The sequence below is a fragment of the Ictalurus punctatus genome, chromosome 14, assembly GCF_001660625.3.
Source record: "Ictalurus punctatus breed USDA103 chromosome 14, Coco_2.0, whole genome shotgun sequence".
Lineage (NCBI taxonomy): Eukaryota > Metazoa > Chordata > Actinopteri > Siluriformes > Ictaluridae > Ictalurus > Ictalurus punctatus.
In genome coordinates this window covers 18,162,001-18,234,089 of record NC_030429.2, presented here as the reverse complement: position 1 = coordinate 18,234,089, position 72,089 = coordinate 18,162,001, and the positions used below count along the sequence as shown (strand labels likewise).

At 37.4% G+C, this 72,089-nt stretch overlaps 3 protein-coding genes across 6 annotated transcripts; 1 reads left to right on the top strand and 2 right to left on the bottom strand.

The window, feature by feature from the left end:
- Window positions 1-12,033: 12,033 nt before the first annotated feature.
- Window positions 12,034-20,825, bottom strand: api5 (apoptosis inhibitor 5). The gene is made up of 14 exons (XM_017486140.3): window positions 20,547-20,825; window positions 19,147-19,308; window positions 18,490-18,583; window positions 17,476-17,541; window positions 17,184-17,335; window positions 15,758-15,964; window positions 15,501-15,605; window positions 15,212-15,301; window positions 14,689-14,867; window positions 14,501-14,594; window positions 14,308-14,364; window positions 14,089-14,189; window positions 13,861-14,000; window positions 12,034-12,979 (listed from the first exon to the last, which is right to left on the bottom strand). The coding sequence occupies exons 1-14, from the start codon at window positions 20,616-20,618 to the stop codon at window positions 12,903-12,905; spliced, it is 1,596 nt and encodes a 531-aa protein (XP_017341629.1). The 5' UTR covers window positions 20,619-20,825; the 3' UTR covers window positions 12,034-12,902.
- A 1,430-nt stretch (window positions 20,826-22,255) lies between these two features.
- On the bottom strand, window positions 22,256-31,687 carry prr5l (proline rich 5 like). 4 transcript variants are annotated; one of them, XM_017484573.2, is made up of 9 exons: window positions 31,504-31,687; window positions 29,361-29,513; window positions 27,457-27,537; window positions 27,135-27,183; window positions 26,153-26,210; window positions 25,834-25,925; window positions 25,498-25,632; window positions 25,084-25,249; window positions 22,256-23,452 (listed from the first exon to the last, which is right to left on the bottom strand). In XM_017484573.2, the coding sequence occupies exons 2-9, from the start codon at window positions 29,471-29,473 to the stop codon at window positions 23,106-23,108; spliced, it is 1,041 nt and encodes a 346-aa protein (XP_017340062.1). In that variant the 5' UTR covers window positions 29,474-29,513; window positions 31,504-31,687; the 3' UTR covers window positions 22,256-23,105. The 4 variants fall into 4 exon arrangements, with proteins under 4 accessions (XP_017340062.1, XP_017340061.1, XP_017340063.1 ...); XM_017484572.2 differs by having other exon boundaries at window positions 29,361-29,479; XM_017484574.2 differs by having other exon boundaries at window positions 25,084-25,204; window positions 29,361-29,479.
- A 13,633-nt stretch (window positions 31,688-45,320) lies between these two features.
- Window positions 45,321-66,679, top strand: tafa5b (TAFA chemokine like family member 5b). Its single transcript, XM_017484804.3, has 4 exons — window positions 45,321-46,034; window positions 54,829-54,978; window positions 65,218-65,345; window positions 65,434-66,679. The coding sequence occupies exons 1-4, from the start codon at window positions 45,944-45,946 to the stop codon at window positions 65,440-65,442; spliced, it is 378 nt and encodes a 125-aa protein (XP_017340293.2). The 5' UTR covers window positions 45,321-45,943; the 3' UTR covers window positions 65,443-66,679.
- Window positions 66,680-72,089: the final 5,410 nt, after the last annotated feature.

Here is a 72,089-nt window from a genome sequence, read left to right as displayed (position 1 = left end):
TTTATGCTGGTAGCTCTGGTGTATGTGAAGGAAATAGAAGGGCATGCATGCTCCAATCCCATGAAGCAGAGCAAAACTGTGGTGCAAAGTGAGTGACTTGACCGAGATGCTGATGGCAGCACAATGGTAATGGAGAGACACACACTCTCCAGCCCGGTTACGGCCAATAGCGCTAGTGGATGTGAGAGAAACAGAAGGACATGCACACTTTAATTCCATGATTCAGAGCTCTATTGCTGAGAGAACAGCTCAGGCAGAATTCACTTGGTGGCTTAAGGGTAATGCAAAGACACACATACAGCCCTGTTAGCGCTGATAGCTCCAGTGGATGTGAGGTAAACAGAGAGACAGACACACTCATATTCCATAATCCAGAGCAAAAGAGTGAGCAGCTCTTGTGGTCAGCACAAAGATCATGGAAGAACATACATACTCCGGCTCTGCTATTGCAGATAATTTGGGAGGAAGAGAGGGAAACAGAGGGACATAAATGCTCCTAACCAGTGAACAGCAGCGTGTAAGCTAACAAACTAAGCTAGCAGCTAGAGAACACTCTAAGCCAGCAAGTCACAGGCTTAAAGGGCTCCAACAGAGTTGAGAGAAGGAACAGGAGGTTAAAAAAAAATCTGTCACAGCACTGAAGGACATCAGACTTCATCTGCACTTTCTACCCATAGAGACATGCTTGATTTAATTGATCAAGACTCCATTTCTGATACAGTATTTAGAAAAAAATACCTAATTCTGTGTCTTATGCTAATTTAGTCCTTATATTAAAGCTTGTAAAATCAGGGGCCATCATGCTTCCTGTGGCTAATGTTAACTTAGTTGTAAGTTTCCTTCTAGTAGAGTACATTGATCAGCTCTAATATTAAAACCACCTGCCTAATATTGTGTAGGTCCCCCTTGTGCCACCAAAACAGCTCTAACCTGTCGAGGTATGGACTCCAAAAGACCTCTGAAGGTGTGCTGTGGTATCTGGCACCAAGACGTTAGCAGCAGATCCTTTAAGTCCTGTAAGTTGCAACGCGGGGCCTCAATGGTTTGGACATATTTGTCCAGCACATCCCACAGATGCTCAATCGAATTGAGACCTGGGGAATTTGGAGGCCAAGTCAACACCTTGAACTCTTTGTCATGTTCCTAAAACCATTCCTGAACAATTTTATGCACTGTGGCAGGGCTGCCAAAATAGGCCACTGCCATTAGGAAATACTGTTGCCATGAAGGGGTGAACTTGGTGTGCAGCAATGTTTAGGTAGGTGGTACGTGTCAAAGTAACATCCACATTAACGCCAGGACCCAAGGTTTCGCAGCAGAACAGTGCACAGAGCATCACACTTCCTCCACCATCTTGTCTTCTTCCCATAGTGCATCCTGGTGCCATCTCTTCCCCATGTAAGTGACACACACACACACAGCCGGCCATCCACATGATGTAAAAGAACACATTATTTATCAGACCAGGACACTTTCTTTCATTGCTACATGGTCCAGTTCTGATGCTCACATGCCCAGTGTATGTGTTTTTGGTGATGGACGGGGTCAGCGTGGACACTCTGACTGGTCTACGCAGTAAGCTGTGATGCACTTTGTGTTCTGACAGCTTTCTATCATACCCAGCACTAACCTTTTCAACTTGTGCTACAGTAGCTCTTCTGTGGGATTGGAACAGACGGGGTAGCCTTCTCTCCTCACACACATCAACAAGCCTTTGGCGTCCATGACCCTGCCGCCGGTTCACTGGTTGTCCTTCCATGGACCATTTTTGGTTGGTACTAACCTCTGCATACCAGGAACAACCCACAACACCTGCCATTTTGGAAATGGTCTGACCCAGTCATCTAGCCATCATAATTTGGCTCTTGTCAAAGTCACTCAGATCCTTATATTTGCCCTTTTTTCCTGCTTCCAACACATCAACTTTGAGAACTGACTGTTCACTTGCTGCCTAATATATCCTACCATTTGACAGGTGCCACTGTAATGAGATAATCAATGTTATTCACTTCACCGGTTTTAATGTTATGGTTGATCAGTTTATATCCACCTGGGGGATATTGTGCCTCCTGGGCAGTTATTTTCAGTCCTACAAGACCAGGCACTTATCTACTTGAAAGGGGCCAGACCTATATACCAGAAATAGATTTACAAGATGATGTTCCATCTTGTCAGATTTGAAATGGCTGAAACAATGTCATAAATACTGTGTGGTTAAACTTTCCCAATTCTGTTTTGTGCACTATACGCTTAGCCTAATAGTGTGATATTGATGCGGCACTGATCCCCAAGGACAAGGCCAAGGGCAGAATTGTTTGTACCCCTGTGACATTGCGAAACACATCAATCAGCTCAAATTGATGGCAGTCCATCTGGCCCTCGTGTTCTTCTTAGCAGTTCTGAGAAATTGCCACATATTGGTTCACTCAGACAAAGTCATGCTTGTCAGCTACATCAACCATTAGAACAACCATTAGAAGTGGTTCTCTCCATCTTGCATGGAACCCTATTTGAAGGTCTCTCTGGCAGAGACAGGCAGCCTTCTGGGACAGGATGCACTGGCCCACAAATGGCTTTACCTTCTATTATATGCCTTCCCTCCTGTATAACTGATTCTTCTCTAATTTCATAAAATTATTCAACCACTTATTTTTTTATTGAAGCAAAAAAGTCATCCAAAACCTATCACCAATGTGTAAAATGAATTTCCCCCTTAAACTTAAAATCTGGCTGTTCTACCTTTAGCAGCACTGACTGCACCCAAATGCTTCCTATAACTGGAGATCAGTCTTTCACTTCTAGGACTAGGATTTACTCCTATGCTTTGGATCATTGTCTTGCTGCATAATCCAGTTGCGCTTGAGTTTCAATTTACGGACTGAAGACCAGATATTCTCCTTTAGGATTTTCTGGTAGAGAGCAGAATTCATGTTTCCCTCAGTTATTGCAAGTTGCCCAGGCCCTGAAGCAGCAAAGCATCCCCACACATCACACTGCCACCACCAAAGGTATGATGACCAAAGGTATGATGTTCTTTTTGTGAAATTCTGTGTTTGGTTTACACCACATGTAATGGGATCCCTGTCTTCCAAACAGTTCAACTTTCAACTCATCAATCCACAGAATATTCTCCCAAAAGGTTTGAGGATCATCAAGGTGTGTTTTGGAAAAATGCAGATGAGCCTTAATGTTCTTCTAGGTTAGCAGTGGTTTTCACCTCGCCACTCTTCCATGGATGCCATTTTTGCCCAGTGTCTTTCTGGAGGAATTTTGGAAGGTCAGCCACTTCTGGGAAGTGAATGCAGTTTCATACATTTGGGAAAATTAGTAACTACAGGAACAAATACATTTTCACACAGGCCCAGAGGGTATTGGATAACTTTTTTGCTTAATAAATAGCATTATCATTTAAAAACTGTATTTTGTGTTTACTCAGGTGGCCTTTGTTTAATCTTAGGTTTTGTTTAATTTTGTTTAATTTGTTAATTTTGTTTAATTTCTGAAACAATTTAGTATGAGATATACATAAAACAGAAGAAATCAGGGTGGTGGCAAATACTTTTTCACACTGTATATTATAGTAAGTGAATGTACATAGATCTGCAGGTGGGAAGCACTGTGCAATGGGCGGTCCTGTGACTGCAAATGATGGCAGAAAACTATACATTTTCTTTGAAATTTTAGGTTATTTAGCATGTAGGCTGAACATAGTCTATAGAATGTAGAAACCATCATTCTGTAACAATTATACCAATTTGACAAAGATAACACATGATGTGGTAAAAAAACAACAACAACAACAACAATTGACATTATCTTGCTTACCTCTGGCTGCATGGTACTTTCATCTTGTAAAGGATCGTTGAGCAACATAGACTTGGACGGACTGCAGCAAATAAACAGAATAAGTCAAAACATTGGTTTCTTACAGTTAGCTGTTACCGTAAAAGGTTTTCATTTAAGAACATTTAATTTAATTCTTAAATATTTATTTTTATTATCATCCTGATAATGTTGTACTGCAGGATGTTATATACTAAAGGGTTCTGACTTATTACTTCACTTTATAGTCATAAAGATATTTTGTTATAAGCTAATGGTTGAAATTTGTCTCTAAGACAAATGTAAATAGTGAAATAACTTAAATCAACTCAGTTTTACTTCAAATAACAATTTATCTAAAGTGCTAAGCCTGGAAAACTTAAGAAAAGCCTTCTGGGGGGCTCGCTCAGGAAGGCGTAATTTTTATTTTTTAACAGTGAAAAATTTCAAGGTGCCATTTTATAGTGTTAATGCCTTCATTATTATTCTAAAATAGTAATAGTATTATTGAAATGGTATATTTTTCAGTTGAAAATGCTTAACCAAAATTGTCCCATGTTGTAACATTTTGGCTACAAACTTTCAACATGTTCTGCAAAATTTGCAGAAAAGAGGAGTGTTGGTCTTGATCTATAGCAACAAAGCTAGACTTCCCCCACTCACCACTGAAGCTAAAAATATCATGAATTCGGCTGACTGTGGTTGGAACTCGTTCAAAGCCTCTCCTCATTTAACCTATGCAAACTAGATCTCTGGCTCTTGAAATACAGCAAACTGTGAATACAGCCTGTGAATCCTACAAATATTAAAAGGACATTAACAGAAAATCACAGCCATGTCCTTAAAAAAATCTTTCATATTGTATATTGTATACAATTGATGATAGGCTTTAACCATTCCATCTCTGTGTGGTTGAATAGAGTGCTGTGAAAGGTATATCCTGATTTCTTCTGGTTTTGTGCATATCTCGTACTAAATAGTTTTAGAACTTCACATAAAATAGAGAGGCCTGTAGGTCCTTTGATGTCCTTGCCTCTTTTGTGACTTGTGGATGAGTAGTTGCTGTGCTCTTGGAGGAATTTTGGACGGTTGGTCACTTCTGAGATGCTTCACTACTGTGCTGAGTTTTTCCATTGGGAGATAATGGCTCTCACTGTGGTCTTTTGGAGTCCCAGAGCCTTTGAAATAGCTTTGTAACCCTTCCCAGACTGATGCATTTCACCTTCTTCCTCATCATTTCTGGAATTTCTTTCAATTTTGGCATAGTGTGTTACTGGGCAAGACCTTTTAGCCAACTTCATGCTGTTAAAAAGTTCTGTGTCATAATAATAATAATAATAATAATAATAAAACTTTATTTTGTATAGCACCTTTAAAGGAGGTTCTCAAAATGCTTTACATAGTAGAAATACACCAAAGAATAAAACAAAGAATAAATCAACAATGGATACATCATAAAATAAAAGAAACAACAAATTAATGATGAATACCACAATCAACAATAAACCAACCTAAAAAAAATGTCTGGAAGTGGGTTCCACATCTTGGGTGCATATATAGGAAAAGCACTATCACCCATGGAACATAAACGTGTTTGATGGACAACCAAAAGACTATGTTGAGAAGAGTGAAGATTACCGTTTGGAGTAAATGGTGTTAAAAGCAAAAAACAAACAAAAAAAAAGATATTAATGAACTTTTTCGCCACTGAGAATGATAGCATGCGATGCAACTTTGCAATATCTCTGAGATAAAAAATGTAGTCTTTACTACATTTTGTACATGGGGGTCGAATGACAATGAAGAATCAAAGATTCACTCCTCAAACAGAACCATCTACGATAAAAGGTGTGTGACCAGCCTTGTGAAGCTGGTGTGGAGAGGCTATAAGCATAACCTCAGTCTTATCACCATTCAAACAAAAAAAATTGTTAGCCATTCATGATTTTATCTCAGAAATGCATTTAGTGATAAATGAGACAGCTTCACACTCCAATAGCCAGAAGGCTATTGGAAAAATGTTTAGTGGATGGATGAGACCAAAATAGAAATTTTTGGTTTAAATGAGAAGCATTATGTTTGGGGAAAGGAAAACACTGCATTCCAGCATAAGAACCTTATCCCATCTATGAAACATGGTGGTGGTAGTATCATGGTTTGGGCCTGTTTTGCTGCATCTGGGCCAGGATGGCTGGCCATCATTGAGGGAACAATGAATTATGAATTATCCCAGCAAATTCTATAGGAAAATGTAAGGCCATCTGTCCATAAACTGAATCTCGAGAAAGTGGGTCATGCAGCAAGACAACGACCCTAAACACACAAGTCTTCTACCAAAGAATGATTAAAGAAGAATAAAGTTAATGTTTTGGAATGGCCAAGTCAAAGTCCTGACCTTGTGGAAGGACCAGAAGCAAGCAGTTCATGTGAGGAAACCCACCAACATCCCAGAGTTGAAGCTGTTCTGTACTGAGGAATAGGCCAAAATTCCTCCAAGCCAATGTGCAGGACTGAACAACAGTTACCACAAGTGTTTAGTTGTAGTTTTTGCTGCACAAGGGGGTCACACCAGATACTGAAAGCAAAGATTCACATAATTTACCACTCACAGATATGTAATATTGGATCATTTTCCTCAATATATAAAGGACCAAGTATAATATTTTTGTATCATTTGTTTAATTGGGTTCTCTTTATCTATTTTTAGGGTGTGTGTGAAAATCTAATGATGCTATAGGGCATATTTATATAGAAATATAGAAAATTCTAAAGGGTTCACAAACTTTCAAGCAACACTGTAGGGTTCAAAAACCCCGAGAGCACTAGTGAAAATGCTTTGCTTTTGCATTCTTTTCTTGAATATAAAATATTCAAGATATTGAACACTTTCTTTGTTTAAAATAGTTGAACATCCTAAAACCTTCTATTTATTTCCATTGTTAAAAAATCCCAGATTTTCACTGTGGTCTCAGAGTTTTGGATCCTACTCTATATATTTCTTATTTTGTCATAATAAAGGGCAAAGGACTGTGGTATTAATAACAAAGAACTGTTGTGTCGTGAAGGTATTAATAACATCTTCTATGGTTCATTGTATAGCCACTCGATGACCACTCCAACCGTGAATGGACCTAGATTAATAACAACATAAAATCTGTTGCATTTAAGAATTTCCACATGGACACACAACACTACACTGCACACATTGGAGCGACCGTGACAATGCTCCTTCAGCACCATGGAGAGCACCATTTGAAACAAAAAGTCAACAACAGGCAAAATTCTTGTGGGATGAACATTCAAGTTTCTCTAAATAAGCACCCTTAGCTTTAATTCTATTTCATATAAGTTGAAAGAATGAGTGATAATTACTTTCGCCTTTAACATCATTTGATTTGCTTTGACCTAGGCTATGTGATATATAGTAGATGCATCTTTTTAATGCTCTGCAAGCACCTAAAAGGGCTTTTAGCTTCACCTAACAGTTGACCAACAAACATAATCAGTTCCTAATTTCTTTCTGTTTTCCTTATAATCGGCATGGCAAGGAAGTTTGTTTATTTCATGTAACCAGCTTGTCTTGTCTCTTTGGAAGGGAACACCGAGGCTTGTTATCAACACAGAAGGGACACCACCTACTGTTTTGCTTGTTTAAGTAGACTGGGCTTTTTTTTTTTTTTTTTTACAGGTCCCATTAAAAACATCATCCAAAATATTTGCACTGTGTTCCTCACACATGTTCCATTTTCCTTTGTTTGATGTCCCCCTCCCTGTCCTCCACCCCCCATCTGCTCACTTGATTCAGTTCCTCTGACATGGCCATGGACGTTCTAGGAAACGGACACGCTGCACTGGTGGTTTCAAACGGGCAGGACAGAGGGAAAAAATCTAAACTGATGAGGGGGGTTTTTGAATTTCAAACTTAGATTAAGAATCTCCGCCCTTATAGCCGTCTCTCTCTGTTTATTTTTCCGTCTCTCCTGCCTAAATGATGTCAATGGAAGTCGAGCTATAGAGCTATTTATAGAATCTCCCCCTCCCATCAGAATCACATGATTCAGAGCCCAAGCACAATAAACTACCTCAAGAGGAGAGTGTGCATGAATAGAGACGGTGAATATTTATGAACGGGCAGACATGTGTCACATGATGTTCCTTGTCCATAACATGTTAAATTTGGTGCTGGACACTGATAACACTAGGTGATCCCAGTCACTTTCCTCATCCCTCTATGAAGCATGTCCAATTAATTGCTCATTCATTCATTCATTCATTCATTCATTCATTCATTTGTACAGTCTAGGGTAAAAGCGATGTGATAAATTCACAAGTGGTGCAGCAAAACACAAAACCTTCTTAAGGTTGACAAAGAACAAGAATAAAAAAGAAAAGAAAGAAAGAAATCCCAGTAACTCGCTTCCATCCTTGATCCCGCGGTGTGCCAGTGCTGAGAGATCCTTCCCAATTAATCCAACCTTCTCTCTACATCCACATGCAGGCCTATTACGTCACAGGTCTAAATCTACCATTCAATAAAAACGCACACACACACACACACACACACACACACACACACACACACACACACACACACACACACACACACACACACACACACACACACACACATTTTCAGTGGAGAACACCATCATTCAAACAGCCTTCATTCAAGATTAGAAATCAAACAAGATTTAACAAAAAAGGTTCTTCAATGGTTCTCTACAGCACCATAGGTACTGCAAAGAACCTTCTTCTTGTCACGAACCATATTTTTTATTGTACAGGGTACTTGGGTTGAGCTATATGGATCCTTTGAGATTAATGAAATTCTTTATGTTTCATTAAAGGTTCTTCAGAGCAGTATATTGGTTCTTAACAGGATAAAGTGAACCCTATAAGGTTCTTTGTGGGACTGGAAAAGGTCCTCCAGGCATCACTCTTAAGGACCTTACTTTGGGTCTTTAAAGCACTAGCTAACTAAGGGTTTATTTTTTTTAGAGAACTTATGATAACCTGGCTCCTTGTGGCACTGCTGTAAAGAACCGTTTCTGATTTCTTTAAAGCACCAGTAAATAGATGGTTCTCTGAAGAACTTGAGAGTAAAAGGTTCTTTGTGCGGCTTAAACGGGTTCTCCTATGGCATCAGGCTGACAAACCCTTTTTGGTCCTAATTGGAACCTTTATTTTTAACAGTGTACATTTCTTTGTTTCACCTGTACACACTCCACATCGGAGCATGGGTGTAGGTTATGTACCTGTAGGTTAACGAAACAAAGCATATTTCGTATAATTACAGCACTAGTCTTTGTAGCTTGAAAGGCCACACGTGTGTAGGCCAGCTCTTTTTCTGGTCCCTGGTTGACATGTTAACACTCACTGGTTTCTATATTTAGTAAGCCTGCCAGTGCTGTTACTATTCCAAGCATTGTACATGAGGGGGCGGTTGCTATTCGTTCACGAAAAAGAGGATAACATACTCTTCCGCACGGCTCTTAAGCCATACTCTGTCTGTGTCGTGCTTTTTTTTTCTTTTTTTTGCAGGTTGCAGCAGTAATGGACTGCTGTGTTTCATAACAGTGCACACAAGCAGTGCTGCATTTCCATCTTCTCCAGCTGCCATTGTAACATACAGCTCGGTGTGGGCATGTGTTTTGTATTTTGACAGCAGACCGCAGTGTCTTATAAATGCTGTGACATGACGAAAAAGCAACTGGACTATTAGATGTGTGAAATCTAAATAAAAATACACACAGGGGTATAAGCATTATCATGTTTTATAACCTATATCAGTGTCAGTGCCATGAACACATTGTTTTACATCATGTAATGTACAGGACTTACTCTTGCCTAGGAGTTATAGGCCGGCCTACAGATGGTTTTTGTGTGTATATGTTTGTTTTGCTTTATTCTGATTTCATTCAATGTTGAAAGCGAAGTCGCTGTTAAATCTCGAGGGTGGACTCGTTTGCCAACATCTGAGCCTGTAGCCACCTTCCCTGCTGAAGAACAAACAAACAATAGAAACTCTCATAGAACGTTGCAATGGTTTTAATGGTTATAATGGAAATTGGATTGGTTTTAATGGAAACTGTAATGGTCCCTGTGGATCTCTACTGGTAAATGTGTTGCCTTCTATTGGTGGCATGTTATGTCTAGTGGATCCCATTAAGGACCACTAGAACACCTTTGACATTTGGTAATGGTTTTAATGGTTAAAAGATAATGATGTATAATGCTATTTGCAGTGGAAACCATTAGAATTTATATGAGGGTTTTTATTGTTTTTTTTTTTTTTCAGCAGGGTTTACTGACTGTAATCTGGAATAAGCGAATCGAGTTCAACAGGGTTAATAAACTGTAAATGTTTAAAGAGGGATAATCTCCAAAAAAATAAAAAATAAAAATCATCAAACATGACTCCAAACATGGCTACAGTTTCCATCACAACGCAGGGTTATAGGATTTTTGTTTCTTTGATTCACCGTTTGGAATGTGACAAAACATGCTTTTCTTTGAACATTTCCAGATTGGGTGTCAATGGCATTTATGAAGTGCTTTGGGAAACACCTTGTATACTTGAATAACCGCATACTATCGTGCTAAACAGTGTGTTAGTACGACACCCTAGCCTATGCTGTTTAGGATGGTAGTATGCGGTGTCAGACTCAACTATGGTCATGAGTCTCTATGGTGATATTTCAGTTATCACACAGCGCCACGTACCGTCATCCCACCAAATCTGCTACAGGGAAGCAGTAAAAACTGGACAGTTCAGTATAGATAAAACGGAATTTTTACTAAACATTTAAGGAAAAACAGAAAACGAAACAAAAACTAGTCTATTGGCCGGAAAAGCGAATTATTACACGAATCTAGAAAAAAAGCATTGAAACGAGAAGCAATGTGTTTGTTTACCATGTGTGGCTTTCACTTCCCGTGTTTATCTAACGCATGTAAGTGAGGAGTTTAAAATCACCCACTGCACATGAATATAATAGTCACAAACCATGATATTGTGTTTAAAAATAAACACCCAAGTCTTTTCTTAGCAACAAAGGAAACATCTTACACGAATCGTGGTCTTGGGTGGCCATCTAGTGGTGTGAGCTTTTATGGTCAAATAATGTTTAGGGGTCATTGCAGGGCCACAGTTATCCAAGGTAATGCTCCTTTTTTGTTCATTGTAACGACTACATTGTTTTACTCCTGCTTTATATCATGTCACGAGCAGCGGGTACATATTTATTTATTTATTAATTTATTTAAAAAAAAGGAATAAATTCTAACCCTCATTAGAAGATCACTTTTATATGCTAAACCAATACCCCACATACTCTGCTTAATTTAATGAATAATATATAACCAATCAAATTCTTGGGTAAAATCCTGATTATTATTATTATTATTTTTTTGGTGCATGAGTATTTAAGAGTTAGAATGGCCAACATGCTTGTGGTGAAAAAGACCTCCCGTAGGCTTTGACAGCGTATAAAACACTGCACAGCAAATCAGAAATGATCATGAAATAATTCAGTGAGTGATCAATTGTCAGCCAACGGTTGTCCTATTATTTGCAATACTGATAAACAGCACGGTCGTGATTTTATAACATGCCTTGAAACTCTTTACTGCTCCATTCAGCATAGAGTTACCTAATCTTATTTATTAATTACAAGCACTACATACATTTAGGTCCTTGTCTTCAAGTTTGCTCCTGGTGAACGACAAACACACCACTTTCGTTTAGGCCCTAAAATAACTGGTAACTTATTATTGTAAACAGATCATCCCAGCAAGCAAACTAATAGGCAAATCAATGTTTAGGAAATGTTAAAGACTCTCATGCTTCACAAAATATCCCATGGATGTGATGTGATTGGAACGTGTTTATTCTTGTGGCTGTAAACAATTTTGAAGTGCACGTCTATTCACCGCAGAAGCCTATGTGAGGTCAGTTTTGCAACATATTTTACTTTATATGCACAATGCTTCTAACAATAAATATGTTAAAAAATTTCTTTAAAATATCATCTTATTCAACCAAAGAGCAAAAAATAGACAATAATGCAGAAACATTTAATCTAGTATGTTTGAATTTCATTTTGAATGGTCATAACTAGGTTTTTGGATAGAAAAAAAAAGTGAGAACAGTGGACTTTGGTGTCTGCAAAATGAAGTACACACTTAAGCAGTGCTCATTAATGAGCAACACAAATTGAAAAGTGTAATTTATTATGTTTTTTGTTTATGGTGGTCAACTTTTGCACTCTTTTAACCAAGCAGAACCAGCCACTGTCAATAACAAGCAGAATAATTCAGCAAAAGTAAGCTTGTTATCAGTTATAAAAACTAGAAGTAACAATTGTTTTTGTTTTTATTCAAAATACTTAAATACCTATTCCAACTGTTGTAAAATATGCATGCAAAAAAATTGTGAAATTCAAAATAGATCCTCAAATTTGAAAAAGTTAGCTGAAAATTTTAAGTTACTCAATATTTGAAGCCAAATTATGGCAACTATCATCTGTTAAGACAAATATGACCAAGGATTACATCACTACAAATACTACACTCCCCTTTCCTTACTCATCAAAAACTGCAAAGTCCAAAGTGAGGGCATATGAGATCTGGTATTAACTTAAATACCCATTTCCAAAAATTACCAATGACAGGAATTTTTTTGACTGGACCGGTTTATAATAAAATGCAGATCAAAACAAATGTATCTTACAAAGTCATGTGAAGACGATATCAAACAAAAACACTAAGATAAAAAAAAATACAAAAGATCTGCCACCATACAAATACAATCAAAAATGACATATTACACAATTGCCTTGTTTTTAATCCTCCAAAAAAAAAAAAAGCAAAAACAAAAACAAAAAAACCCACACAAACTAAGTATGATTTCAGGACTACATTATCAAAACAGAGGAACAAACCAGGGGAGGGATAAAGTACAGTAAACTGTAAAGGGGGAGGACTAATAGGACTGATGCTGTCAGAACAGTAGAGATGCTGGCATGTGGCAGACCTACAACTGTGTAGATGGAAGTCTAAAAATGTTGTATAGTCCTCCTTCAGTAGATCCGTCCTCGACTTCCGTTCCCTCGTCCAAAACCTCTGCCCCGGCCACCTCTGAACCCACCTCTTTGCTCTGAGAAGACAGGATGAATTGTACAGTTTTCAGAGAACACGCTTTCAACTAAGACCCGCTGTCCTCCAACTCTCCTCCAATTCATTGTTCCCTGAATGTGTCTGCTTGGGTATGAGCCATTTGTTGTTTGGTACACTTTGTTTAACTCAGATATATTGAATCTTTCCCTTCCATGAGCCCCAGTACCCAGTTTGTGGAGAAAAGTGACATTTTTGATCATTTATCAGATAAACATGTCTAATGTTAGATCAGATAGATTTAATTTTACATGAATCAACTCAAAACCTTCTCCATTTACAATGAGAGAAGTGAGGCAACACTTTTTTTTTTTTTTAAATTGTGGTTTGATTAGTATCATTGTTTTTTTGCCCTAGTTTTCTTATCAGTTACTTCTAAACTTCTGGATATTCACCAAAGTGAACAGCTGTCTTTTGAGTCTAGCTTTTCTAGTCCTAGATCTTAGTCATAACCATCACACTTTATATAGACATGTGTATATAAATAAGTATGACACGTCCTATGCTGTGCAATCACTGCAAAAACACTGAATACTATGGCTCCAGGTTGTTTTATAGCTAACTGAAGGGCACATTTGCCTAAACACTTGAGTAGTGCCACCTCCTTACCTTCACCCACTCTAGGTTGTTACATATTGGATGACTCAACCAAAAACAATTCACATTGCATTTTTTTTTGGTACATCTAAAAGCAAAGACACTTTACTAGACTTAAAGACATGTATCAGCAGAAGTAGTAGTACACACTAAAGATGGGACTCACATTTGACACCTAGCCAGCCCTGTAATTTATTCCAAATTATATACGATGCACCAGCTCACAACACTGAAAGTCTACAGTAATGCCCAGTTCATCAAACTCACCATAAGAAAAGTTACCAATACTAGCACTGTATTTTCCACTCGGGGGGTTATATATTTGCCGTGCATCCCTCCTGGGCAATGGGGACACTTTCTTTCCAATGGTTCCTGTAGCCACATCCTCTACAGAAGAGCGTTTTTGTCTATGGGATACATAAATGAGGTGTCAGACCATGAGCCCTGAGGTTTAGCATTGCAAAGAAGACTTGCCAGTAGGGATAAGAAGCTTACCCCACAACAGCTGCTGCTGCTGCTGCCGCCTCAGTCTTTTGCACTGGTTTCCAGGACAAAGTGACAGTGCTCTTGTAGGATGGAGGGTTGTGGAAGAGATCCTGAAACAGCCAGCAAGATTATCATTAAAAATGAACCAGTGTAGAAATCACTGAGGAACAGTTGCTGCTTTTTTTATTCTCCATTCACTTATGAGATTTTGCCCAATTAAAGCATTACCTTGATTAGGACATTGATGTTGTTGGTAATTTTCAAAGCCACCACTTTGATTTTATTCTAAAGGAACACAGCAGAAGTTTGTGAATACCAGTAACCATGTTAAAACTGAAGAAGCACCAATTGTAAAATAAATAAATGAATAAATAAAATACTAATCCCAAGAGGAGTTAGAAGCTTAACCATTTAACAATACCTCTTCAGTCTTTAGAGCATCACCAGTTTTGCCTTGCAAGGCCACACGGAGTTGGCGAATGTAAACTTGCAGTCCTCGTGCAAAGTACTGCAGCCTGTAGACCCAATGACCCGAGTGAAATCAAAACTCACATGAGATATGTCACACAACTGTGAATTTAATTTGGTAGCAAGAGCAGACAGACAGACCTGATTTTGAAGTCTTTTAATTTCTCAGCATTGACCTTGTCAATAAGAAAGTCTGGTAGCTTTTTGCCAAGTTGGTGGAAACTGAAGAGGAGGCACTCCACATAGCTGAACTGGAGCTTGGGCTCATCAGTCCCAGCATTTTCCCCATTCTCTTCTTCGGGAGGCAAGGGCATGAACTCCTAAACATTAAGAATGTGACATAATCCATCATCTACATAAAAGTGCTACAGTAAGGTGAAGCTTAAATTTTTACAGATAAAAGGTATCTACAAGTATCCAAAATTTAAATGAATACTTTAAGACTTTCAAAGCCTTTGCAATTTAAGACCTAATTTGTAGTAATGTATCAAGTACAAAAACATTTAAAAAATAACTCATGAGGCAGTAAAACTAGCTGTGTATTCTACAGGTAGAACAAAACTCAAACATTTTAACGTACCTTGAGACTATCTGATACTTAAAGTTAAAAAGTAATTTCACACAAATAAATATGGTTTAGCTCCCTAGTTAATTTCGGTTTTACCAGAAGTTTCTCAAACAGCATCATGAGGTTGGACTCGAGTTTGTCCATGTCACCACAGAACGGACTCATCTCAGCCAGCAGTTTCAGTACCTGAAGAATGATAAGGGATCAGCATAAACAAAATGGCTCGTTTTGCTTTTAACTATGCATATATTAGGTACTACATATTGCAGGAAAAGGTATGACCAGACAAATGAGTGGAATGTTAAGGACATCGTGCTTAGCAATATAAAAATCTGAAAAATTCTTTTCATAATCAGATTTTTTTATTTATACAGATGATGCTCACTTCAAGCTGGATGTCCAGTTCTGCCACGGGGCTGGTGAGCATGCTGAGGTTAGGCAGAACATGTTCGCAGAAGTACGTCACGAATCGAGTGGAATGCACATTTTTCTGTGGGGATAAAAAGAGAGACCACTATTTTTAAATAAGTAAAGTTAAATTTATTACCGTTTAACATATAAACAACAAAACAAAGAATGCAGTGCAGTATAAAATCTATTAAGATTTTGAAGTGGTCAAGCTAATGCTGTAGGCCAGCTCACCGAGAACAGCGGCAGTGCCTGGCGTGTGCATTGCAGCAGGCGGTCCACACTGTCAGCATCAGCAGGGTTGAGGGCCTGCTCCAGGAAGGCCTGCTCCACCACCAACTCCACCAGCTGCTGCCTCCCGCTCACTGTCTGCAAGTTCTTCAAGCCGGACAGCACCCGCATCAGAAGCACAAACTCCTCTCCAGTCACATCCTCCAAAACCTGCACCACAACACAGAACACAGCATGAAGTGACCATCTCACTTGGGACAAAATGCTCTGTAAAAAAAAACCCAAGACCCGTCTGCAAATCCAGTCTATGCTCTCCTCTCCTGTTAGTTTCTCTGTTGTTATTGAATAACTGAATGTTGTTGAGAAGTACCACCTTAGCATGATGCTGCCACCACTATGCTTCAACGTGAAGATGGTATTAAACAGGTGATGAGTAGTACCTGCTTTTCGTCAGACATATCGTGTAGAGTTCAGCCCAAAATGTTACATTTTTGCCTGAACAGACAACAATTTTTTTTTCCTCATGCAACAATTTTTTAAAAAAATGCCTGCCATATATGTTTAACTGGGAAGTGGCGTCTGTGTAGCCACTCTACCATAAAGGCCTGACTGACGGGGTATTTCTGAGATGGCTGCCCTTTTCGGCAAGTTCTCCCATATCTACGGAGGTCTTCTGACGTGCTGTTAGAGTGACCACTGAGTTCTTGTTCACCTCCTTGACCAAGGCCTTTCTGAGTTTGGCTGGACGGCCAGCTCTTGGAAGAGTCTGGGTGGATCCAAACTTAAATTTCATAATGATGGAGCCCACTGAGCTCAATGGAACATTCAAAGGTTTAGAAATAATTTTATATGCTTGTGCTAATCTATGTCTTGACACAAACTGATCACAGAAATGCATTTATCACAGACATTCATAGCAAACAGGAATGAACAGAGTTCAGTTTGAAGTGCCTTAAGCGAGGATCGGAATACCGATCTAAATATTTCAGTATTTGGGTATTTCAGTATTTCAGTAAAGGGGTGTAAATTCTTTTTGAGCCCACTGTATATACTTTCCACATGTGTTTCTCTTAGCCAAGTCAAACATACATTGATGGATTTTATTTCACATTAATGAACTCTAAACATTCTCTACTTAACAGAAAATGGTGCTGTGACATCAGGACACTTTTTGAAAATAGAGTACTCCAATGTTAAAACGTGAAACTCAAAGAAGTGGGTGCTAAGTTTTCAGTGTCTAGCTGAAGTATAAAGGCCCCAATGGCACAAGCAAACACCTCAATCCAACTCCAGGACTATTTAATTTTTTTAAAGACTAATCATTTAAACTTGAACTTGGGCCAGGACTCCCTGGAGGAAAAGTTTTTATATCTCAATGAGACAATCCTGGTAAAACAAAGAATAAAATAAAGGATTCAAGATATTCTACCTTTTTTGTCTCTGTGAAGATGTAGTCCTCAACTTCCTTGGTCAGGGTTTCTTCTGGCATTGTCTTCAATTTGGCAGCGAGGAACCTGATTGCTCTATCTCGTACAACATCCTCCCCCTGTATAATCTGGCTGAAAAGACCTCCAAGCGTCCCTTAGAAACAATGATTAGAGAAAAGTTGGCACACTGGACTATTTCACAAAACACATACAAAAGAAAAACACATACCAACTAGTCACATATTTATTGGTTTTATTTATGAATTTAAATATATAAACATTTTTAGACAATACCTCTCGCATCAATTTTGAATATGGAAATCAGTGCGTTGTTTACTTGGTTGAATTCTGCTGCATCATCTGGAAATGAGGAGAAAAAGCTCATGATCAAAATGGCAAATAAATAGGTCACAATACAACACGACCTCCTCTACATTGTACTGTTATGGTGTCAATCAGATTACAGAATGCAAATGATCATTCCATGCTTGGTCTAAATCACAGCGGTTTAATGCACACCCCAATCAAATCAGTTGCATACAATATTCCTAGTCATGATCAAATCATAAAAACATGACATACCGATACACCTATCTCAAAGACACCCATCAGTTTCTCAAGTGGTGATTATAAAGTGGTCATCTACAAACTAAAACATAAATGTGCACATACACATCTATAAAGGTTTCTTATGTGGTCATTGTATTGGCTGTAAAACTGCTGTATAAGCCTGCTGCTGCCGCTGGCAGTAATTCTTTTCAAATGCACAACGCAGCATTCAGCGGCTACAGGAGGATGAAGTTCCGGGCACCCTAATGACTGCGATTATGCCCTTTTAACCATGCAGCCCAATGACCCAATGATGATCACATTCAGCCACCGTATGGTGGCCAAGCCAGTGGCCGTGGGTGTCTCAATTCCACACAACAAAATTGCAGAGAGGTAGTCATGAAAAGAGACGTGTGCTTGCACATGTGCAATTAAGTCTGGAACAATTTACAGGACACTGACAACACAAGGTTATTTTTACACTGCTGTCAGTCTGGTTTGCGGTACAGGTAACAGAGAAATTTTTTGTAATTTTGTCATCTGGTTTGTTTCTTTTGCTCTTTAGGTGAATGTCTTTTTTTTTTAAAAAAACAAACAAACAAAAAAAAACGAAATTATGTGAAAACTTAAGCCTGTAGAGATATTACATAATGTAATGTGTACTGTTAAAATGTTAACTGTAACAAAATGTAAAAATATGATTTTAGCCTTCCTTTGTACTAAACAAATTCTACCAGCACTTTAACTTCTTACAATTACCTGTCTGCAGTAGTTGTGTGAGGATGTCTGCTACTCTGGGTAAATTCTCTCCAGCTGCAAAGCGTGGAAGTTCTTTGATGGCCTGTCGGCGAATCTGCAAAAAAAAAAAAACAAAAAAAAAAACCGCAACAAATAGATATTGATAAGTGTTGATCATTAGGGCTGTGTGTGTATCGTATCGTCTGATATACCAGTACAATTCCTCCCCATGATAAAGAATTTGTCATCCTGCGATATTGACAATATAGTTGATGACCTGTTTACGCTCTGCAACAGGGGCATCTCACACGTAGGACGAGAACAAGCATGGCAGAAGGTGGAGGTAAGGTTATGAATTCTGTGAGTGTTTTCACTGGAATATTAATTTGAATATAAAATTCATGTTCTATATTTTAGCATACTTGATTGGTATAGTTTAGCATGTGATGATGGCCAGGATTAAGCTGAACTTTTTTTGGATCAATGTTAGTGTTTGCTGATGTGACTTGTGACAAAAAGAGTGCGTTGAACTTTCTATTTCCATTTCGTCATTTATATCGTTACCGCAAAAAATACCATGAAATATCGTGATATAATTTCAAATCTATATAACCCATCCCTACTGATCACAATTGGGGTTTTCTCTCTTTCGTGTTTTGGGGCCAGAGATGACCTTACCGATACATCTTCATCTTCACACAAATCCAACTGTGCGTTAATTGCTGCATCTGCCAGGTCTGGAAAACTGCTGAAGAACTTTGGAATGAACTGTGCAGCCAAACGCTTCTCCTTTGGGCCTCCTTTCACACCATCCAGGATAACCTGGTAGGCATCTTTGTGCTGAAACATAAAAAAAACCCAAACATATTTATTTAAAGTTACATAACTAAGATTTTGGACTGTAGAATAATGCAGTGGGTACCGCTGCCATCTCACAGCTCCAGGGTTCCTGGATCAATTCTGAGATTTGGTCACGGTCTGTGTGGAGTTCCTGTGAAGGTTCTCCGGGTTTCCTCTACCTTCCAAAAAACATGCAGGTAGTAGGGTTGGCTACATTAGAATTGCCCCTATGTTTGAATGAGTGTGTGCATGGTGCCCTGTGATGGATTGTTGCCCCATCCTGGTTCTATTGATACCTCACATCCAGTGTTCCCAGGATAGGCTCCAAATCTACAGCCACCCTGACCAGAATAAAGCAGCTACTGAAGATGAATGAACGAACCAAGATTGCTACTTCTAAATTAAATGTATTACTAAAAGGGTGCACGGCGGCTGAGTGGTTAGCATTTCACCTTCTGTGTGCATGGAATTTGCACGTTCTTTCAGTGCTTTGATAAGACACTCCATGCAGTTCTCACCAGGTTTCCCACTGAAGCTAAGCAGAGTTTACCCTGGTCAGTACCTGTATGGGAGACCTCCTGGGGAAAACTAAGGAAGCTTTAAACTACTGGAAGTGTTATTAGTGAGGTCAGCAGGGGGCGCTCACCCTGTGGTCTGTGTGGAGCCTAATGCCCCAGTATAGTGACAGGGACACTATACTGTAAAAACAAAACCGTCTTGCAGATGGGACGTTAAAGCAAGGTCCTGACTTTCTGTGGTCATTAAAAATTCCAGGACACTTACCGTAATAGAGTAGGGGTATAACCCCGGTGTGCTGGCGAAATCCCCCCATTGGCCCTCTTTTGAACCCTGTTATAAAGCTACTTTTTGGATAAATGTGACAGATCACCTTTCACCTCTGTACTTCACTCTACAGCTACACAGAGCTAAAACTAGCTTGGACCTTAGCTCAATCCCTAACTGCTACAGGATATATTACACTACAGGCTGTAGAAGCCGTTCACTCTCCACAGTACACTTTAATGCACTCTGTTAGCTAAATGACTGCTAGCCCAGGTTAGCATAGCTAGATTAGCTTAGCTAACTGCTGTAGGCCGTATAAGTATTTCTGCAAGCTAAGAGAGACATTTAGAGTAAATTACCCGGTCAGTAAGCTAGATGCGTGTGTTGTACTACAGTACAGATGTACTGCTGGAGGAAATGGGGTTTGTTGTAGCAGCTGGAGGAGGAACACAAACCTGGCTCAGGTCCTCCTTGGCGTCGGCAAGGATGCCGTAGTTACGGTACAGCTCCTCCACTGTGGCCGCCATCTGCGTCAACGAATCCGTGAGTAATGGAAAGTAAACACCTGCTTTTTCCGCAGTAAAATCCCTACCTGTTAGCGCAACCTGATCTAGGGCGTCGGAAAATATCGCAACATCAGACTTTTCTGTCGAATACGAAGCTAAACGCTTTCGTTCGCGCGCTAGCGTACAGCTCCTGCGCTAACTCGTCGCTTGGATTCTGACGCGCGTGACGTTGGTTTCCCCTACCTCCGCGTGCACAGAGAGCTGCTGCTGTTACACCGCCCTCTTGTGGCATGGAATGGGATTTACACACAACTAGTGCAGGTAAATACACTAGTGTTGTGTGTGTGTGTGAGTGAATGAGTCTGAGTATGGGGCAGTGGTAGCTCAGTGGTTGAGACATTGGCATACTGATCAGAGGGTCTTACGTTCGCATCCTAGCACCACCATGCTGCCGCTGCTGGGCCCTTGAGCAAGGCCGTTAACCCTCAACTGCGCAGCTGTATAAAAAATTTGATAAATGTAAATCAATCTGGATCATGGCATATGCAAAAATAAGTAGTATATTCTTAGATTTGTATTGTCTTGGATATGGTGCTAAGGAGCTTATCCTAACACAAGTTGTATAGGTATTCCTGTTCATTAAAAAATATATATAATAAGGGATGAAGTCTAGTTGAAGGTTTGCTGTTATAACATTTTAGTTTAGAACCTTCAGACTTCTTTTAGTCTAACTCAAACAGACCTACACATTTCCTGACTGAATAATAAGTGTTGCTCTGCTAGCGATATGTGCAAATTCTGGTGCAATTCTCATTTAAACAGTATCTCTGATAAAACCCTAAATATTCTTCAGTATATTCAGAATTCAGTTGCCAGAGTCCTGACATGCTGGGAGTTCAGCACACATACTCCTATACTTTTACACTGGCTTCCAATCTCTTCTTGTGTAAAGCCAAGCTTCTACTGATTATGTTCAATGCCCTGCATTATCTCTCACAGAACCTTTCCATCCTTACACTCAAGCTCACACACTCAGATCCTTCAGCACTGGTGGTTCCCAAAACCATAGTAAACTCTGTGGAAGGTAAATCATTCAGAGCAGTGGCCCCTAGACCCTGGAACATCTGCTCATCTCAAGACTCCTATTCAGAATTATTTTTAACAGGTTTTGTACTTTTTGCTTTTTCATTCTATGACTGATCAGAATCACACTATCCGCTATCACCCAGAAGGGTGATATAATTGATTTGTGAAGCTTGTAAAACATCAGTGTATGAACAGCATGAGATAAATAAAAAGAAAACATCCCCATATCTAGCACACAGAACTAAAGTTAAGTAACAACTTCACTCCACTCAGCAGGGTAATGCTCTGTAACACTCCCACACAAAGATTTTCTCTGCAAGGATCAGCATTCAATTAAGGCCACTAAAGCTCCTTAACTGCTTTTCTATTCTGGGAAGACTACATTGATTAAAGGTTGATTTTAGTCCTAAAGGAAACGACTCTACTTGTGAGTGTCCCATTGGATTGGAAACATAAACTGTTATGTTCAGAAAGCTGACGTGTGTTGAAGGTACCTTGGACACGCAGTCATGACTGCATCTATAAAAAGTAGTGACTAACCATGAATGACTAGCCAACCAAGAAAATAGAGTTACACAAGGTAACACTTTATTACTAGAAATATATACAACACTGCACATTGATAAACACAATATTTGTCATAACATTCAAACTGAAATTATAATTAAGACAAAATATTTCATGAAATAAATTACTCCTTAGATCAATACATCAGCAACTCCACTATTAACAAATTGTACAGTACATACTAAAATGGCTCAAAACAAGAAAGTGTCACACAGTGTAGTCAAGTCCATAATCCCAAACAGCTGAAAGCTCAAAGATTTTGCCTAATACTGCATCTGTGTAAACAGTGTTAGCTCAGCAGAGCTGAAATTCCACATAGCTTTGCCACTTCTACAGCAGAAAATGAGCATGCCTCTTAGAGCACAGCACAGGACACGACTCAGCTAATTATAGGTTTCTTGAAACTCCTCTCCCTTGTGCTTTAAGCATTCAACCAAACAATAATGTAGTTTCCAAGTAAGCATTACAGCTGTTCATGTACACAAAAGGCTTTGTATATGAGAAACTGTGGCAAGAAGTTGTAAGTAGACTGTCTTCCAACATAGGTAAAAATTTCTACAGGTCACAATTAAGTAATATTTCGTGTACACCTAATAAATTATTACTTGTGTAAATTTATAACCAAAAACTAGTACACAAATAGCCATGTAATCAACTTCACAGATTGTGCACAACCCCACTGGCTGATTATGAGGAAGTGGAATGCTGCTGAACAATTTAAGTAGTCAAATTGGCTCATACTGCACATTAACTGCTGTGATAATCCATATGACTCCACTAATGTAATCAGTGTAAATACTTGAAATAACGACAGTTCTAGGATTGGACTATATTATGATTCTTACAGAACAGTTTTCAACTCATTTCAGTGTTCTGGCATATCTGTGATTTTGTTGTAGTTGACTGAGAGTCCAGGAATACAAGATGACTGGAGAAAGGCCTGGGAGAAGCAGTTCTCTTTGCTTTTGTCACCTGGCCATTATCACAACAATCGGTTCTGTTTGTCATGGAGAGAAACTGGATGTCTGAATGAACATTGGCGACCGTGTGGCGCCGTATTCCAGCAGTCCTCTCCAGATATGCCTCACCTTCCTGCTCCACAAGAGGCGTCAGCAGCGATTCTGCAGCAAAGTGTGTGATTGTGATCTCTGGCTGGCCAAAGCGAGGTGCAGTCTCCAAACTGGACTTTTCCAAATGACACTCTGGTGCAAGAGTAGGAACAACTGGTTACATTATGTCTTAGTATGAATGTAGCAAGTGATTGTGATAGTCTAAAGCAGGGGGGGTCAAACATACAGCCCACAGGCTAGGACTGGCCAGATAAAAGTTCTAATCCAGCCTACCAAATGAACTGAGAATCTGTATTACAAATTAAAAATTGTCATGTGAACCTCTGTTAATCCACTAGGGGGCAAAATAGAGCAATAAACTAAGGGTCTTAAACTCAGCTTCTGACAAAATATGCTTATAATATAAATTTCTTCATTATGGAACTAACATTTTAACACTATAACCATGTCTCTTTCCATAGGAAATAAGAGCAATAATACATATAACTAATTAGAGGTTTCAAAGCAATGGGGATGAATACTTATGCAATAGCATTTTTTATTTGTAAGTCATTTGTAAACCATATTGATTTTCTTCCCCCTTCAATATTATGGGCTATTTTTTTGGATTCATAATCTCAGGTGAGTAAAACTATAATTTGGATTTTTTTTGGCAGTGACTTTCAGTCTATTAATTTATTTTGTATGTACAGTACATACACTCACCATTCACTTTAATAGGAACACCTGTACACTTGCTTATTAGGGATGGCAAGTGTATAACAGGATCACATGTACACCTGCTCATTTATCCAATCATCCAATTATGTGGCAGTAGCACACTGCATTAAATGGGCTGGCTTGAGTATTTCAGAAACTGCTGATCACCTGGGATTTTCAGACACGACAGTCTCTAGAGTTTACACAGAACGGTGCAAAAAAAATGACAAAAACAATTCTGTGAGTGGGGCTCTGCAGGCTGAAAGACTTTGCTGAAGAGAGACACCAGAGGAGAATGACCAGGCTGGTTCGAGCTGACAGAAAGTCTCTACCAACTCAAATAAGCACTCTACAACCACAGTGAGCAGAAAAGCATCTCGGAACACACAACACATCAACCTTTGAGGTGGATGAGCTACAACAGCAGAAGACCACATCAGCTTCCACTCCTGTCAGCCAAGAACAGGAATCTGAGTTTCAATAGCCTCAGATTCCTGTTTATACATGACAGGAGTGGAACCTGACGTGATCTTCTGCTGTTGCAGCTCATCCACCTCCAGGTTCAGTGCTTTATGCATGCTGAGATGTTTTTTTGCTCAACACAGTTGTAAAGAATAATTATTTGAGTTATTATATCCTTCCTTTCAGATCAAACCAATCTGACCATTTTCCTCTGACCTCTCTTATCAACAAGGTGTTTCCACCCAAAGAACTGTTGCTCACTCAATGAGATTTGTTTTTCACACTATTCTGTGTAAACTCTAGAGACTGTTAAGCATGAAAATCCCAGGAAATCAGCAGTTCCTGAAATATTCAAACAAGCCCTTCTTGACCTGTACCTGCATGATTTTTGCACTGCACTGCAGCCACATGATTGGCTGATTAGATAACTGCATGAATGTGCAGGTGGACAGTGAGTGTACTTTGTAATTCATTTGTGCATTCAGAATATACATGAACACATTTACGAGATGTTTATGTTATTGGTTTATTAAACTGTTTTGTTTGGTCCTGGCTACTTAACATCAAAGGTGTAATGTGGCCCATTACACCCCTGATCTTACCTGAAGTGGAGTCCCTGTGGCTCATGTGGAGGTAGTTACTCAGGTAAGGTTTAATCACCATATCCACTAGTCGTTCTAGAAGGTAGTATTCTTTACTCGGCCCACTAGACTCATGAATGCCCTGTGTTAAAAAAAAAAAAAGCCTGCAGACATTAAATATGTAGATCTGCAGGCTGTGAACTTGCTTTAAAATGTTATAAAACTGAGTGGTACATTGTGAAATGTGTTTGCATAAATATGTGGGATGACATTTATCTTTTAATATCTGGTCAGTATGGCTTGTGGCATTTATAACGATGTTTTATGTAAATAAATGTAAATGAAACATCAGGCTACCTTCATAGAGATATTCAGGAGAAAATTCAAATATTAATGCTTTAAATAAAGTCAGAAGCTGTGTAATAAAATTCCCACCTGTAGTATGAGCAGCATCTGTACTATGGCAGGAGGGTATGAAGTGGTATTCAGAATGTTCTCTAGGGAAAGCTTCAACAAGACCTGGTCCCTAAAACCCAGCAGAGCCATCTGTCTCACAGTTAGCTCCTGACCCTGTGAGTGAGTGTGCACGTGCACGCACACACACACACACACACACACACACAGAGAGAGAGAGAGAGAGAGAGAGAGAGAGAGAGAGAGAGAGAGAGAGAGAGAGAGAGAGACAGACAGAGAGACACGCACAATCACCACATTGTCTATGGACTAGGGCTGGCTAACAACATTCTGTAGTGAATGACACTACTCAGTTACCTGCACAGGATAGAATATGGCTTGAAGAGTTGGCAGGATCTCTGTGAAATATGTTACCCACATTTCAGACAGAGCCTGGAGACAGTTTTCTTCTAGGAGGGAAAAGAACAACAATAAAAGAAAAGAATCTCAGTTAATATTCCATAGTACTCCACAATATCCTCCTCAAACTAAAACATGCATTGCAGGCCCAGGAAGATACTCAGCATTCAAGATACAATATTTTTGGGTACCTAGAACAGTTATTTGACCAACTATATACAAATTGCTTGATGATTATGCTAAAAACATCTGTATAACTATATATTTCAGTACTGACCCTCATGAAGCTGAATTTTCTCCAATATATGTGCCAGGCCTTTGTTCAAGAGCTGATCCTATATCAAATTAGAATGAAATAATGTTAAAGCATAGGTAGATCAACAATAATTAAAAGCCCAGCATTATTTGCACCCTTTATATTTGGGATTAAACTTTGTAAGTAGTTATTTTCATTATGCAGAAACTAGATCTGGAGTAGTCTGACCTGCAGAGAACAACTGAACAAAAGGTTGGAGACAATGTTGGACCTCCTCTATGCACAAACTTTCAAGATGCTTTATATTTCTTGTTAAATAGACTTCCATCTTAAATTTAGAAAGCCTATTTTCTGTAGAGTTCAAATCCGGAGACTGAGATAGCCATTGCAAAACATTGATATCATGTTTCCGGAACCATTTATTCAATGATTTGGTTGCATGTTTGAGGTCATTTTGCAGACTGATGATGTGCTTGGCCAAAATGGTTTGTTTTTTTGTTCATCTGGCCATAACACATGGTTGCCATTGTAATTCTATTGATGCTGTTGGTGATGTATTTATGGGTTGTTCTCAGAAAGGGCTTTTTCATGCTACTCTTACAAACAGCTTGGTGTTATGAAGGTGGCATCTCATTGTTGATTGTGAAACTTTAAAGAATCAACTAAAATGTGCAATTCTGGAACTGTTATCACCAAGTTGTTCTTAGCTTTTTCACCGTCTTCTTCACCGTACAGGGGAGAACAGTATGCCCATGTCCTCCTCCCACAAATTTTCAACTAACTTGAATTTTATTATTTATCATGGACCTGATTTTGCTTAAAGGCACTTCCTAGAGACTGAGAGAAATAAATAAATATTTTATATTTGTTTGCATCTATTTAAAATACTGTTTAGGGTATCAATTTTGCTGTGATTTTTTTAGTTGAAATTTTAAACATCGTGTGCTGTAATTATTTTAGGCAAACAGCTGAGCTCCTTATCTGAACAGTGATCATGTTATACCTGAAAGTATTCTGTAATGAAGGAGCCAAGTTCTGTCTTTTGAAGCCACCTGAGTACACAAAAATATAATGGAGCAAAATGAGCTAAAATCATCATGATGTCCTGTCACTATTAAGCTTGCACTGTGAAATGACTTGTGGAAAGATACTGACACTTAAATTTTACAAATAAATAATTATAGAGAATAACTTCAACTAAATTCACAAAATTTAGTTCAACTAAATTCAAAATAAATTCAAAAACTAAACTGGAGTACATTTGTATCCGTCAGTGCAGATTTGACATTTATTTATTTATCCAAATTTTAATTATTTTTCCCCACCTGATGCTTTCATTCAGACTGTACAGCTCACTGGTCTGTAGCCCTCCTCCTTGAAATACTTTGATGACAGCAGATTGGACACTGCAAAGTACATCAAGTGAATCAGCTTCTAGAAACCAAATGTGATCTCACTGCACCATTTCGATATGGAAATTTGTGAACGATACAAGCAGTCAGAATTGCACAGTCATGTATAGCTAATAAGCAGGACTTCCTCTAAAAGTGTGCCACATAAGCATTTAAAATTCTTGCGTAAATCCTTTCGGAAGAAATGAGGATGTGTATTTCCTTCTCTAAAGTCACCATACACTCCCTTTTTGTCCCTGAACCTCTTACAACTGAATAACATCCTGCTCACCACTTCCTGAAAGTGAGGCAGCAGCAGCCCTATTTCCAGTTAGATATAAAGAGGCCAAAAAGCTGAATTTCTTGTTTTTTGTCCCACATACATGTGCACAGTCAGCATAACCCGCACATATTTTTAGTATGATCATGTTTCCTTAGCAGTGATGTAACACTTTACTAGTTCACACGCTAGCTGTTTTAAATTAAAGGGGAATTATGCCAATTTTTCAAAGACTTAATTAATTTAGTGAAGTATACAAATTGAGCAAAAAGTTTGGAAGAAAATAATTCGAGTTCCCTTTTATTTCCTTATACCATTTGTGTTAGGAACCATCAGTTACAGGATCTACAACAAACACATATAGCAGTTTCACATTCTTCTGCATGTGTCCTCTGAGTTTTTATATTTAATGCAATAAATTGGTTTTGTTTAGGTAAGGTCCTGCATGTATTTCATCTGGCTAAGACAGGCACAGTCTTGCTGCCTAATGCCAACAAATAACTAAATAGAAAAAGTTGTGGCTACTGGTATTCATCAGTGAAGCTGCAGGAAGATATATGGAACTCAACATACAGTAGGCTGTGCTTGGCAAAAAATAGGCTATAGTGGTAAGCTATAGACAAAAAAAATAAAAAATCTATTACAGATCAGATATCTATTAGTCAAGTTTGCTTACTTAACTAACATTTGGCCATGAGCATGAGCTTATTTCTCTGATCATCATCTCTTCCACTTCAATTTAAGTAAGCAGAAAAAAAGTTTCCAAAATTGCCAAGATCATGTGAGCCAGAAAATGGTCGTCGTTGGTGATGTAAAAGGCCGTCATTTTCTCATCTCTAGACACACCGAGTTATTAAATAAGTGGCATTCCAAAGTTTGGCAGCACAGACATTCAATTTTGGTTGACATTTGCTGCAGCTACACCCCAGTTTCCATCAACCTTGTACTGTTTCTGGTTTTCTCTTCTGTAGAACCCAGTTGAAATTCTTACAGCTCTGTGACATTTTGGAAACGACAGACCTGCTGGGAATCCTAGTACTTTGTGAATATTCACAGTAAGTAGGCTAAATGTAAATAAACATTCTTTGTAAATAAACAAAAAGGCTCACAATAGTGGTGTTGACGGATTCTATGTATAGTTTACTGTAACAACATAAATGCCTGGAATGGTTTGGAGGTCAATGTATATGAATCACACTGACACAATATGTAAGCTCTTACATGCTTTAAATATTTCGAATCTCCAGTTCAAACCAGTGCTGTGTAAATTCTCTAGAATGGGGTATTATTCATCAGAAATGTTTTAAATCATTTTGTGTTACTTCTCACTCAGTACATAATGACACGATATTAAAAAAAAAAAAAATCAGCAGAATTTGCCATTTCATTCATTTGTTTGATCTATTAAGCTTAATAAAATCTAGTTTAAATTGTTATTTTCAAGTGTTTTAACTAAAAATCAAAAGGCATCGTTCTTTATTATTCGAGACAAATTCCAAAGTGCCTATACATAAGTAGGATGTTTCAAATAAATCTGCCTGTAGCAGCTTACACCCACCTATTCCAGATACTTGCAGTGGAGAGTTGTAGGGATGGTGAACTTGCGTGAAAGCGGGCCACGTCTGACAGCACTGGTGAGCTCATAAAGCGAGGACGCCGAAAAGATCCCATCACACACTGTAAGTGAAGGCCACCAGGTAAGAGAAGAATGCTAGTGGGTACAAATGAACTCAAGTCAACTTGTACTTCCTCTGTAGAAATGCACTCACGTGAGAGAAAGTGAGTACAAAAACTGTTACAAGAGTGCTGTTTACACCATATTTATCTGTGATGACTCACAAAGATAGATATGCATGTCATACTGAAAGCCACATACAACGCCTAACACAGCCGAGCTCACTTCCTTTAATCTGAACTCTTCCTGCCTAACCCCTGCACGATGGTGTGCCCTGCATGCCTGCGTGTATGGCGTACAGTATAATTTTATTGAAGTAATTGACTTAAATGGTCTGTTAATAGAATTTTAATGCTACTGATACATGTGAATATGACAGCTGTCTCCCTCAAGTCATGCCTCCCTCATCAACTCATGCATGCATATTTAATGAATGTGTTGTACAATTCTGACTCAGGCCATACTGCTCACACATATCCAGGCAGCACTCTACCCCAGCATGCTGTGGCTCAGTCCCACACACATCTGATACCAGATTCAAGGGCTTAAAATAAAGTTTGACAGCACTGTGTCAAAATTCTAACTGTAACTGACTTTTTTTAAAGGCATATTTCCAGGACACATGAATCTGTTAGTGAGTGGCTGGCTGGCAATAATATGGACATTGGAACTTTGCATTGTTTAAAAACAAAGCTACAGACTAGACATTTCCAAGAAGCCAATTTCCTTTAACTGTGATCAGATTGATATATTAGACAGCTTAAGTAAAGGCATAACAACGAGACTGTAAACGAAAATGACATGCGCTCTTGCTTGCCATCTGGTAAACATGGGCATGTAAGCTTGGCAATATTATGCCCATTGCAGTTGATTCATGAGCAGCTTTTGGGCTCTTGGAAACACACTATAATGATAGCTTGCCTATGAAAAGACATGACATTAATCAACATGATGTTATATTACAGATCTCCGCTTATTACATAGTGCCTTCAGATCCAAGTCATGTGGTAGGATTTGTAGATTGTTTACATCAAGGGTGTTATTGTTTTAGGGCATTTAGAGAGTGTGTGTTAAACTTATTCTGCTATCTTGTGATGGTGCCGTCATGAGAAGCTATTCACGAGGGTTCAGCTAGTTAATGTAATTAAACACAGAGACCTTAGAACTGAGCATGGCCTTGATTAGATCATGTCAGCTTAGCTCAGTTGAGAGAAACAGTAATATTTTAGGAAACTGTGAACTTTGAATAGGATTCAGAAAACAAAAAAACATTCATGCTTTCCTATGGATGAAATAATAATAATAATAATAACAATAATAATAATAATAATAATGAACACAGAAATGTTTTCATTTCCCTGCTGAAAATTCCAGCTTAGTCTGACCAGCTACCAAAACACAGGAAGAGCTGCTCAAACTGGTAGACCATCCTTACTAGCTACTGGTACATTTCTGACTTATCAGAACTATTTACTTTAGCACTTATCGCTGCTAATGCAACATTGTAGACAAATTATTTTAAGGAAAATTACACAACAATAAGGCAATTAAAACATATTTCTTGATCAGTTTATTCAAGTAATCAGGAAGCTCTGAAATAACAGTGTACCTGTTTGACCTGGAGCTGCTCTGTCTAAACTGGATTTTTTTCAGGAGAGTAAAAGTTACAGTCGCATAGTACCACTTACAACACTGTTATCTTAAATAACGTTTCATTTAAAGTTTAGAAAGTGCTCAGGGCTACTTTTAAGCCGTTAGGTCGTACTCTGAGCCGCGTGAGGTCAACATCAATGCTGGCTGAGCTTCTCCAGACTGGGAGCATCACGCCACTTTCACTTCAAGTTGGCAAAACGACGCTTAAGAGAGCAGCAGCATCTCATGTAGCTAAAGCACTCTGCTTCAACTTTTAAACCGAGTATTTATTAACAGCAAACATAATTTAGTAGTTAAAAAACAAACAAACAAAAAACAGGTTACTGCATCTCGGACAATTAAGCTGCAGACACACACACACACACACACTCACCGAGTCTTGGTCGCAGCCTGGATAAAGTTGCCTCAGGGTTCACACACTCTTCAGGTACAAAAGCGCTAATGTCTGTCGAAGTATTAAAATTACAGACACAGCAATAAAACTGAAAGGCTACTGGTTAGAAGGCAATGAAATGTGCTTTGAACTAGCAGTGTGTTTGTGTGTGTGTGTGTGTGGGGGGGGGGGGGGGGGGGGGGGGGGAGGAGTTAGTATGTCACCCACTACTGCTTCACTTGATCCGCACACAAGTGGCACTTTTCATGACAGAATACGCGTTATGCCTATTAATTTGAAGTTTAGCTCCTGTGTACTGTTCAGTATTAGGAATGTTGTGTCCCATTCCAGCACGCTGTCTCCTCAGACATTATAGCAGTACACCTGCTTCAGTCATTTTCGATGAATGTGTGAATATTCTCAGGGATTATTAAAGGAGTCATATCATGATTTTTTAATGTTTTCCTTTTGTTTGCGTGTGTAAGGTATGTGCTTGTGCATGTATAAGATCTGCAAAGTCACAAAGCTCATAGTCACCCCAAAGGGATTTATTTTATCTAACAGAGAACACTACTAAACAATGCTGTTAGAAACGAAGCTCCCAAAGCTATGAAGGCATGTGTGCACAGGTGCGAGTGTAAATAAGACATTCTGGTAATGGGACAAACAATAAAAATGGTCTAGATTTACACTAGTCATTTGAAACATTATTTTACCTTGCTAGCTATGTATGTATTTATGTATATATGTATTTGTATGTATGCATGTATGTATGTATGTGTTTATGTATGTATGTATGTATGTATGTTATTTATGTATGTTTGTAATGCATACAATCATAGGTGAATAGCTTCAATTAATGTTCACAATCAAACATCAGAATGGAGAAAATGTGATCTCAGTGATTCTCACCAGAGTGTTTCTCAACCCTTCAATAACTATTGGAGCAGGGATAGTTTACTTATTTCACATCATTAATTATTTGGAGTGGTAATTAAAAACAAACTTCCTTTTTTTCAGTTGTTGTTGTTGTTGTTGTTGTTTGCAATACAGCTTTTTTTTGTACAATCATGATGCTATAAAGTATTAAGACAAAGTGGCCTAAATAAAGACAGTAGGCTTTAAAAGTGTGCATTGGGTTGTGCTTGAACCTTCAGATTAAGTCTACTAAGTACTTTTTTTCCCTCCACACTTTAAGTTTGATTAGTTTCATCTTCCTGTTCGTTGTATATAAACCTAGGTTTAGAAACTCTGATCATTCATTACTGAACTTGTGACATCTGGCTCAGGGCTATTCACAGCCCTGATTATTTTTCTGTTAGCTGCGTCACCAGCTGTACTTGTTTTATGCAGATATATGACTTGGTCTGTGCCAAATCATTCTGAATGATTTTTTTTCTTTCTTACCCACCAGCAATGTTTATGCTGGTTCACACTTCCTGACTCAAGCAGTTGTTTTCAATTTTGTGTTGTCAACGTTAATAACAAATACAAATATATCTAAAAGTTAACTTTTAGTTTGCATATAAACAATCAGAGAATTAGAAATACTCTTTATGTACTGGGTAGAATAGGAAACATGGAAAGTCTACTAGTACCTCCTCCAGGTTCTCTATGCACACTGTCTACATTTTGAAGCACAGCATGCTGGTGACATCTAGTGGTCAAACCTGTGTAAATGTATGTGGAAAGCCATAATACAAAACAACTCAATGAAATGGATTACTCATTGTGTATGTTTATTTGCATATAGTTTCATGTACATGTAGTCTGTATATCCTGAAAAAAACACTTGTATATTTGTTAAGAACATACAAGTCTTCATATATACTTAATTTTTTTAAAAATATATTTTATTTTATGGTTATGTTATATTATTATTTCAAATTATCCTGTATTTCTTTCATGCCTTTTCCAACACAACCTATGTGTAATACAATATATAAAACAAAAATCTAGCTGCTTAAAAACTCAATTGCATTCCAAGAATTGCAGAATAAAGTATCAAATATCCACCACCTGACCAGAAGCAAGTGCAATGGGAGAAGCAACTAAATGCAGGAGTTAGATTAAGCACTAGTACACAGGAGTTCTACAACACTAATAACATAGCAGTCATGCTATCAATAATCATGATACTTATACAATAATACACATTAATAATCCTGGCTTGATTTGAGGAGGATACCATTCCATCAGCATATCAATTACTCAAAAACTCATTGTAAAACTGCCATGCCACAATCCATCTCATTTGGATTACTTTTATTAAACCAATTAAGGCGTCCATATTTACTTATATAATTCCATCATATTTACACATAACATTGCACTGGGTGTATCAGGAGTTCCCTTATCAGTCCAAGAAGTTATGATCAGGACAATGCACGTTTTGCTTCTACTGAGGAAGAGGTCAAGTCTGGCAGCAGAGTGGAATATGAATTATGTTTTATTATATTTGAACCTTTTCTGAGATTTTAGCTTGCAAAGAGTTGATATTTATCTGAAGCCTCTGAGAAAAAAAGAAAAGAAAAAATGAGCACAAAAACGAAACCATTCAGAATACATGGTCCATGCTACATAATATTGTTAAAAATATTGGTTAAAACAGAAATATTTTTTTTCCTCAAATAACACCTCATACACTCTCTGTGCAATATTATTTTCTAAATACAGTTTAATATATAATCCTAATAAGGGAATCCAAAACTTGTAAGATGATTTAGCCTATAATGCGCTGTAGATGGCAATGTAAGACCATGTTGAAACGCTTAAGCTTTTTGAACTATTTGTTGTTGCTGCATATTATGACAATCAGATAATAATTTATCAGATTTATCCACTAAAAGAAATCAGTAAAATATATGAAAGGAGCAATTTGCATCTTTTTTGGCTTCACTGTGATAAAAACACAGTTGTAATTATGTCTTTCTCTGTCACTGATGGACATACTCCTTTCTGACATTATTCTTGGTGTGGTGCAGATGGTATCTGAGGTTGCAGACCACTGGGAGAGCGCAACAACAGGAGTGCTGTGTGTAACGGTGATACATAAACAGAGACAGGTGTCAGTGGGCTGTAGTTAGAACCATCTATGGCTTCTTTTGTCCTTGACTGCAAAGAGTTCCTTGTCCATCTGTCATCACATATTATTATTGTTGCCTGACCCTGCAAAAGCATGCGCCTTACTGAAAGGTTTATTATTATTATTATTATTATTATTATTATTATTATTATTATTATTATTATTATTATTATTATTATTGTATTTAATTTTTTTTATTATACCTGTAGTTCATGGACACACTGCACTAAATATATTATTTACATATTATCCTTACTCAGTTTTTATCCTAATTCAGTTATTTTATAGTTCTTCAGAGACAGGCTCATCAGTATTACTTTATTAAATATTGTACTTAGCTTGAATTAATATGAATATTTATCCTAAAAGATAATAAATGTGCTGATCCATGTAGCCAGCTGAGAAAATGTGAACCAGCAAAGCAGCAATACAGACAACAGTCACTGGATTAAAAAAAAAAAGATCCATTTCCTACAGAGCAGATGCAAAAACAATCAATCAAACAAACAACAACAAAAAACTCAAAATGATGTGGCAAATCATTTGCACAATATAATCCATCTCTGGACCTGGGCCCTGACTACAGGATTTATGCTAGCTTTGCACATGAGAGGCTTGCCCTGGACAGGAAAAACATCTTCAGCCTACAATGATTAATGACGAGAGCAATGAATTTAAGGGACAACATGGCAGAAGCAGTATTCGCCTTTCTCACTTTGTGTCTCTCTGATGCTCTGTATAAACTGCTTTTTTATCACATTGTTTTTTTTCCCTCTACAAACACATTTATCCTGTATTCTTGGACTTGCTTCTTCTATTGTATGAATAAGGTTTCATATTATATACCATTCATATAATGCCTACTTTTTTAATCTTAGGGTATTCTTTGTCCTATATTAATTAAATAATTCATTTATTTATTCACTCATTCATAGGGGTAGTAGGTATAGCTCCAACATCCAAAAACAATGGTGGAAAACAGGCACAGGCCAGGCAATGTACAAATGAGCAAAACTAGGAAAGAGCAAGACAACATAAAAACAAAATTGAGAACCAGGAAACAATGCAGAGATCAATGGCTTGGAATTGTCACTAGCTGCGTGCTAGTAGCTAAACTTCGCAAAGTGTGTTTGAGAGTCCAGGTTATTTAAAGGGTGAGTCCAGATTATTAAAAATCTGGTGTACTTGAACATGTGATTGGGGTTTGAAGTCTGTGGTGTTGCTGAGAAATAGAGGGATTTGAGCATGTTGTTCTGTAGCAGTACATTCTGGGAGTTTGGGGGTATGACCTAAAACTGGCCATAACATGACACAAACAGGACAAATAAATTATTTCCTTATTTTTTTTTTCATTTATTGTCTACAATAACACACACCAAAGAATCAAAGAATGTCAAGAACTTGGTTTGGGGTAGGGGTGGACATACAAAAGGGACATACCTCTGAATTACATACACACTATATGGCTAAATGTATGTGGACACCTAACCATCACATCCATATATGGCTCCTCCCCAAACTGTTGTCATAATGTTGGAAGTATACAATTGTCTAGAATGTCTTTGTATGCTGTAGCATTATCATTTTTGTTCACTGGAACTAAGAGGCCCAAATGTGTTCCAGCATGACAATGCCCATGTTCACAAAGCAAGGTCCATGAAGACATGGTTTGCCAAGGTTGGAGTGGAAGAACAAGCATATCCTTCACAGAGTCTTGACCTCAACCACACTGAACATCTTTAGGATGAATTAGAATGTTGACTGCATGCCAAGCCTTTTCACTAATGCTCCTGTGGCTGAATAGGCAAATCCCCACAGTCATGTTCCAAAATCTACTGGAAAGCCTTTCCAGACCAGGGGAGGTTGTTATAACAGCAAAATGAGCACCAGCTAAATATTAATACCCATGGTTTTGGAATGGGATGTTCAACAAGCATATAGGGGTGTAATGATCAGGTACCCACATACTTTTGGCCATATAGTATAGGACAAGATTGTATTTGCAGAATATCTTATTTTTTTCTTGATGCAAATTTAATGCTCACCTAAACTGGATTAATCCCAGGCCCTTTATTGGTTTTCTAGTTCCTAAAACATTTACATTAATATTTGCATAATTTTCCAGGTGTCCAAAAACTCATAGAGAAGTGCTTCATCTACCACCATCACCACTGAAAATAGATTCTCACTCAACTACACATATGCCAGAGACAAAGAATGTTATGAAGTTAAAATACTGCTAAAAAGGAGTTAGTTTGGGAGTTAGTACTTATATTTTGTAAATTTTACATGAAATTCAGTGCTCATTTAAGTGTTTAAGGAAGTGGTGGATCTGTCGTTTTCATGTAAAGTTAGCTGTACAGAATGTACAGAAAAGAGTCTTGATGCACATCTTGTGTGTTCAGGTATGGCAGCTCAAATCAATTCTTGCTTGTAGCTTGAAAGGAATGTGGTACAGTGCTCTGGTTTAATCAGTGATTTAGGCAAGTGGTGCTGGTAATGGTTAAGAGAATTTGTCAAATCCATAAGGGATACATGAGGGATTTTGGCTAAAATACCTGCAACATTCCAACAATTATCTGCATGAACTGCAGAGGTGTGGAGGTTAGAATTTGGGTAGCAACGTTAATTTCAAAGGCAGGTAGTAACCACACCCCAGAATGTGCATAATTTAGTAAAGATCAGTCCTTTCCAACTAATGCTCTCTATCAAAGACTGAATTATTGCATATTCTATTTGAAAAGCTAAAATCCATACAGACATACTGATGATATCTGCACTGAATTTTAGCTGAAATATAGTGGTGGGAAGTGTGTGTTGTATGGAAATGTGTTCTACCCTCCTAACATTCATTGATGTTAAACACACTGTAACACAGGGAAAAGGATTGAAATGCAGAAAGAGACTAATCCAGCCATTACCAAGGCTAAGAATAATCCTGCTCCACATAAATGAGACTCTCTGATCCCCTCCACAGACATTGCTCCATATCAAAAGGGGTCTTTGCTGACTTGCCAAATAGAGGCTTCTTGCATAGCACTACTGCATGTGTGATGAGGGAGGAAGTCCAAACCAAGCTATATAGTAAGTGGTGATTCCAGGCAAGTGGAATTATTATTTTTTTTTACGGTTAAAAAATAATTCAATACATGAAAAAAATATTTAAATAATTCAATTTGGTCTATATTTACCTGCCTTAACTTGGCCATCTGAAATGTTAAGGGAAAATGCTATCATTTAACCATCAGAAATAACAATGATGCATGCATGTCCAGCTCTTCCAAGGCTGGGACATTTCCCCACAGAGGGCTGGAGTGGAATTATCCACTCTGTCACATGCTCTTCTTTCCTGGCATCTTAAGTTTACCCACCTTTCCCTGGTGCTGAGTGTTCAGCTCCTCCAGGGTTAGTGCTATACACAAATATCCTTATTGTACAATTTTTAAAAGTCACAAAAATAACTTAAAACAGAATTGTTAGATTTCTGTCTTTTCTGCTTAATGTCCAAGCAGAAGAAAAATATTTGATACATTTCTCTTGATGACAAAGTAGGTGCGTAGGGACAAATCTGTCTTTTGATTTGTTTGAAGAACTTGATGGAAAACTAAAACACTTTCACTGGCCTGTAAGTTCACCAGAGCTTGATCCCATAGGAACGAAATGACACATGAAAAATTTTTTGTCTGGAGAGCTCTTCTGCTGCCTGGGTGTGCAATTCAGCAAGTTTCTGGGCGTCTATTTTTGTGTTTCACCTGCTGTTCCACAAGTTTTGGCATTGAGATCCAGTAATTTTGAAAGCCAGTCAGTATGTTCCAGTGTTCCATCATCCTCTTCAAATAAATCACACACAGATTTAGCCCTATGCACCCCGCAGTTGTCATCCTGCAATGTGACAGTGGATGCAACTATTTTTTTTTGTCTGGGGAACATATGTGTACTAATGTGTACTAAAATGGTAAATGGGCTGCACTTATATAGTGCCTTTTAACCTTAGCGGTATACACACACACACACACACACACACACACACACACACAGACACACACACACACACACACACACACACACACACACACACACATACACAGACACACACACCAATGGCAACAGAGCTGTTATGGAAGGCGCTAGCCTGCTATCGTGAGCAACTTGGGGTTCAGTGTCTTGCCCAAGGACACTTTGGCATGTTTACGTATGTGGGCCGGGAATCAAACCGCGAATCCTACGATTAGTAGAGTGGACCACCTTTGTCAAAAATTTGTCAAAATTTGTCAAAATTATTCATAAAAGGCTATATTAAAAGATATGCATATTGTTTCAATGGTTCTATGGTTGTGCAGAAAATGAGACATTTTGCAAGACAGTATGATTTCAACTGTTTATCCATAACACTCAAATGACCAGTATATAAACTTTTAAATATATGAGAAATTCTTATTGGTCTTTAGTCAAATATATTATAATATAATTACACTTAGAGGTCTACATACTTCACTTGTTCATTCAAAAGCTGCTAAAACGGTAAAAATCATAATCATAAAAATCTAATTTATCTAGTATGTCTTATAGGATTACAATAAACCAAATAGAAGATCATTAAACCAATTTCTGGACATTATTACTCATTTCAGGCTGATAGTTTTCTTTTTCTGTTGGCAGATAATTTGACTTCTTTCTAGAAATAAATGCTTAAAATGAGCAAAATTATCTGCCAATAGAACAAGATTATTTCAAGCTTGAAATGAGTACAAATGACTTGAAACAGGTTTAATAATCGTATATTTAATTTATTTTAATCGTACAAAAGGAAATGCTAGATCAACTTGACTATATTCAAGGTATTTCCACTTGCTAAGATGTCATTTTTTTCAGTGTATGCGTTGACTCCAGCTTCTTAACAAGCTGGTAAGAATGCTAAGATAAGAATTTCCCTGTAGTGTACATGTGACAAAGTTTGTAAAAAATTATTTATTTATTTATTTATTTTCATTGCACTTTACCATTCTTCCATTACCACACAGGAGAACTTGGCTATTCCCTCTGCTTTTCATTCTGCATTTTGCCCCAACTATGGATGGATAAATGGATAAACAAACAAACAAACAAACAAACAAACAAACAAACAAACAAACAAACAGACACACAAATAAATGCATAATTACAGTAAACACAATGCATACTGACTAGGACCCTGAGTAGTAGAGGACAATTTGAGGATGTGGGTGGAAAAAATAGACTCGGCTTGTGAGCCTTGGAGTCTGAGATCTGTAGTTTGCACACATGAGGTGGGTTTCAATTCATAGTTCTGTGATTGCAATAGGCATTAAGGAAGAAGTGAAAGTAAAATAATAAGTGAAAATATGTACTTTAATCAGCAAAGATTTTTCTGCATACATAAATGATTTATAATCCCCCTATTCTGTGTCACCCAGAAGAGGATGGTTCCACTCAGGTTTTCCTTGCTAATGACTTTCTCATTAGGGATCTATATCTACATATAGATTCATTTAATGATGCTCTGTGACAATGCCTATTGTTAAAAGTGCTATAGAAATCAAATGGAATTTAATTTAAACACTAAATATGTTGTTTATAGTTTAGCATAGCTTCTAATAATAAATGTATTATAATTTATTTATAAATGATATTATATTATAATCATTGTCATTTTATTTGGTCTTTTTTTAATCCTGTATGTATCACCATGCACATTTCCTTGCACCAGCACACAGCTAATACCACTAATCAAGGAAATTATCAAGCCCTTTATTTTTGGAGACAGAGAATGAGAATCAGAGAGAGAGAGAGAGAGAGAGAGAGAGAGAGAGAGAGAGAGAGAGAGAGAGAGACTGTAATGGCATTGCTTTTAAGTCTATTAGATGCACTCAATTCCTGGAAATATGTTCATTGTCTTACTTTGCTTTTCCATAGCCAAGAGAAAGAACAGCTTCAAAACATCAGACCTATATCTCAATTGCTTGTCAAAGTTACTGTATTTCAAACTCAGAGTGAGTTTAAAAAATAAATTTTAACAGTTAAAAAAATCAGCAATTGATTTGAAACAGGGGTAATATAATTATGAAGTAAATCATGAAATCATGTGTGGATTGGATTTTTAACTCAGATTGACTGTGTATGTAGATGACACCTCAGAAACAAGAGTGTCAACACTGGTCATTCTGGAACGAAGCCTTATGAATATTAAAATGCTGCATTTATTTCAATACAAAAAAAACATTGTTAATAGAATTCAAATACCTCATACCTCAGTCAGATTTCTGTCTGCTTTTATGAGAATTTAATCTGTCCTTTATATGGAACATGAACCCACTTTTGCAAAATGAATCATGGGAGGTGATGGAGAGAAACATAAAAAGATTAACACACGGTGAAGACTAATTATGGACTAAGAATGGGGTTAGAGAGAGGTTGCATCTGATCTGGTTAAACTATGAGTGGGATGAAGTAATTGCCTTAGTCAGTTCTTCCAGCTCCCACTGTCCAATTCCTTACTTGCAACCATATATTTTAGTTTTGCTTTTCTTCTGTGGTATTTTATTATGTGGACCAACCTACATAAGTTTCTTCATATCTTCATAATAATGTCAGACAAGTGCATACTGGAAGGATGCATCTTTAGTACAGGGAATCATTAATTCATCCTTACACACTGGTCAAGGTGAGCAAAGTCAAGTCTATTCATATTTACGGGACAGCAAACCAGCCAACATATCACTGAGCAGTATTTTCTTAAACCAGTCTACTTAAGCATGTCTCTGTGGCACAACGCCAGTAAATTTATTATTAACAATAAATTATTTCTTGTCTCTAGTTTTTTTCTTTCAATTTTTTACACTTTGAAGGTTGAAATTCATCAGGGGAATTTGGGGGGCATAACTACTGACTAGGTGCTGGATGAGCCATCTGTTCAACAAGCAACACAACAACAACAAAAACAGCTAGCTTTTTTTGACACACAAATAAATTCGTATTAGCAACCATATGAGACTGTCACTAATTAATTTCATTTAATATTTTTAAATTGATTTCTGTCTATCTACCTTTATGTTAACATATTGAAACATATTGGTCATGATGATACAGGTGTTGCCGCCCACAGTCTCTGGTCCAGCCTGAACTCCTGTTACTCTCTGAGTTTCACATTTTATCCTTAAGTCCTCCGAGTTTCCTGGTTTCCTCTTATGTCACAAAAATATTCCAGTAGTTGGACTGGCGATGCTAAATTACCTTTAGGTGTGAATGTGTGTGCACATGGTGCCCCACAATGGGTTAGTGTTCCAACCAAGGTGTATTCCCACCTAGACTAGTTAGTGAAGTTACTGAAGCTGTATGAATGAATTGTCATGACACAATTTAACAACAGACATGCAAACCTGCATTGCAGATAATTCTCTGAATTGACTTGGTAATGGATTCACTTCCCCAAAGCACAATATAACCATCCTATTGTCTTTTGTTTTGCCATTTCCTCCCTGCATATAATAATAATAATAATAATAATAATAATAATAATAATAATAATAATAATAATAATAATAATAACAACCCAAATTCACCTCTAATTTATAACATGCATGTGGATTTTGGATGTATAGTAAGTTTTTGTTCCCAATAGTTTTTAAATGGGAGACTCATTTCTATACATATTGAAATAAACTGTAAAATACAATATGCTATGAGTGAATCTTTTTGAGCATAAAGTACAAAAGAATACAAATAAAAATGGACACAAATGGAAAAGAAGCTATTTTAGACTCTGAGTACTTTCTAAATCATTTAGATTGCTTGTTGTTTTACTTTTATTTGTACAGTACTAGATACACAGAGCAACCCTCAGGCTCTAACTTCATATAAGTATAAATAAAAAATATATAAAATTCCAATAAAATAGAATAAAATGTCCTAAAATAAAACTTTATTAAATGCTGATAAATAAAACTGGAGCTTGTGATCTAAGTTATTGGTTTGGCAAAATTGTAAGTTAATAGAGTAGCTTGTCAAGGACTCTTTAAATGGGAGATTGGGCAAATACAGGGTCCATTTAATGTTTGAGAACACCAAAGGAAAAATCCCCCAATTTATAACCAGAATTCACATTTTAATAACATAGGAGTAGACATTTTTATATGAATAACATGGTTGTGTATCCTAAATTGGCTTAACACTTGAAAAAGTTACAGAATGTACAGGAAATCTGAAAACAAAATAAGCACAGAAAGAAGGCAAGACAAACAAACATTTTTTGGTCCATTCAACTACAGCCACAGGAATAATCAATTTCAATTCAATTTGCATGATGGTACTGAGAGATAGAAAAGAATCGAGAAATAATGATAATTAATCTAAAATAATCTGATCTGCTCCTGAATAGAAGAAAATTAAAATGTGTGCAGGAATAATAATTGACTTGTGTATGCCAAGTATTATATAACCAGCAGGATGTCTCCAGAGTACAGCATTCAACCTTCTTAAACAAGGCCTTCATGGCCTGAATTTATTGTATTAGAAGATGGAAAACGCAAATTTCTGTATGGCCATAGACCTTCAGGAGCTGTGTTTGACACATCTACCCTACAGAGTGAAAGTGAGCCTGTACTTGTTATTCTGCATACATTTATATAGTTCAAGCTGCCACACCCACATATAATATTTGTTTTTAATTCACACAGCAGTGTTTAAGATTAACATCATCCATGTGGATTAATGATTATTGTAAAATGATCATGAAGAGAGTCATTGTCAAAAAGGAAGTGTGGAGGGAGGAAGAAAGAAAGAGAACTATAAAGTGAGAGAGATTACAAAAGCTTTTTAACCGACACAGGGGAAACATACCCTGACAATCCTTTTTCAGCTGAAGGAGAGAAACTCCATTTTTATTTATACATCTGAAGATTGACTTTGTTAGATGTGGTTTCCTGACTAAGTCCTTTCTTTCCTGTTGAATTATTTTTGTAGACTCAAGAGTAAAGCTAAATCTTTTATGATAAAAACCTTTTAGAAGTTATCCATAAGATGTCATCCTTCTGAGACATATGTGGAAGAAAATAATAGACAAAAATGTCCATAAACACTGACAGTAAATAATAAATACTGTTTAATCATTTCTGCCTTCAAATGAGAACAATACCTTTTCAGGGATAGAATCTTTGCAGCTTCAAGTCCAGCTTCATTCTTCACATATGCATCATAAGCACCACCATCACAAACATCTACTTTACACAGCACAAAACAGCACAGCTGCTTTGGTGATTCTCCATTTTTTAATATCTTGTATGGGGGCCTATATCCCTTTGCTAAATGCCTAACTAATCATGTTTAATGCAAATAGACTCGTGCTTTGGCTTAGAGATTGCTGTTTGTGTTTAAAATAATTTAAAGGAAGCTTTTAAATCTAATTATATAAATCCAGTGAGGATGTGTTCATATCCTGGATGATGTTAATATATATATATATATATATATATATATATATATATATATATATATATATATATATATATATATATATATATATAGCATGTGTGTTATTAGAACTGGCTAGCATGAAAACAGTGTGCTTAGGTGTGTAAGCACACTGTGAGCAATTCATGTTTCATTTAGAATGAAAATATTCTCTGTGACCTCTTCGCAAAAAAATTTATAAAGTGCCACATTTTTATTGCTACTTTAAATTCTTTCTCCTCTTCATCTAATTTAGTCATACTGCCTATCTGAGTAAATGGAATACTGTCAAGTGAATATATTTCTCACTGAAAAAGTATTTAAGCTTAAATAGTAAGTCAGTATCCTATGAGCATTCATTCTTGTAGCTAGTGGTGCCTGCCCAGATGCTCACCTTCCTTCAACTGTGATTTTTCAGCATTCGGCTCCTTTCCACAGCCAGCAATCAGCAGCAATATGTTCTCAGTACAACATGAAACGTGTTGAGTTCAACAAACTTCGGCTCAATTAGTGCTTCAGTCACAAAACTGCAAAATAATTTTAGGTGTCAAGAGGAACAATCTCAGAAAGCATTACCTCATGTCAATCTGGTGCATCGGAAAAGTGAAATAATAGTTGCAATAGCTCAAACTGACTGGGTCCTAACAAACACCTGTCCCTGTTCTTTCTTTCAATGGTGTCGGGATGTTTACCTTTATAGGGAACTCTCAATGTTTTTGATCAAATCTCACATCTCTATAGTAAGGCTAATTATGGGTCACCATTTTTAGTTCCACTCAGAATCTTCTGATAAGGTTGATAAGGTGTCAAGGTTAGATATAAAATCAATCAATCAATCAATCAAACAAACAAACATACAAACAAACATTAATAATGGCTGACCTGCACTGTTTATTTGACATTCATTTGCTCAGAACCCATTGGCAAAAGCACATATGTGACCAAGCACCAAATGTTAAATGAACTGGAAGTTTGAGAGGTTAATGGTTGCTGTTTCAATTTAGGAGATCAGAGTAGTTTATTCAAATAAATGGAAATTGTCATTTGAAAATGGACAATTCTATAACCACCACATGCAGTAATGATCAGTCAAAATTCTCATTAAGAACCTGTCACATAGATCAGTACTTGGGCTAATAAAAGACAAATGACGACAAAACGCTGAATCTTAAGTTCACGGGATCGCCCTTGGAGTGACGTTTTAAACCTGTAGTGACGTAGCCTAAAGAGTAGTAGGCTATGAGTATAAAACCTGCGGGGCATTCAAGCAGAGCTGCTCCCTAAACCGTGAGAGCAACGTGACGCACAGAGCAGTGTAAGATATCCAGGAGTATGCGCATTTCAAGCATGCAGCAATAGCCTAGAGATGTCTGTCATACAGTATTGGATATATATGAGGTATGCCCTTGCATTAAAGAGGATGAGGACGACTTGTTTCTGCACCGAGCGCGTGAGAGAGTGAAGACGACCACTGCGCTGGCGAGCAATTTGCGGAGTTGGTCAAGAGGTGCACAAGCATCTAAAAGAGCGGGGTTTTCCTTTTCTTTTAATATTTTTTTAAACGTGGACCGTAACGAGAGTTGGAAGAGAAACAGATACCGATATCTAGGCTACTAAATCGGTTTAAGTTACTTGTCATTCCCCCCCCCCAAGATCGCAGTTTGTCCGATGCCGCACCTGAACTTTTTTCTCTGAGCGTTTCTCTGCACATGAAGGCTGGGTCCTCTACGAGGTCCTGTTGCGACGGTGGAATCAGATCGATTTTTCCTCCTATATGTAAGGGATTAAAAAAATACCTTTCACTGTTTCCTTCGTGCATTGCGACGATGCTGCACTGAGTCGGTATGGGATTTCGTCTGTAACGCGTTTCCGGTGGCCAGATAGAGTACGGACATGCAGCTCGTGCGGGCGGCTTGCGCGCTCGCGGCCGCGGCTTCGGCCCTTCTCCTTATTCTCTTCTTTCACGCGCGCTCTCTGCGAGAAGGTAAATTACACTGGCACGCGCAAATGATTTATAAACTACATACTGTAGTCTAACTCTACTCTTAGACTACAATATATGCACGTGATCAGTGCTAAACATATAAGTCTATGGTTAACACATCATCTGTATTAAAGTATGATATTGCACATTTTCTCGTTCTTCAATTTACTGAAATTTTGAAGGATAGAATGCAAGTAGTTTCTGTTACTGTAATATTGCTCATGGGCCATTGCAGAACACTGCCCTTACTGTATCAATCTTGGTAGAAGCAGGATGGAGATCATCAATAAACAGCTGCGATGCTGTAGATGTTTCATTGTAATACTTAACACTGTTTAGGTTAGTGAATATAATGCCAAACACTCTAATTAAAACTAAGTACACTGTTTTAAGACATCCTCAATAATGCAGTAGTCATAACGTTTCCACCCGGCTGTAGTGTGGAAATTACATTCGTACTAAATGGTAGATCTTATGGAATACATCTTTACTCTGCTGTACAAGTATTTCCCAGGGGAATATACATTTTGAAAGATTATAGACTTCTGATGCTAGGGTACAGACATGAGAAATTGTTGATCAAAGTAAGATGCCCATGTTCTGCCATGTGCACGGCATGGAATATTGCATATTATATGCATTAATATTAGATGTTTATTATAGGTCTTCAGGAAGAGCATCCAGTGACTCCTACCTTTTTCAGCCCACCCAACCTAATAAACACTGACATGGCAAACAGCTGACCTTGAGTTGCCCCTTTCATTATAATAACTGGTGAATTAGTCAGAAAGCTGTACTGGTGATAATGTTGATCAGACCTTAGAATGACCACTGACACTGATTCTGTCCGCAAGGCATAAGTGAACATACAGGCTTGTGCTGGCTTGCTGCCATGGTAAAAACACCACCTGTAGGCTTGGTTACCACAGTAACAGGGCAGTTATTGAATATAATTGGGCAATGCAAAGCTTTGATTTTCAAAAAATCAGAAAACACAAACGGTGAGTTCCAGCATAGTAATATTTAGCATCTGCCAAAGCACTTCTCATTTTGTTCACACTGAGTGATGCTGGGTGGTGGAACTGGCATGCTTGCTTGCCAAGCCTGGACTGTAGCTCACATTGTTCAAAGCCCTTATTTATTTATAAAATCATGTTGGTTTGTTAAATGTGTTAATTCACCCAATTAATTATTTCGGATAGAAATATTCAGATGCCATTAAATCTGTTAATTATTTTGGTCATTTCTACACCTAAAATTGCTTTCTGTTTACTGGAAATTATCTATAGACTTGTGAAGTAATAAATATCTGCTTGATCATGGACCAAATTAGCTACATTATACGCTGTACATTTGTTGGTCTCACTTGTGGATTCGTGCATGTATTCCAACATTTGGGCTATAATACTACCATACTACATGCATAGTCAAACCTTGGCTCCTAGTTTTCAAAAACAAGTACTAGTTCAAGAATTTTGATAATAATTATTTAAACGAAGTAGGATATTAAATTATGCATGAGACATTTGGAAGCGTTCTGGCTTTATTGGTGTGGCCCATGATAGATCACTCCAATAACCACATTTTAATTCACCAAATAAAGATACATTTAAATGAAAATAATGTACCTTCTTAAATATGTTAAACATATTGCTAAGGCAGTGTTTTACAGGACCCTGCTTAAATCCTGGATATGTAGACATTCTGTACCATAGTAATAGAATAAAAATATTGACAAGGAAAACCAGTTTCAAGCTGACCTACATGTGGTGCTCAAGAATTAGGACCGCAGTATTTATTTAATTACTTATGTTCTAATGTGAACCAGGAAATTCAAACAATTGGTACTACAAACTTGCAAACAGCAATTCATTTCAATTCAAATTTGTTTGTATATGATTTTTATTGGTGCATTGTCACAAAACATCTTTGTAGAAATCTGAATTACAGATTACCTAAAAATAAATAAATAAATGAATAAACAGGATATCAGTGTAAATCAAGAAAAGATGAAATGCAAATGTTACATGAATATTCTGGTATGTAGTAAGCTAATAAATAAATACAGGATTACATCCACAAATACGCTGTCAATAAATACAAGTTTACAAATTTGAAACATTGACAGTATGGAACACAACCGCTGTAAATGAGCATTGCAAATTTGTTTCTAGTTAACAGTTGGTTAAAATGACACAGCTTATACACTCGGTAAAATAACTACAGACTTCGAAATAGCCAGTAGGAGCTGAAAGTGGAATTATTAAACAGCGGGCTACTTGAGTTAATGTCTTTAAGGAGGAAATATTTTTATTACAGTCCAGAATTTATGATTGTGGTGTCAGTTATGTGAACATTATCTGATATAAATTGTATCATAGGATGTTCTGTGCAAGTTGGCATTAGACAATTCCTGGAACAAGGACATTGTCTCCGCTGTAGCCATGTAGAGAGACAGCAACCAGCAGCTGAAAACCTCTACTATCCATAAATGTAGGAGCTGCTGGAGGACTCCAGACGCTGCAGCTCCCAGGGGTAAAGGCATAAAATTTGAAAATTTTATATATACTGCGCAAAAATCTTAGTCACATTCAAATAAATGCTGTAGACAAAGATGCCTTCAAAAATAATGAAATGAAATGTTTCTATATTTGAAAAAATACTATAAAGAGAACTAAACAGTAATAAATTAAGAAATTAAAGTCAATATTTGGTGTGACGACCCTTTGCTTTGAAACAAAAAATAATTGTAGTCTCAGGTAGAATTAGTGTAGTTTTAAAAGGAGATGAGGAGCTGGTAAGTTTTACTGAGCATCTTGAGGAACCAACCACAGTTCTTCTGGAGACGGTTGCACTTGCTTTTGTTTTTGCAGCAAAACTCAGCAGCCTTCATTATGTTTATTTTTGTCTGAAAAGTGGTCTCTTATGTAATATGCTGCTTTCTTTACTTACATACAACCATTTTTCTGTAACATTTAATTTTGCACTGGCAAACTAATGTTTGGAAATCTAAAATGTTTTTGTAAAACTAAAATGTTACACAGTTGATCATATCTAGTACTTTTAAATTAGCTCAAAAAGACACCTGACATATTATTGAGTAAGTTTTTAAAAATAAGAAATGTTTCAACTGTCAAGTTTTTACCATGCAGTAAGACTGATTGCACAGAGCAGAAAACCTGGCAGAAACAAAGAGGCTTGGCCCAACTGGTTTGGCACTAGTGCCAGTGACTGGCTAATGAACGTTGCATGCTCTAGAGAGCAGCTGGCATCTTCATTTCCATCACCAACTAGTCTTACTCATCCCCAGAGAATAGAGAGAAGATGCAGGGAGGATGGGGGATTGAGAGCTACTATTTTGCACTGCGTAGATTGTTTTCTCAATTTAAGGCTCTGGCAGATGAAATTAGAACATTTAGATGCTTATTTCCTTATATAAATAAACCCCCCAGGAGACATAGTTGACTAAATGGATAAGAATTTATTATCAACAATAAAAATTACTGATTTTTTTGGCTGATTAAATGGTTGGAGGTTGATTCAACAGGATTATGAATCCTAACAGTGGTTCAGTAAGTTGAATTGTATGTCAATGAAAATAAAAACACAGAATAATGTGAAATAATATATTTATACCAGCCTTTAACCCATTGTGTAGTATGCCTATATGATTTATAATCACATTGGAATGCTGATAACATAGTGGTGCATTCTTCAGTGCCCATTCTTGATCCCCTGATGGTAGATTCACTTTTCACTCCATCACTTTTCTGACAGAGTGTAAAGGATGGGTTTTGAATTTCAGATCAGGAGAGGCAGCACACTCTCCTGCTCTGAGGTGCGTGGTTGGCAGCTCTTTCATCCCTAAAACGCTGGGCTGAGGTATTCAAGAGATTTAGGAAAAAGAACTCTGTGAGATCTCACACACAGCAGACATTTTACTGTCACAAAGGTCATTCACTCAGACAGAGATTACTTATCCATCTAGAACTAGGCTACTTACACTCTAAAAAACACTGGGTTTAGCCCAATGGCTGGATAAATATAGGACAGAACACATTTTGGGCTAAACTAACCCATCAAGTTGGGTTGTTAATTTTAACCAAGAAAATGTGTTGTTTTTCAAACCAAAGGATGGTTTAATTTTTACAAAAATGCTGGTTAACTTTATTTTATAAATGGGTTAAAATTTTTACCCATTTGAAAATGTTAAATCTACCACATTATAAACAAATATGTCTACATCGTATCTCCTTTATTTATGCACAAGAAGGTGTTCAGAAATGTATTGCTAGAGCTGCTAAAGTGGTGTGTATATATAGACTTTGAAGTAAATGACTCAAAGGAGACGTTTAAAACATCCAGAAAACTAAGTAACCAACTTACGATCCTGTGGGCATTGCAAACAAGTAAGCAAAGTTATCGAAGATAGCGGTGCATTTCGTGTCATGTAAACTGGACTATTATCTAGCTTTTTCTAGTGTACAGTATTGCTTTTTTGGATAAATATATTGATAAGAACCTTCACTCAATCATGTGTCAATTTTTAACACACCTGCTTGTCTAGTTAAGGACAACACATTCAGTGTGTTACTGCATTTAACACATTCTCTGTGTTAAACATTTCCACACAAAGATGTGTTAAAAAATAACACAAAATAACACAGTTGTGTTGTTTATACTTTTTTCCTCACAATTATCCTACAATGCAATTTGTTTGTATGCTAAAATTCTACTAAAATGCTCCCAAAATAAACAAACAAGTGCATGAAATTCAGGTGACATTTATTAAAATCATTGAAATATTTGCAGATGTAAGAAGTGGAGTTGATGCATCTTCTTACAAATCTCCCTGCCATCTGGGAAGACAGGAGTTCCATTCCCTTCCATTTGAAAAGCTGTAAAAGAGCAAAAAGAGTGTTGGTTAGTTGTTAGCTACAAAATATGGATAAATGCCTTTGGGCTTTAACTAAGAAATTGTGTTACAGAATCCCAAAATGTGTAATTTTGGAAAAGTGACCTCCACTCACCTAATGAACAAAATGGTGCTGTAGCCTCACCAGGAAAATCTAGCTAACTTGCAAATATTTATTTTCCAGCCTTTAGCACCTCACCCCCAATTTTTTTGCACAACCTAATTAATTTAACCAACATTACAGAGATAGTGGCAAGCATTACAACTTAAACCCCATCCTCTCTTTTTGTCACGTTAACCTTGTGAAGAACTTTTGGCCTCAACATTACTGAGCTAGATAAGTTCCGTTAGTCACTGACTGTCTGCACCTGTTAACCGGCATTAACATTCACCGAATACATGAAGAAACACGGCCCTAACCCATCCTCCTAATGCTAATTACTACAGCTTGCCTTCTCCAAAACACGTGCTAAATTTATTTAACAGGTTTGAATGATGATGTCAGCAGCACAGTCTGCAACATGATTGGACAATAATTTATCACATGTTGTGTTGGTCACTCGTGTGAAATTGTTTTCTTTTTTCAACACATTTACTGGATAATTTAACGCAACATGTGTTAAAATAGTAATAACATAAAAAGTGTTTAGGATATTAACGCATCCTTTCAGAGTTTGTTTCTCCAAATAAATCTAACAGTCTGTCCATGTGAAAACCGCTACCTCCACCTGAGGCAAATTCAAACTGATTTGACTCAAGGAGCTGGACAGATGTGTCGGGGTGGGGGAGAGGTGCATTGAGTCAACTGTCAGTGAAAATGACCCACCCAGTGGTTGGGTTACAAAAAACTACCCAAAAACTAACCAAGAATGAGAAAATAACCCAATTAAATGACCCAAAAGGTTCAACCCAGCGTTTGGGTAGAAAATATAACCCAGCATTTTTTTAGAGTGTAGCATGCCTAAGTGTAATTCTATGAAAGTTTTTTGTGCTAGTGTCAAACTGAGGCTAGTGACCTGACAGAGAAAAAGAAATGTTTCTTTCAAATCATTCTGATGCTTGTTTGTGTAAGTTATCCTACACTAGTGGGAAGAAGAGGTAGAGTAAACAGAGTAGTGGGCCCCAGGGAAAGAAAGCGAGGTGGCTGTTGTGTTTGTCCTACAACGCAGGCCAGGCTTGAGCCGAATGAATGCACAAGATATTAAAGGAGGAGTGCTTGAAGTCTGAATTGATTCAACACAGGACCATGCTTCACTGGCAGCATGTTGATGAAGCTCCATGAATGGCTCCATGGACTCCAGCACCCTTTAGGCCTCTGTCATTAGGGCCTATTTTGGTCTGAGATTACCGAAGGAAGCCAGCGATTTTCATTATGAGGCTGCATTTTTTACCGTCTATGATGCTGTCAGAAATGGAGAGAAAATAGGTTGCAGTTTTACTAATGTAATGTTTGAACCAGTAGGGGATTTTCAGAAAAACCTTGAGACCTTGATGGCAGAGTGACATCAAGTCTTGTCTATATCAAACCATATGTTGCATCCCATAGCAACATCAACATTATAGCTTCATCAGCGATAAAGCCTCATACACCAAATACAGGAACAAAATAATTATGTACAGAAACACAGGCAAATGTTGAAATGTAATTCCACCCATTCATAGAGATCAGATACTTGCGACAAATTGTTCTCCTGCTTCTTATGGGAACACTAAGAAAGTGATACATTTTTAGTTTTGCCAGTATTACTGGTTATCAAACCATGCAATACAGTGTTGGTTTCCTCAGCTAAAGTAGCACAGTCAGATTGTTTTTTGCTTTTGTCTTCAATTTCAGAATGCATGTTTTGGAGCCATAAAAGGTTTTTAAAGGGCCTTATAGTTTCTCTTCACATTTGCATTTTCAAAACTAACCTGAAAATATTTAATCCAGATCTTATGTCTCCCCCTGTGTCTTAGGTTTAGAAAATGGGTAAAATGTAGGTGTAGGAAACAGATAAAATGTCAAAACTGTCTCCAAACCTTTGATATGTTACCTGTTACCTGATTTTGCAAGTAACCTACTCTATGGTCAATCACTGTACCTGTGCCCAGTTGCAGTTTCTTATCCAAAGGGGGTATTGACCCTTTTTTGGGGTTTAATGAAGACTTTAGATCAGCTTTAATGTGCATATTACTACTACTACTACTACTATTATTACTACAACAGCAACAACAACAAGAAGAACAACTGGTATTAATAATAATAATAATTGTAATAAAATATTTTATATTAATTATTATACAGTATTAGTCTGACTATTAGTCTTACATCAGATTAGCAAATAGAGCCCAGAATAGATGTACAGTATTTGTGTACTGGTGGAATGCATAATTATCACTATCATTGAGACTTTAGCAGGGATTGTTAAGAAGACACAGTTATAGATAACAATATGTAAAGCTGAAGCTGCTGCTGGCTTGGGAATTTCTAGAGTGAAAACTTCCTGACAATCTGTTCAGTTGAAACATTTTTATCCAGTGCAATAAACAAGTCACTGAAACTGCACTGCATTTGATTTTTTTTATTGCTTGATATGTGTAATCTAGCAGATACTGGAGCACTGTAGTGTGATGCTAAAATGTCAAGGGCACTCAATGTTTTCGGGAGAACAGTACAATAACTTCGAGAACTTTTGTGAGGAAGAGCAGAAAAGTGTGGGTGGTGGGAGTGGAGAGGTGCTGAATGAAAAAGAGAGAATCAAATCACTGTTGAAAATCTTCCAGTAATCACTAAAGTGCTCAAGCAACTCAACGGGGTGAAATAGATTGGCATGAAAGTACGTTCAGATTTTATGATGAGCGGCTTGCAAAAAGGGCAGTTTTTTATGGCATCTTTGACAAGCCCTGACATATTTCTTCTGCAACTTTTGCTTTAAATGTAGCTTGAAATACAGGGTGTAATAAGGAATGCTTTACAAAGCATTTGCACTCAGTGAGGCAGAGAAAGAGGGTGGGGAGAGGATGTAGAGAGATATTTGTCTGTGGGGCAGAGGGAGATCTTCAAATGTTTTTTTATGTATTAAGAAGTTTTTAAAAACTGATCACCCACACATACTTAGTTACCAATATATTTGTCCACTTCTCAAAAGTCTTATATCTTCAGAGCTGGTTTGAGTGTGTTCTTGGGATTTTGGTAGAACATGATAAGGAAAATTATATTGTGGGAATGAATTTTGTAAATTGAACAGATGTCAGCAAGGTTACAGCAGGACTCTTGCTGAGAATGAAACCACTGCTGAGTCAGAACAATATTAGTGTCTCAATGTACCATCTACCAAGCTAATGAAACATCTAGTCTGATTTGTTTGGAACAGGCTCATTCTTTTTTGTAATTTGTTTTTGTGCATTTATCTATCTGGCAAAATGTATTGGATTGGATTAAGCAGCAACATCTATTATTGTTTTAGACTCCTTATTCAATGGTTGCTTGTTTGTATTATTGGACTAGTTCATTGGAATATTGTAGAAAGGGTACATGTATAGTCTCTAGGGCCATACATTTAGCCCATAAAACAAACAGATTGTACTTTTAAAGTCTTAAATATTATAACCTATTACATTATGCCCTAAAAAAGCTGAAAGGGCTTGGATTTTAAAATGATTGACTGCAAAAAGCAAGCAAAACCTTAATAAACTTAGCAAACAGGACCATCCTTAACCATGTGTACCATTCTTAAACTAACCAGCCATTCCTAACAGGGCCATATATAAACGTATAAATGTATGGACCTAAACACAATGCGACATCACAAGTTTTAACTGAACTTAATTCTGAATGTAATTCTGAAAAAAAGGATATAAAAAATAAAATTTTTTACCATGCCTTTTGTCTCCTTGCAGGTCAGCTGGCAGCAGGCACATGTGAAATAGTCACACTAGACCGAGACAGCAGTCAGCCAAGGAGGACCATCGCACGGCAGACAGCCAGGTGTGCCTGCAGGAAAGGCCAGATTGCCGGCACAACCAGAGCCAGCCCGGCGTGTGTAGACGGTAAGAGCCAGGCGGCATTCATCCAAGCATTCGTGCCACTGTATCTGAGCCCAGTGGAGCACACCAGAGTAGTGTCTGATCCTAGAGATTATGCTGTCTGCTCACCAAAAGACTGTGCATAGCATTACTCATTGGATTATGACTATTGCTATGAATTTCATGAGGCCACCTGTGCAGGATTTCAGTCAAGGTGCTGGATGCTTGGGAAACCGGGATGTTGTGGGGCTGGGATTTAAATTGTGATCTGAAGGGCTTGTACTTGTATGTCTTTTAGACATCAAATTTGGAGGAATTAAATCTAACATGATGTTTTTAAACTGCTTTTCATGTTTTAAGAACTCTCTTATTATTCTCACACAGATCAAATTTCATGGAGGTAATCTCATATTAACCACATAGTGTTCATTCATCTGGCTTCTTCTGTGTCTTTCAACATGACAGGGTGAAGCTATTGATTTCTGTGCAGGAGGGAGGGGGGAGGGGGGAGGGAATGGATAGACACTATTGTCAAACAACCACAGTAGCTTGCAGCCTGATTGCTAGCCTTTTGATCTCCTCACTAGTTTAAATGATAGCTCTTCAGAGTGACTGAAGAAAGTACACTGTTTATCTGGGTGTCCTTTGACTCTTTCCCATCCTTGTGAAAAGTCAGTTAATCAGAAGGACTTTGAAGTCAAAAGAAGAGAAGATACCTCTGTTTGCCATTGTGCCAGGCCTTTCTGACAGGTTCAGTCAAGCGATTGCTGGCAGCATGTAAACATGCCTTGCTGTTCGAAAGTGAGCTATTTTTCAGTCACACATGAAGGGAATATGATAGGAACGCCAAAGGCCCTCAGTATCCACCAAGGCATAGTTAAAGAAGATGATGATTAGACTGTTGGTCAACAAACACAAATACTGCCAAAGGCCAACTTATATTACCTTTGGTTCAGTAGTATACTGTGAAATGCATGAACATTAATAATACTCTTCAATTTTAGGCACCTAAGGTACTTTGAAATATGGTGTTGATTTTATTTAGCTCAGAGACATAGCCAGCATGAAAATAAACATTTTTTTTGGTCTTTTATTGAAGACCAATAAAATATACAGCCACAGATAAACTAAAAATAAAGAAGAGATTTAAAGAACATGATTAGTCATATACTGGTATGAGGTATAGTTCTACCACAGTTCATAGGTAGTTAGAAGATACAGTGTTTATATTGTGTAAGTTAATTCAAGAATAAGAAGAAAATTGTTTCTTATTACTGAATTTGCATTTGAATATGACATTTCACTAGTTGAAGCTATGTTAACCAGTAGCAAATTCTATTTACTTATTTATCTAATATATTTATATAGGATTTAAAGTACATATTGAAATTTATACAGTGCTGTGAAAAAGTATTTACCCCTTCCTGATTTCTTCTGTTTTTGTGTATATCTCATACTAAATTGTTTCAGAAATTAAAACAAAATCTAAGATAAAACAAAGGCAACCTGAGTAAACACAAAATACAGTTTTTAAATGATGTTAATTGGCTACATTTTATTGAAGTTGAAGTTATCCAATACCAACTGGACCGATGTGAAATTGTATTTGCCCCCGTAGTTACTAATTCCCTAAATCTATGGAACTGCATTCATAATGGGGTTCAGCTGGACTAGACACAACCAGGCCTGATTACTGCAAACCCTGTTCAATCAAATCAACTTTTTCAACAGTGTGAAGTTGGTTAAAAGGCCTTTCCCAGGGTTAAACTGGAATTTGGCAGATAAGGGAACTCTTGACATAAAACGGGGTGGCGGGTGGGACTCGGCAGCTTACCTGCTCTGACCTGCGGCACTGTTGCTGTTCTGGACTGTGGCACTGCCCTGACCCTTGCTTATCTTTGATTTTGGGCAGCTGTTCATTCTAAAAACAAATGCAAAGTTTATATTAGACATTAAACAGAATTACAGTAAAAAGAAAATGCAGTACAGGCCTGTACTATATTTGATATATTTCTTGAACATATTTTTACGATGTTGATTTTTAATAATTTATTTAATTGGTGTACATTGTTATTGTATAGTAACAATCACAATGAATATAACTGAATATAATCAGTCAGCAGCAAATTCCGCTTCTGTCCATCTCTGTAAGATACATTAAGTTGTAATGATCAATTAGTTTGTCTGAATTTGTGTGTTAATAGTGTGGTACTGTTTGCAAGTTAAAGAGAGGATTATCATCTTTATTATTTAAATGCTCTGTTCAGCTGTCTAAATTAAATTCCATAGCTTATGTAGGCTACAGCAATGGACTTAATCACACAAGCTAATGTTACGCCATGCAAACCAACCAGCTAGCTAGTTCTATTTAAACATAATTTAATAAACAAACTTGAACATTATCAGGGTAAATACGGCACCCAGGCCTGTCGAAGGTGGGGTGTGAGGCCCTGCTAATTTACGTATTGAAGTATGACAGTATATGTTATGATTCAATATTTTAGGTATAATATAGCTTACATTTCAATTAGAAACATGTTGGGTCAAAAAAAGTCATAAAATAACTACAGTATTGCAGGCCAGGTGTGAGGCCCTGTGCAGTCGCACACTTGGCACAGCCCATGATGTGATGGCTCTGACGGCACCATACCATAACTCGTACATAAGATTATCGGATTTATTAGAAAAAGTTTGGTTAGGTGGACACAGTAAACATACCTTGCTATCGCGGTTAAAATGAACTTAGTAGATTTGTGAGTTTGTGCTTCCATAGCCTGCCTTGATGCGCGGGTTTCTGAGCTTCTTCCACTACTAACGACAGTGGGCAATAACTGGGACACCCTTTTAAAAAAAGCAGAAACACGATTGGCTCCTGAATTGACAGCAACAGCAAATATGGTTCAGACTACAAGTAAAACGAAAAGATGGGGCTCAAATCACATTTTATTTGTTATTATATTAGTTGTTTTCCACCTCCTCCGACTTTGAAAGAAATTGAAATTGAACAAAATTCCAGAAATGATGAGGTGATATTTCATGCTGATTGAAATACATCAGTCTGGGAAGGGTTACTAACATTTTCAAAGGCTCTGGGACTCCAAATAACCACAATGAGAGCCATTATCTCCAAATGGAAAAAGTAGAGAACCTTCCCAGAAGTGGCCGACCTTCCAAAAGTCCTCCAAGATCGCAGCAACTACTCATCCAGCAAGTTACAAAAGAGCCAAGGACACCATCAAAGGACCTACAGGCCTCTATTGCATCAATAAAGGCCACTGTTCATGACTCCACTATCAGAAGACATGGGGCAATAATGGCATCCCTGGAAGAGTGGCGAGGCGAAAACAGAGAAAACCCACTGCTAACCCAGAAGAATGCTAACCCATTAAGTCTCCACGGCATCTCCATGAAGCTTGTCAGCAGATGGAAGCATGAAGTGCTCTAAAATCTCCTAATAGATGCTACTTTGACTCTCAACTTGAGAAAACACAGTGGTCCAACACCAGCAGATGACATGGCACCCCAAATCATCACTGACTGTGGAAACTTCACCGTGGACTTAAAGCCACTTGGATTCTGTGCCTCTCCACTCTTCCTCCAGAGTCTGGGACCTTGATTTCCAAATGAAATGCACAATTTACTTTCATCTTCCCCGTGATTGTGGTTGTGTTTACTAAACCAGACTGAGAGATTAAAGGCTCAGGAAACCTTTGCAGGTGTTTTGAGTTAATTAGCTGATTAGAGCTCTTCTCAGGTCGACATTTCTGTATTATAAATTCTTTATTCTAATATTTTGAGATACTGGATTTTTGATTTCCATGAGCTCAAGCCGTAATGATCTTTCTGTGTAATGAAACTAGAATATATGAAAGTTCCACTTTTTGAATTAAATTACAGAAAATATTGAACTTTTCCAAGATATTCTAATTTCTTAAGATGCACCTGTATATTTACATGTCTTCTATAAAACCGATGAATGAATTTATATGATATTTCTTATACTTGCAAGAATAAAGTTTATACTTTTTTCCCCAGAGCACATTATTATTAAACCCATTCCTGTATATGGAGTAATTTTGAGATCATTTAATCATGAGCACAGAGTATCTTACATTTGGAATGAACTACTTCAGTATTTGCATTGTGACTGTTCTAAGTCAATCTCAATTTAGACAAAATGTGTAGATGGAGTTTGTCCTCAGCCACACAAGAGTATCATGTTTACTCATCAATAACTTAAAAAAAAAAATCAGTTAGATGGCAACCTTCAAAATACTGAAAGCTGTGTCCATGATGGGGTGGCAGATGTTAAAATAACAGAGTGACTTAATTTGAAAACCAGTCTTACAGTTCCTTATGGTGTCTCAGATTCACAGTTGCTTGATCTCTTGGGCTCAGCTTTTACATCTTTTTCAGCAGAAAGACTACTTTGTTGATCTAAACAAATTAGTTAAATTTGCATTGAGAATGCCTGCTGTATAACAAACCCATCTCTGCCATGATAAAGTATTTGCAGGTGTTAAGGCCTGCTGCACATACAGTATTGGATTATTAATATGCCCCACTTCTCATAGTGTTTACTGAAGATAAACCGATCTGCAAATGATCTAATTAGACTTCACGGTATTGCAGGAAATGTCTTACATTTACAGATTCTTAAAAGTACTATATTTTGCCTCAATAACTCTAGCACTGCATTTCCAGTAACAGAAAATAATAGCTGATATAATTGGTTGGTTTGAGAACAACAGTCTGTTCTTTTCATCAGAACTGAATTACAGAGAGAGAAATACACTTCATACCAAGTTTCACTAAACTCAAAAGGACATTAGTTTCTCATGCCCAGCTCATCAAAACACCAGAAACATATCTCCATATTAAGTACAGAATTTAACAAAGCTGTAGCTCTCCTGTTCAGTGTGGTTTGATTGGTACACTTGTAATATTTTTGTTGTTTGAGGCCACAACCTTGCAACGGTGTTGCAGGTTAATTAAAAAGGCAGCAAAATACAGGTCCTGTTAGACATCTCCTACAGTGGTTTGTGTTTTTCATTTTGCTGGAATTCAGCCACAGGTTATATTACTCTGGACAGAAGGGTTGGGTCACTTTCATGCTGAGATCTGTTAGTAATAAATTACATTCACATACATGAGCAACCATCGTGACCATTTTGCAGATATAACTGGAACAGGGCTACCCATGGCCAAGTGCTACTACGTAAAGGAAACATTTCTTTGGAAGCATTGCCTGATGATAACAGGTTCTTATATAATAATATTATAAATAATATACAGCATAAATAATACACTATATGGCCAAAAGTATGTGTACACCTGACCATTACACCCATATGTTCCTCTTGAACATCCCATTCCAAAACCATGGAAATTAATATGGAGTTAGTCCCAAGTTAGAGATATAACAGCCTCCAATCTTCTGGGAAGGCTTTCCACTATATTTTGGAACTGTGAGGACATGTGATCATTCAGCCACAAGAGCTTTATTGAAATTGCGCACTCATGTCAGGTGAGAAGGTCTGGCATGCAGTCTGTGTTTTCAGTTCAGGTGTTCTTAGACCAGAGAGAATTCTTCAAGGTTTACAGTTGCATTGTATGCTGTCTCTTTTAGCTTCACATCCTATGCCATGATCTCCTGAGGAATTCTTCTCAAAGTGGGATTGAAGGTGCAAGGCTTCACTGAAATGAACGGCTCATTTCCCTTGTTTTCTCTCTTTCCATAGCCAGTAAAATTAATTTAGTAGCAGTCTAAAATTAGCCACTAGAGACTCATGCTGACACGCTTTCTGAATAAATGAAAGCATTATGCAACAGTACATATTATTTTGTATTTTAGAGTAGATGTGCTGTGATGATGGAGAACAGTGTATAAACTCTTTAAGTTAATTAAATACTTGATTAAAACAGGTTTGCCACATGGGGAGTAGCAAAGAAAAACAGACTCCTTTCTGTGTCTGTTTGTAGTTTTACTTGAACTGGACTGCTCAGTTGCTTATTGCTAAATATGAAAGTCCATATAGTCTTTTTCTCAGTGTCTTTTTTGAAACCTGTGATACCCATAATTAATTAATAAAACATACAATACTGACATCTACACTACTCAAAATTTTGGATTATTTACAAAAGTAGATATTGTATTTAAGATACATTCATTTAGGCAGGTACAGTCTCTCCATGCTAGACTTTGGACTCACTCATTGATTCATTGTCAGGTGTCTCCATATTGTTCTTGCGACCTCCATTTGATATTTCCATGTTCAAGGAGAGTGTGTTTTTGTGTTGGATTTAAATGAAAAAGACGTATTGCATCTTGCTATAGTTTGGTTGCTATAAGAGGAGTGGCAGTTTCCACACAGTCCCTCAGAGAGCCCGCTGATGGCTCATTAGTGAAGCAGTCTGAGAGTAGTACTCAGTCCTTTGCACACTGAGAGGTAATAGGATGCTCTTTGGCACTTGTTTGCTTGTGTTTGTTGATTGTTGTCCCTCCATTAGACAGTATTGGAGCGGTGTTAGTATTTGCACACTTATTGCATACAGTCAGGTTCTGAAATTATTGCAGATACAATTATTGACATTATGTGTTGGATTGCACAAAAAATAATCATTCTTACTTCGGCACCCAACTAATGGACTGTAATAACAGGATACAAGTTCACAGAGCAGAAAAGATAAAAGCTTTTTGTGTTAGATGCTTGATGGATCTTGGAGTTTTCTGGTTGTATAAAATTGACGGGGGTGTGATATTTTTTGATTTACCTTTTAAGGTTACATTTTACATTACATTTACATTGTCCTAATTCCTCTCTAACATTTTTAGCTTAATGGTATTCATATATCCTGACCTATACGTACTAGCATTAGAATATATTTTGATGGAGATTACAAAGCATATAGCATAATGTCAGATCAATTCCCTCTGGATAAAGGTGTCTGCAAAATAATGTAAATGTTACAGTATAACATGTACAAGTGAATTATAAAGGCATGCTTTTTGCTTTATGCTATTTTCTTCACATGCTAAGTTGGTCTGTGATTAAAGACAGGTATAGACTACTAGACTAGTACTCTGAAATGTCTGATTAAACTCAAGTTTCTCTGAAGTAAAAAATGTACTAGACTTTCATTAAAAAGTCTGCTCAACTATACTGTCATAACAGACTGTAAATTTAAATACAAATCAGTACGACACTGGTTCTTAGGCCAAGAAACATTATTAATACAGTGCCATTAATTATTTGCCCCTTCCTGATTTCTACAATTTCCCCCCATATTTTCACACTTGATTCTCAATTGTTTCAAAGACAACCTGAGTAAAAACAATACAATTTTTAAATTGTTCATTTTATTTATTGAATGAAAAAATGTAATCCAACATCAGCTGGCCCTGTGTGAAAAAGTAAACAGTTGACAATATTTAATTAATAGCGGGTTTCCATTACACTAGACACATCCAGGCTTGATTACTGCCAGCCCTGTTGAATCTAAACATATAAAATAAACCCTTTCCAGCAATGTGAAATAGTCTAAACGGTCTCAACAGGCAGCACACTATGCCATAATCAAAAGAAATTCGGGAAGAGATGAGAAAGAAAGTTACTGAAATTTATCAGTCTCGAAAAGGTGAGAAAGCCTAAGGCTTCTAAGGCTCTGGGACTTCAGTGAACCACAGCGAAAGCCATTCACTCCAAGTGAAGAAACATGTAACAGTGGTAAATCTCTCCTGAATTGGCTTGCCTACAAAAATTCCTTAAAGAGTGCATCAACGACTCATGCAGGAAGTCATAAAAAGAACCCAGTTGAACATCTAAGGAATGGTCAGCGTCCATGATTCGACCATTAGAAAGCGAGTGGGCAAAAATGGTACCCATGGGAGAGTTGCAAGGAAAAATACACTGCTAACCAAGAGGAACATAAAGGCTTGTTTCACATTTGCCAAAAACACCTTGATGACCCCCAAGCCTTTTGGGATAATGCTCTGTGGACTGATGAGTCTGAAGCTTCTTGGAACACATGGGTCCTATTGCATCTGGCATAAAACTAACACAGCATTCCACAATAAGAACACCATACCAACAGTCAAACATGGTGGTGGTAGTGTGATGGTGTGTGGATGCTTTACTGCTTCAGGGTTGGGTAACTTGCCATAATTACTGAAACCATGAATTATGCTCTCTACCAGAAAATCATGAAGGAGAATACCTTTCATCACTCTGTGATCTGAAGCTCAAGCACAAATGGGACATGCAGCAAGACAGTGATCCAAAACAAGAGCAAGTCTCCCTCTGAATGGCTCAAATGAAACAAAATTAAGGTTTTGGAGTGGTCTAGTCAAAGTCCTGACCTGAACCCCATTGAGATGCTCGGACAGGACCTTAAACAGGCAGTTCATGCTTGAAAGCTGTCCAATGTTGCAGAATGAATCCTCCACAGTGATGTGAAACACTGATCTCCAGTTATCAGAAGCTTTGCCACTGCTAATGATGGCACAAATAGTTATTATATTTAGAGGGGGAGCGATTACCTTTTCACATGGGTGATAAGGTTATGAATGCCTAACCTTCTTCTTTGAAATGAAACAACCATTTAAAAACGGTGTTGGTGTTTCCTCGTGTTGTCCTTGTCTTATATTAGATTTTGTATGAGGACCTACAACCATTTAGTGTGACAAATAAGGAAAAATAAAGGAAATCATAAGAGGGGATGGGGTGGCAATTACTTACCACTTATCAATTATCATACCACTGTACATTAAAAACCATTGAAACTTACTGAAAACTGTGTAATGAAGAAGAAGAGGAAGAGGTAGAGGAAGTAGAGGAAGAAGAGAACACACATACCTCATGCTCTTCATCCTTCCCTCTCTAAGGGACAATATGTCATGGTATGTAAATGAACATACATGGGTGCCCCAGATATTATAAATAGACATTTGTGGTTGATTACATATAAAAATAATCTTACCTCAGGAAAAATTGCTTCTCTGTTGAACCAAAGTGTTCCATATCTTGAGAAGTATTTATCAGATGAAGTGTGGCCTAATGTTTTTCTTTGATAAGCTTATATCTCTGTTATACGAAATGCTCCAGTGTTCTCAGTTTTATGTTCAAGATTAGTGTGGAGTTTTATACAGCCCAACAGAAATGATTATTTTTTAGTAAATTAAAAGATAAATCAACATAACATTTCTTGGAAAGGTTTTTGGAGACCACAAGCCACCAGAACAGCTTCAGTGTGCCATGGCATAGATTGTACATGTCTCTAAAAGTGAACTGGATGGATGAAAACTGTTCTTCCAAAATATATTCCCTAGAGCTTTCTAATACATCAGTCCAAAATCTACCATAAATTTGGTAACTGTGAAGACCAAAACACATGTTTTACATTATTTTCATCATCATACTCATCAAACCATTCAGTGCGCCCTCAGGGTCTGTGGATTGGGACATTGTCATCCTGGAAGAGACAACTCAGATAAGGATAGAAACGTTTATAAAGGTAATCAGTCAGAATAACATTGTACTGATCAGCTGCTTCTTGATATTCCTCGGTCACGCTTAAAGGGTAGAGGAGATCAGGCATTTTCTGTTGCTGACCCAAAGTTGTGGAATGGTAATGGTAAATGGTAGATGGTATAGCTTTTAACCTTAGCAGTTCCAAAGCACTTTACACTGGTTCTCATTCACCCATACACTCACACACCAATAGCAGCAGAGCTGCCATGCAAGGCGCTAAATTGCCATCGGGAGCAACTTGGGGTTCAGTGTCTTTCCCAAGGACACTTTGGAATGAATCATGCGGACCGGGAATCGAACCCTATGATTAGCGGAAAACCCGCTCTACCACCTGAGCCACAGCCGAATGGAGTACCAATGTTTATTAGATCCTTGACCTCTGTGAACATGCTTAAAACCCGTCTTAAGACATATCTTTTTAATGAAGCCTTTGCTACATTCTAATGATCATTAGGTGTAAAACAGATGTGGGCTATTTGTGGTGTTTTATGTATTTTTAAGCTTCTTGTATTTCTTTCTTTATATTTTGTAATTGTACAGCACTTTGGTACACTTTGGTGGTTTTTAAAGTGCTTTATAAATAAATTTGAATTGAATCTAATAAACCCTTTCCTCTGAGGGGACAAGTAGGCATAAACCATGCCAGTATAACAGAGCTACCATTTTTTCTGTTAATTTGTCACCTGTCTGAATGAGTAATTCTTGGTGATGCATACTGTTTTTCTGTTTTCAGCTCATATTGTCAGGAGCAGACAGTGGTGTGAGATGATGCCTTGCTTGGATGATGAAGGCTGTGACTTGTTAGTAAACAGATCAGGTTGGAGATGTACACAGCCTGGAGGCAAAGTGAAAACTACCACAGTAAGCTACTGGCCTTTTTTTTTACTGCTAATATCTCTCTTATTATTAAAAATGATACATTGATCACAAAATTTTGGTCATTTCCTAGGTATCCTGACATGGAGTTGAGGCTTCTGAGAGAAGGTGCCGGATGCAGATGCTCCACTCCATCCTCTATGGCTATATCTATCATCAATATTTTCTAGTCTGTTTATCCACCCATCAATAAGGGGAATAAAGACCTGCTCCTGATATCTTTATAGATGATCAGATTGATCCCAGAACAGAATGGATAATGGATCATTCTCAGAAATGTATAGATGCATACTGCTGGACTGAACAAGAATGTGGATTTGTTTTGAGGTTGGCAGAACATTTTTTCTCTCCAGTGATATAAAATTTTTACAGACCAAAGAAAACCTGAATGGACACCAAGCTTCTATTGGGAAGGCTTTTGATGATGTGATTTACTAGTGATAAATATAAATGTACAATTAGACAAACAGAAAAACACACAAACATACACTGAACACACATATACCTGGTGGCACAGAGAGAAATAAGGACGTTTTAAAAAACAAATCAAAATAAAAAAACAAAAAACAAAAAAACCCCAAGACTTCACAGTGCATCTTTCGTGTATTCATCAGTTGGACCTTATGCTGCATAATGAACATAAATCAGGTATTTTTGGAACGCGCAACAGTCTTGCTGATGACATGTGAAAAGGAACTTTGGCAGAAGACTAATAAATATTTTTTCAAAGGCAGAGAATGTATTTAATATTTCTAATGTTGTAATTTTCTAGAGTTGTTTATTTAATATTAATAATGTGGTCATGTGTGCAACCATAAAAAAATGGATTCATAATCAGCCATGAGCTTGCTGTTATGAATTGATCTCCTCAGAGGTCAACTTTCTCTAAAAGCATATTATTGACAACCTATTATTTCAGCACTGTATAAGCTAAAGATAAATCTTTGTCATGAAATTGTTTATGTTTCAGCCCAACACATATGATAGCTATAATTACACTAAGGTAATTGCTTCATCTTCATATATTTAGTGTATGTTGTGCTTCTGTGTGTTTTGTGTCAGGTTCTGCTTTTGCCCTTGTCCTCCACTTTTTCAGAATTCAGAGTCTGTGGAGATATGCTGCTGTCATCCAGGCTGCAAGCTTCATTTAACATCAGTAACAGTCTGCATACATTACAGAGCTCTTCTTATTACTGACACACTGCTGCTCTGGCCATGTTGAAGTGTTCCCTCACTGGAAGTGATCATATGTCAGTGGTGAGGGGTTGTATGCTTTATAGGCTTCACTGAATAAATTCCCAAGAACACTGAAGTTGGAGTATTGGAGAACGAGCACCTGTTTTTCAAATATCTTAATTATCTTATTTTCAAATATCGTAACCTCTGTGAATTACTAATGTATCAGTGGGAATCATTTTATTACGCTCATCAAAAACAACTATATATATTAATTTACAATATTATCTGGGGGGTGCACGGTGGCTTAGTGGTTAGCACGTTCGCCTCACACCGCCAGGGTCCGGGGTTTGCATGTTCTCCCCATGCTGCGGGGGTTTCCTTCAGGTACTCCGGTTGGTAGGCTGATTGGCGTGTCTAAAATGTCCGTAGTGTATGAATGGGTGTGTGAGTGTGTATGTGATTGTGCCCTGCAATGGACTGGCACCCTGTCCAGGGTGTACCCCGCCCTGTGCCCGATGCTTCCTTGGATAGGCTCCAGGTTCCCCCGTGACCCTGAAGAAGGAGTAAGCAGTAGAAGATGAATATTATCCAGAATATGAATGAATATTATCTGGTCAACTAATCCAAATTTTGATGACATGTTACAATCATTAAGCTGTTATTAAACTATGAGTTACAATGCCTGCAGAGAAGCATGGTCTCTGACCAAAGACAAAAGACCTCATACATTTATGATCCTAACCTGACATGACATATTGAACCCTCACAAATTTCAATACACATGAGAGAAACCTTACTTATTCATCTACAAAGAAGAATAAAAAAAAATACAGACTTGGCCAGTTCCTGTTAAATCCTCATTTACATTCTGTCAGCTTCTATTAAGGATGAAGATTGGAACAATGAGTAAGAATATGCATGGAGAAAAAATCCAGCTGAAGTCTATTATGGTAATCTTGTCACTTCTTACCAAGCTGGCAGATGATTTTGCCTCAATTTGAACTTCCTCCTGAGACATGCTGTACTAAACACAAAACCAATAATCACCTAGTCTGAAAACGTGCTTTAACTTTATTATATGATTACTTGGATTACTTGGTCAGGCATGGATTATAGGCACTTAATGCTGAGCTACAAATAGGAGTGTTGGCATGAGTATAAAATGTTCTGTAAAGCTAAGGAAGTGAAGTGGCATGTATGTAGCTAGATGTACATCTTTTGTATATACCTATAGTCATACATCTTTTGCGAGCATAGATTCAGTCACACATAGAAATTTTCTCACATTTTTAGAGAAATTTTGATAGTTCTAGCATATTTGAGTTCATTCAAGCCAATCCAGTTAATTTCTTTAAAAATGTTTGTTTTTGAAATTTTTTTTTTTACTTTTGAACTATTGAACTATTTCACATTTACTAGTAAATGTCTATTGTACTTATACTGGTACATGTCCTCCTTATACTAAATTCTATTGATAAGGAAATGCCATTTGCAATTCAAATGGAAACAATTAGAACAAGCGATGATGCATATTGTTAACGGGATCCAATTTCTCTGTTAGTGAACGTCATAATAAGTGGCCAGGTCTCAGCTGTGCTTTTGAATAAACTCGATTTTTCAGAATCGGAGGGAGAAACTAAAAGTGATGTATGTATTATTGTGAAAAATCTCAAACTGGACGCTTTTTATAGTGCAAATTTTGGTTATAAGGGAAACCAGAAGAGAACTCTGCAATTATATATAATTATGTAGCAATTATAAATTTGCATGATAAAACCGTTGCTTACATAATTACCTGACCAACAACTTTGCACCTGGAATAAGCACAAGTAGAGGATGGCAGTCTGCCTCAGAGCAGACTACATTTTCAAAGATGCACAAACACTTTTACCTTATGGGTTGTATTAATTACCCTCTCAATAGAGCTGCTACCAAACACCTCTAAAATTATGCTTCAAGCAGTTGTATTATTCAACAATTCATTATCTGTCGGCAATGTTGTAATTCCCCTGGTAGATTGGACATACATTCAGACCTGGTCCATTTGAATCACAGACACCACTATGCACTGGGGACACAGACGTTATGAAGAACCAGAACAAACTTCATACTCAGTGTAGAATTTATCTCATTAATATCTATTGTTTATTATTCAGTTATTACTCTTAAAGCATAGCCTGGACCTGCTGTCAGGTTGTGGGAGTTTAAGGAGTTTAGGAGAGCCTTACGTTTTCATAGATGGCAACAATGTGGGAACAATATCACTGAATGTATGTATCATTATATGGAAGTTAAAAAATTTATATGAAAATGTGAGTAGACAAGTTTTTACTGTTTCGGTCTAAAGGGATTAACTAATTTATGTAGCAAGTTAAAATAAGGACTAAAATATACTTGCATGCTTGTAAAAACTTGCAACACAAGAATAATAATAAACATGTTACACAAGTCCTGAATGATCATGGAATGGTTGGGAGCATTGAGAGGTTGTCTGTCAATGTGATTAATCACACTAAAAAGTGAATTTTTAAAATAAGAATATATTAGAAATTATTTATATTTTCATCGAATTATGGTTCACGAATTTCATTTCCACTTGCTGATAAGCCAAAGGTGCCGCAGATCCACTGCACTCCTGTCCATTATAATCCCTGGAGGTGACTATGAAAACTTGCAGCACCAAGATAGCATTTAGTGTTTTCACAATCACATTTATTCCTTCAAAATTTTTTTTTTTACAAATCTTCCCAAAACACAGCTTAGCTTACAAACCATTAAAACCACAATAGGAGCAACACTCTGAACACTTTTTATCTAAACACCACCATAATATGATAAAAATTAAGCTGATCAATGAACCTATTCATGGCAGTGCAGGATAGACTAAAAAAAAAAAAGGAAATCATGGTAAGAAAAAGACTTGTAAAAAAGACAATGCTCTACTGACTGAGCTTTTCCAAGTTCCTGCGAAACTGGTTGATTTATATCCATATTTCCACGTCAGTGGCCTTCATTACAAAAACAGACAAAGTGGGCAGAGGTGAGGAAACAGGAAAGTGTGCTATGGGGAGATATCAGAAACAAACAGAGAAACTCACAAAGAGAAAGGTTTAATGAATGGCCACAGATGGCAAACTTGATGGCTGAGGAAGGATTTTCTTGGATGTGCAATTGCTTCCTATTTGTTTTCTTTCTGTAGAAAGGTGGCAGCTTATTTATGCTATGACCTTACAGCCTGAAAGGGCCGCAGTCAATTTGTTATAATATATTCATCTGTATTAATTTCTTTCTCCTATATCTGCACTGAGCTTTTCCCCAAATAGATCATTATTTCTGGTGATCATATAATCCTGCTGCTACACGTCTTTGTGTGGCTCTGGTCATGTCCAGCCTTCTGAGTCACTCCTCAATGCTTGATAATGCAACGTGGCTGACAGCTGACCGCTGATGCTAACAATAACATGACAGCACGACACCCAGGACAAAAACACCATCGAATGATAAATTACCCTCTTCAGTCGTCCAACCAATAGCCCTTTAATTCACCCAAACAGCTTGACGTGACATTTTTCCTGTACTGTATAGGAAAAATGCTGTCAATCAACACCCCTCCTCTTAGTTGCACACATGAAATGGAGGAAGTTAATTGCAGACGAAAAAAAAAATCAACACAACTTTTCCAGCAACAAGGTCTAAGGGGACCAAAATAAATAAAATGTTTTTATGCATTATTACTCACAAGACTGATGAACCAGGAAAACCGTACCCTCCTCCATGATGTCATATTACCAAATTTTTGTAAACAAACACATATAAGAGTTTCAGCAAAACAAGAAGCTATTTTAAATATAATAACCCTTGTTTCTGATTTACATGCTGTTAGAAAAGGAGTATCCAAATCCGTTTCTATAGATGGATGGTGTGAGGGCTCTTGAGCGGATAATTTTCTCAGAATTCTAACAGATGTCTGAAAGTGTATAATGGTGCAGTCATTTGCTTTAGAAAGGTTCATATAACTTATAATGCTTTCTTGTGTATAGTTGCATAATCAGTTTCAGCAATATTATTTCAGCAGTATTATTTATGATATTATCTGTAAAGGAAAAAGCTAAGTGGAGCATGAACAAACTAAAAATGTTGACAAAAGGAGGAAGTAAAAGTACAGTATATTACAATCTGAAAAATGTTTGTAGACAGTTCAGTCTAGTTTGTGATGTCAGGTATCTTGAGTGAATTTGAAAACACTATAATTCGCGGAAATAATCTAATTTCATCAGTCAATTAACCAGCACATTACTGTGGTAAACAGTTCAATTAAACACAGGATGCATTTAATTTTAATTCTAGTAATATAATCTACATATGGCTAATACTTAATACAATAAAAGTAGGCAGTTGATTTTTCTATGTTAGCTTGTGATTTCTGTATGCCTCTGCAGGTGGATGACTGAATGCTATTTAACCCCAGAGAAGACAGAGAGAGACACCCTGGGGAAAACCAAGCCCTCACACATCTCATCCATCACACGCTCCCATCCCCATTACACAGCAATATCCCTGCAGAACATCAGCCGTCCTTGTGAGGGTTCCTATACCCTACAAAGATGTGCATCAAAGATACAAGATGTCTGATATTTCACTGCTCTACTAGTGTGAAGATCAAAAGAGGTGCAACTGACAAGCTTTTTTATTTCATTTAATGGAGGTTAGTATCTGTTACCTTTAGTGAAAACCAAGCATGAACCAAGGAATATATACAGTCATGTATGTCTTTATGAAATATGATAAATGTATCCAAACAGATTTATGATTTCAAATGATAACTACAATTCTAAAACATATTAAATCATATGAAAATGTCATTTCAGGGTATTGATCTAATGTATGCATATGCTCATTTACACCGAGGGGCCATCTAGTGTCATTAGTGTGTGCCTCCTAATACTCCCCCTCCTGACCCACTTGAAAATTCCCAAACTGTTGAAAATCTAAAAACACTGACCATGTTTAGCTTAGCACTGATTGGATAAAAGTAATGTTCCATGAAATACAAAACATGTGCAGCAACATATTCTTTCACTTACAGTTTATATCTGTTTACATTCAGCTTACTTACTATGAAAGGGTCAACATTCAAGGATGTCAAGCAAGTAGATTATTTCCAAAAACTATGTATAATTTTGAACTGGAATGAACAAATGAAGAATTGTAATGGATTGATGAGACACAAGGGAGAGAAAGACTAAATCAGCCAGTGCAGAAGCAGAACTCCCAAGGCTGGAAATTGATGGTGTAACTGCAGCAAATGTCCTCCCATGTCAACCAAAATTGAATGTCTGTGTTCCTAAGATTGGCGATTCACAATGCCACTTATTCAATACTTCAGTGTCTGGAGATGAAACAGTGTCTGCGCTATGCATCACCGATGATGAACACTTTCAGGCCGATATTAACCCTGCAATTTTGGAAGCTATTTTTCCACCTACATAAATTTGGTTGGAAGAGAAAATCAGAAGTAAGTAAACTGGACTACTGGTAGGTAATTTTGGT

Coding starts and splice junctions, on each gene's coding strand:
- api5 (XM_017486140.3), bottom strand. CDS start 20,618: ATGGCGGCCACAGTGGAGGAGCTGTACCGTAACTACGGCATCCTTGCC. Junction 18,584..19,146: donor GTGAAGATGAAGATGTATCG/GTAAGGTCATCT, acceptor TTTTTTTTGCAG/ATTCGCCGACAGGCCATCAA. Junction 15,302..15,500: donor AACTGGACATCCAGCTTGAA/GTGAGCATCATC, acceptor ATCATTCTTCAG/GTACTGAAACTGCTGGCTGA.
- prr5l (XM_017484573.2), bottom strand. CDS start 29,473: ATGGGATCTTTTCGGCGTCCTCGCTTTATGAGCTCACCAGTGCTGTCA. Junction 27,184..27,456: donor AGTCTGAATGAAAGCATCAG/GTGGGGAAAAAT, acceptor TTGTGTACTCAG/GTGGCTTCAAAAGACAGAAC. Junction 25,633..25,833: donor CCATATTCTATCCTGTGCAG/GTAACTGAGTAG, acceptor ACTCACTCACAG/GGTCAGGAGCTAACTGTGAG.
- tafa5b (XM_017484804.3), top strand. CDS start 45,944: ATGCAGCTCGTGCGGGCGGCTTGCGCGCTCGCGGCCGCGGCTTCGGCC. Junction 46,035..54,828: donor CGCGCGCTCTCTGCGAGAAG/GTAAATTACACT, acceptor GTCTCCTTGCAG/GTCAGCTGGCAGCAGGCACA. Junction 54,979..65,217: donor CAGCCCGGCGTGTGTAGACG/GTAAGAGCCAGG, acceptor TTCTGTTTTCAG/CTCATATTGTCAGGAGCAGA.